At 39.7% G+C, this 72,089-nt stretch overlaps 1 pseudogene; it reads left to right on the top strand.

The window, feature by feature from the left end:
* The first annotated feature begins 13,343 nt into the window (after positions 1-13,343).
* Positions 13,344-54,688, top strand: LOC127664129 (vomeronasal type-1 receptor 4-like; annotated as a pseudogene).
* Positions 54,689-72,089: the final 17,401 nt, after the last annotated feature.

Here is a 72,089-nt window from a genome sequence, read left to right as displayed (position 1 = left end):
GATGACTTTGAGAACTGCTCTTTCTAATTCTATAAAGAATTGAGTTGGGATTTTGATGGGGATTGCATTGAATCTGTATATTGCTTTTGGCAAGATGGCCATTGTTTACTATATTAATCCTGCCAATCCAAGAAACTGGAATATTCTTCCATCTTCTGAGGTCTTCTTCGGTTTATTTCTTCAAAGGCTTGAAGTTCTTGTCATACAGATCTTTCACTTGTTTGGTTACAATCACACCAAGATACTTTGTAATAAAGACACATGCTCTACTATGTTCATAGCATCCCTACGTATAATAGCCAGAAGCTGGAAAGAACCCAGATGTCCCTTAATGGAGGAATGGATACAGAAAATGTGGGATATTTACACTATGGGATACTACTCAGCTATTAAAAACAATAAATTCATTAAATTCTTAGGCAAATGGGTGGAACTGGAGAATGTCATCCTGAGTGAAGTGACCCTATCACAAAAGAACACACATGGTATGCACTCACTGATAAGCAGATATTAACCCAGAAGCTCAGAATACCCAAGAAACAATTCACATATCAAAGGATGCCCAAGAAGAAGGAAGGAAAGGACCCTCATCCTGAAAAGGCTCAGTGCAGCAGTGTAGGGGAACACCAGGATAGGGGAATGGGAAGGGGGTGATTGGGGAACACGGGGAAGGAAGAGGGCTCATGGGACTTTTGGGAAGGAGGGATCCATGAAAGGGGATATCATTTGAAATGTAAATAAAGAATATACCGAATAAAAAAAAGTAAATCTGAATCAGAGACAAAATTTGTTAGGTTTTTTTTTCCCTTAAAATATCCAGCAGTTGGGCTGGAGAGATGGCTCAGTGGTTAAGAGCACTGACTACTCTTCCAGAGGTCATGAGTTCAAATCCCAGTAACCACAAGGTGGCTCACAACCATCTGTAAGGAGATCTGATGCCCTCTTCTGGTGTGTCTGAAGACAGCTACAGTGTACTTAGATATAATAATAAATAAATCTTTAAAAAAATATTCAGCAGTAGGCAAGACAGGAATTGGAAGAAAGTAGAGATAGTGTATATTGAAAAGCAGTAGATAAGAATGAAAATCATGAAGCTTGCATAAGAAATCAGTAAGGGAAGGGCTATGAATTCCCAATTAAGAGAATGTCCCATAGCAGTGAGATAATTTTAGGCATCATTAACCTAGGATTCTGGGAGTTTTAAAAATAGGATGAGGATGAGAAAAAAAGTAAATATGAACTAGCTCCTTGACACATCCCAATAGCCTATATGGTGAACACCTCTCTCTCTCTCTCTCTCTCTCTCTCTCTCTCTCTCTCTCTCTCTCTCTCTCTCTCTCTCTCCCATGTGTGTGTGTGTGTGTGTGTGTCTGTCTGTCTCTCTGTCTGTCTGTCTTTCTCCTTCCAGATAATGAATCTTCCTGGCAAAGTAAACTTTTTCTTCCTAAGGAAATAGGACAAGCCACTGAGCTTTACTGAAGAATTATCTTCAAGGAGCCAGGACAAATGAAATGGCTTTTAGCTGAAGACCTGGTGAATTAAGAGATAAATTCTACTTTCCAGAGACAGTGGTTCACTTTTCTCTGTGACAGAGGCTGTTTTATGCAGTCCTTCCACAGTAGACTTCAGAAGCTTACAAAGTCTTTCTCTAATAGTTTCAGATAAAATAACCAACTGGATCAACTCCCACAGTGTCCTCCTCCTAAATCCAACAGTTCCAAAGATGTGCTATAGTTCATAGAGAATCCCCTTGCATTTGTGGCTGATTTACATACGACAATGGAAAGCATGAAGGAGAAAGACGCAGGGGACATGTAAGAGAAGTGGCTGGAAGGAATGACATTAAACATAGAGCAGTTTTCACCTTCTCAAATGTGCTTTGCTCTTAATGGACAAGTCAGCATATGTCCATGAAACTGTGATTTGGGGACATGTAATTCCATGCTAATTTTTTCAGTGTATCTCCAGTCACCCTGATGGTCTCTATAAAAGCCTTGGACACTTACCAATCATTTAACTCTTGTGCTAAGGAGACTGATCTCTGTCTGTCTTCTTTTTTAAAAAAAGATTTATTCTCTGTCTTCTAATTATTGAAAATATATAGTGATTTAAAACAAATTAATAAGTCACAGAAGAATACAAAGAATTCCAACACAACATTTTTTTAAATCACTGATGCATGTTAAGTTGTAAAATGTTTGTAGTTGAGGCATTTGTCTGTATGTAATTCAAACACCTTACAGTTCACATTATCCTTTGAAGATAAACATTTGACAGTGATTGTTTATAATTAATGCTAGAAACTGTGAAACTGAAGTCTAGAACTCTATGAAGTCCCATGCTGCATAGATTAGCTTAGTTACTTGAATTTTCTGACTATCTTCACAGTATATTTGTGCTGCCTCATTGTACAAAATGCTTTCTTTCAAACACATATTCCTTTATAATTAGAAAAAATAAAAAAAATCTGAAGTTAAATATAAAATCCAAGAAATCATGACTATATATTAAGTATAGAATTTTCAAAATATTTATTTAGGTATAGGAATCAGAGGCAAGATGATCAAGAAATGAATTTGTACTACCAAATATTCTGCCTCAAGAAGTGGTAGAAGGAGAGAATTCTGATTAAGTAGCAAAAGTAGCAAGAAGGACCAGAAGAAAGAGGAAAAGAGAAAGAAAAAATAATCATCAACTATTGGATATCAAAGATCTATTGTAGGGTTTCAACAGATCATGGACAGTTTCATTGTTTATGATATTACTAAACTTTTTTGAGGTTAGGTAGTCTAGAGTTTTATTTGTGTTTTTTCAAATGGTTAATAATTTCTGAAATGTTCATTAAAGTGTGAATTACTTGAACTTGCAAAAAACCATAGACTTTCAACCAAAAGTTACCAATGATATGGGTAAGGACACTTTATATTCATCAAAGGAAAAATCCACCAAGAGGAATTTCAATCCAGAACATCTATGGCCCAAATTCAAGGACACTCACCTTTGAAAAAAAAACTTTAATAAACCTCAAAACACACATTCAACCTTGCATATTCATATTGAGAGACCTCAACACCACACCCTCACCAATCATCAGGTCATTAAAACAGAAACTAAAACAAGACACAGTGAGACTAACAGAAGTTTGAACCAAATGGATTTAACAGGTATACAGAACATTTCATCCCCCAAACAAGAGAATATGTCTTCTTCCCAGCACTGGATGGAAACAACTCCAAACTGACCATATAATCAGGCACAAAACAAGCCTCAACAGGTACAAAGAGTTTGAAATAATCACAGTCAAATTTCTGAGCAAGATTGTTTATATCTGAAACAATTGCTGGGCCAAAAATGGAGGAGACTGAAGGAAAGGCTGCCCAGTGACTGGCCCAACTCGGGACCCTTCTCATTGGGGATGGAGCCAGCACAAAGACCTGACACTATTACTGATGCTATTATGTGCTTACATATAGGAGGCTGTAGTAGCTGGCCCTACCAGCAGCTGACTGAGACAGATGCAGAGACCTACACCCAGTCATTGGACTGAAGTTGGGGAAGCCATGGAGGAATTAGGGGAGGACTGAAGGAGTTGAAGGGGAGGGTGACCCCATAGGAAGACCATCAGTCTCAACTAAACAGACCTCTGGGAGATCTCTGTGACTGAGCCACCAACCAGACAGCATACACTGGCTGGACCAAGCCCCTGACCCCTCCCTCAGTGCCTCCATATGACACATATATAGCAGAGGATTGAGTGATCTGGCCCCAGTGGGAGAGGATGCACCTAATCCTGGAGAGATCTGAGGCCCCAGTAAAGAGAGATACCTGAGAAGGGAGAAACCCCCTCTTGGAAGCAAGGAGGAGGGAGAATGGGTAAAGGAACTGTGGAGGGGCATGGGAGAGGCAATGACTGGAATGTAAATAAATAAAATACTTTTAAAAAATGAACAACAGGATTTTGGCTAGACTGTGGTGATATGCCTTTAAGCTCAGCAGAGAAGGCAGAAGCAGGAAGATCTCTGAGTTGAAACCAGCCTTCTGTACAATGCAAGTTTCAGAACATGCAGGACTACACAGAGAAACACTATCTTGTAGATAAGTTGGAGATTAAGAAAAACAGTTTTGCCCTGCATTCAGAGGTAAGCCCAACATCTTCCACTACTGTGACTGATCTACAGCCAGGAGCACCTGTGCTCCAGAACAGCTGGGACAGGGTCCGCCAGGGCCCCATCTGCACCCAGGATCTGGGCAGTACCACAGAAATCTGTGCCAGGGGAGATCCCATGAACCAGGGGTGCTGACACAGGTGTGCAGGCACACAGGAAGGACAAGCACTAACCAGAGACAGCAGGACCAACAAACACCAGAAATAACCGGATGGTGAAAGGCAAATGTAGGAACTTTACCAACAGAAATCAAAGCAACATGGCACCATCCAAACCCAATTTTCCCACAATAAGAAGTCTTGGATACCCCAACACACCAGAAAAGCAAGATTTGAATTTAAAATCACAGCTCATGATGCTGATAGACGGTTTCAAGAAAGACATAAATAACTCCCTTAAGGAAATACAGGAGAACACAAGTAAACAGGTAGAAGCCCTTAAAGAATTACAGGAAAGCACAACCAAACAGGTGAAGGAATTGAACAAAACCATGCAGGATCTAAAAATAGAGGTAGAAACAATAAAGAAATCACAAAGGGAAACAACTCTGGACATAGAAAACCTAGAAAAGAAGTCAGAAGTCATGGATGCAAGCATCAACAACAGAATACAAGAGACAGAAGATAGAATTTCAGATGCAGAAGATACCATAGAAAGCATTGACACAACAGTTAAAGAAAATGCAAAATGCAAAAAGATCCTGACCCAAAACATCCAGGAAATCCAGCACAAAATGAGAAGACCAAACCTAAGGATGATAGGTATAGAAGAGAGTGAAGATTTCCAACTTAAAGAGCCAGTAAATGACTTCAACAAAATTATAAAAGAAAACTTCCCTAACCAAAAGAAAGAGATACACATGAACATACAAGAACTCCAAATAGATTTGACCAGAAAAGAAATTCCTCTCATCACATAATAATTAAAATGCCAAATGTACTAAACAAAGAAAGAATATTAAAAGCAGTAAGGGAAAAAGGTCAAGTAACATATAAAGGCAGACCTATCCTAATTACACCAGACTTCTTACCAGAGACCATGAAAGCCAGAGAGCCTGGGCAGGTGTCATACAAACCCTCAGGGAACGCAAATGCCAACCCAGGCTACTATACCCAGCAAAACTCTCTATTACTATAGATGGAGAAACCAAGGTATTCCATGACAAAAACAAATTTACACAATATCTTTCCACAAACCCAGACCTTCAAAGGATAATGAATGGAAAACACCAACAAAAGAAGGGAAAATACACACAGGAAAAAGCAAGAACTTAATCTTCTTTTAACAAACCAAAAAGAAGAGAGCAACACAAACATAATTCCACCTCTAATAATAAAAATAACATGAAGCAACAATCACTTCTCCTTAATATCTCTTAATATCAATGAACTCAATTCTCCAATAAAAATACATACACTAACAGACTGGATGCATAAGCAGGATGCAGTATTTTGCTGCATACAGAAAAACCACCTTAGGCACACTGAGATTTTTACTCAGAGTAAAAGGCTGGAGAACAATTTTCCAAGTAAATGGTGCCAAGAAATAAGCAGGTGTGTCCATCCTAATATTAAATAAAATCCACTTTCAACCTGAAGAAATTAAAAAAGATAAGGGAGGGCACTTTATTCTCATCAAAGGAAAAATTTACCAAGATGAACTCTCAATTCTAAATGTATGTGCTTCAAACACAAAGGCACCAATATTCAAAAAAGAAACTTTAATAAAGCTCAAAGCACACATTGTACCCCACACAATAATAGTGGGAGACTTCAACAACCCATTCTCATCAATGGACAGATCAGAAAAACACAAAATAAACAGACAGAGTTCTAACAGAAATTATGAACTAAATGGATTTAACAGCTATCTATTGAACATTTTACCCTGAAACAAAAGAATATAACTACTTCTCAGCACCTCATGGTATCTTCGCCAAAATTGACCATATACTCGGTCACAAAATAGACCTCAGCAGATATAAGAAGATTGAGATAATTCCATGCACCCTCTCAGATCACTATGGAATAAAGCTAGTCTTCAATAACAACAAAAACAACAGAAATCCCACATACACATGGAAACTGATCAACTCTTTACTCAACAATAACTTGGTCAAGGAAGAAATAAAGAAAGAAATCAAAGACTTTTTAGAATTTAATGAAAACAAGGGCACAACATACCAAAATTTATGGGACACACTGAAAGTAGTGCTAAGAGGAAAACTCATAGGTCTGAATGTCTCCAAAAAGAAAACAGAAAGAACATACCTAAAAGCTTAACAGAACATCTGAAGGCTCCAGAACAAAAAGATGCAAATACAGCCAAGAGGAGCAGAGTGCAGGAAATCATCAAACTCAGGGCTGAAATCATCCAAGGAGGACCAAAAAGAAACTGTACAAACAATCAACAAAAGCAGGAGCTGGTTCTTTGAAAAAACCAACAAGATAGATAAACCCTTAGCCAGACTAACCAGAGGTCACAGAGACAGTATCCAAATCAGCAAACTCAGAAATGAAAAGAGAGACATAACAACAGAAACTGAGGAAATCCAAAAAGTCATCAGATCCCATTACAAAAGCCTATACTCAACAATACTGGAAAATCTAGATGAAATGGACAATTTTTATAGACTGATACCAGGTACCAAAGTTAAATCAGGATCAGATAAGTGATTTAAACAATCTGATAATTCCTAAAGAAATAGAAGCAGTCATTAATAGTCTCCCAAACAATGAAAGCCCAGGACCAGATGGGTTCAATGCCAAGTTCTACCAGACCTTCAAAGAAGATTTAACACCAATATTTTGCAAATTATTCCACAAAATATAAACAGAAGGAACACTACCTAACTCATTTTATGAAGCAACAATTATTCTGATACCTAAACCACACAAAGACCCAAGTAAGAAAGAGAGCTTTAGACCAATTCCCCATATGAATATTGATGCAAAAATGTGCAATAAAGTCCTTGCCAACCAAATCCAAGAACACATCAAAACAATCATCCACCATGATCAAGTGGGGTTCATCCCAGAGATGCAGGGATGGTTCAATATATGGAAATCTGTCATTGTAATCCAGTATTTAAAAAACTGAAAGATAAAAACTACATGATCATTTCATTAGATGCTGAAAAAGCATTTGACATAATCCAACACCTATTCATAATAAAAAGTCTTGGAAAGATCAGGAATTCAAACCCATATCTAAATATAGTAAAAGCAATATACAGCAAACCAGAAGCCAAAATCAAACTAAATGGAGAGAAAATTGAAGTAATCCTATTGAAATCAGGGCTAGACAAGGCTGTCTACTTTCTCCTTACCTATTCAATATAGTACTCGAAGTCCTAGTCACAACAATTAGACAACAAAAGTAGGTCAAAGGGATTCAAATTGGAAAAAAAATGGAAAGGAAGAACTCAAAGTATCACTATTTGCAGATGATTTGATAGTATACTTAAGTGACCTATGGTCACTTGATCTTTGACAAAGGAGCTAAAATCACCCAGTGGGAAAAAAGACAGCATGTTCCACAAATGGTGCTGGGTCAAATGGCAGTCAACATGTAGAAGGATGCAAATTGATCCATTCTTATCTCCCTGTACAAAGCTCAAGACCAAGTGGATAAAACCAGAGAGGAGAAAGTGAAGAAGAAGCTGTAGCACATGGGCACAGGAGAAAAGTTCCTGAATAGAACACCAATAGCTTACGCTCTAAGATCAAGAATTGACAAATGGGACCTCATAAAATTACAAAGTTTCTGTAAGGCAAAGGACACTATCAATAGGACAAAACAGCAACCAACAAATTGGGAAAAGATCTTTACCAATCCTACATCTGATAGAGGGCTAATATCCAATATATACAAAGAACTCAAGAAGTTAGACTCTAGAGAATCAAATAATCCTATTAAAAAATGGGGTACAGAACTAAACAAAGAATTCTCAACTGAGGAATACCAGATGGCTGAGAAACATGGGAAGAGGGCTTATGGGACTTTCGGGGAGAGGGGGTCCAGGAAAGGAGATATCATTTGAAATGTAAATAAAGAATATATCAAATAAAAAATGCTCAACATCTTTAATCATCAGGGAAATGCAAATCAAAACAACCCTGAGATTTCATCTCACACCTCACCATTCCACCAGAATGACCAGGATCAAAAACTCAGGGGAGAGCAAATGCTGGAGAGGATGTGGAGAAAGAGGAACACCCCTTCATTGCTGGTGGGATTACAACCTGGTAAAACCACTCTGGAAATTAGTTTGGCAGTTCCTCAGAAAACTGGGCATAGCACTACCTGAGGACCCAGTTATACCACTCCTGGGCATATACCCAGAAGATGCTCCAACATGTAATAAGGACAGATGCTCCACCATGTTCATAGCAACCTTATTTATAATAGCTAGAAGCTGGAAAGAACCCAGATGTCCCTCAACAGAGGAATGAATACAGAAAATGTGGTACATTTACACAATGGAATACTACTCAGCTATTAATAATAATGAATTAATGAAATTCTTAGGCAAATGGATGGAGCTAGAAAATATCATTCTGAGTGAGGAAATGCAATCACAAAACAACACAAAAGGAAGGTACTCACTGAGAAGTGCATATTAGCCTAAAAGCTCAGAACACCCAAAATTCAACTCACAGACCACATAAAGTTCAAGAAGAAGGAAGACCAAAGTGTGGATACTTTGATCCTTATTAGAACATGGATCAAAATACCCATGTCTCACAGCCACCTAATAGAATGAACATAGGGTCCCTAATGGAGCAGCTGGAGAAAGGACCCAAGGAGCTAAAGAGTTTACAGACTTGCAGAGGGAACAATAATATGTACTAACCAGTACAGGCAGAGCTCCCAGGATCTAAACCATCAACCAAAGAGTACACATGGCTTCAGCTACATATGTAGCAGAAGATGACCATTTCAGAAATCAATGAGAGGAGAGACTAGGGGTGTTGTGAAGGCTCGATTCCCCAGAATAGGGGAATGAACGTCAGAATTGGGGCAGAGGGTCAGCAGAGGGGGATGGGAGTGGGGATTTTTGGAGGGATAATGCTGAAAGGGGATACAATTTGAAGTGTAAATAAAGCGAATATCTAATTAAAAAAAGAAAAACTTTTAAATACTAACACCTCCTTTTTTATTTTGGAAAGATCCATGGGAAAATACTATTTTAAATACCAAAATATAAAACTTGAAAGAAATAACTATTGCTAATTAATTGGAAAATTTATAGAAAATTATAAAAGTAGAAAAATTATTGAAGTGGGTATTTAAAGAACCAACATAATGTTATCTTCAGATGCTAAGAAAAAAATATTTCCAATTTATGAGTCTGAGTAGTCAAAATTACATTTTAGGAAGTAAAAATGTTTAGTAAAATGCCAGTAAATAGTTCACCTCTAAGACACAGGACCTCACTAGTCCTTTGAATTTGGGTAAGGTGCCTAGCCTGATTTCTATCTTGTTGCGTAGACCTTAAGTACAATTAGACAGCTCTTGGTTAGTGCCAAGATAACAGTACCACTATTGCATTCGTAGGTCTGTCCTACCCCCCTTGTCTTCATTGTGTATCAAAGGTGTTATTATAAAGTAGGATCATTGGTTGCTTCCCTCCTTCGGATGCTTGCATAGAAAGTTCAATACAACTCCATCAAAGGCTCAGGGTACATCTCCAGAATGGAAACCTGCTGTAAGATTGTATCTCTTAGAAATGATAGAGAAGCTGAACTTGTGGTACCTCAACAGTGTGACTGACTAAAGCAGACCTGAACAAGTACAGCATCAATTCTTGTGTTAACTTGGAAAGGGAAAATTTTATGGGGCTCCATCAGTGCCATTACTCAACCTTGAAATCACATACAAGTAACACTAAACATACTGAACAAATTGTGTGTGTGTGTGTGTGCGTGTGCGTGTGTGCATGTGCGTGTGCGTGTGCGTGTGCGTGTGTGTGTGTGTGTGTGTGTGTGTGTGTGTGTAATAATGAAAAAGGAGGGCATGACTCTGAGGGGGAGTAGCAGAGAGGACATGGGAAGGGACAAATTGGACTCAGAGTGTTACCAAAACAAAAACAAACAAAGAAACAAAGGATATGAATATGAGAAATATCAATGTATCAGAGACAGTCTGGGAAAGTCAGACTGAAGGAATCAGGGTTCAACATGATCAATATGCACTGAATTATTTAGTTTAGAATTTTCATAAAAATTTTTAAATGTTTTTTTAGGAAACAAAAGGAGCAAGGCACTGCAACCTGTAAATGGTGGGGCAATACAGCTAACTAGGATCAAGAATATGATTTTCCCTTGACTCTGTGTAACAGCCATGAGAGAGAGTTGGCTTTCATTAGAGAAATGCTATGTTTATCCTACTCCTGTTTGTCAGGAATAAAGTTGAAAATGAATATACTGATTTGTGCCTGTTATTGTTTGTGGATGTTCCATTTTAAAGATGAGGTTTTTTTTTAAGCTGTTTTTCTTTTCTTTAACCTGTTTTTCTTTCAAGACAGGTTTCTTTATGTAGCACAGGCTGTCCTGGAACTCACTATGTTGGCCATGCTAGACTTGAACTCAGAGATCTACCGGGCTCTGCTCGTCAATTATTGGAATTAAAGATATTTTGACTCAGAAATAAGACAAAGCCATTACTCAACCTTACTTCAGATCAATAGTGAGCATCTCACTGACAAGCAACACAAAGGAAATAAGTAAGATATTCTTTATGTGGTTGTATACTATAATCATTCACATGCATTTCAGCCTTTGATATGGGGAGAGTTCCAAGGACATTACTCTATAACTGTTTTATCTCAGCAACATGCGAATGGTTTGATGATGACGAAGACAGTAGATATAAAGTAGAAACACAGTGTAAAAGGGAAGCAGATCTCCTGTTGATACTTATCTTTAATCAGAAATTAAAACTGGGACAGCAACATTAAGACTTAGGACGCTACACCTTTCTGCCCTACTACTCTCTTGTGAGTGCCCCCACATTACTGTCTAGCTTCCTTCTCTTCCTTAGTTGATATCATTCACAGGTTCACAGGCAGTGGGAGCCCTAATCATTCAGTGAGTTGCGGGCAGAATAGGGAAGAAGTTAAAAGAAAATGCTCCAAAGTCTCCTACAGAGGGCTCTACACTGACCTCCCTCACTCTGTAAATTTGGAATTCTTTCTTTAATGAAAATAAATCATGTTCCAGAGAATGTTCAGAGATTCTGATGAGTTTTTATGCAAGTGCCTTCCTGGGCAATGTAGAAAGCAACTGATCTCAATTATAATTAATGAGGGACAGTTAACCTGAAGATGAACCTTTTCCTTCAAGCTGTAAAGGATGCCAGAACATTTGATCCTGTAAATAGTGTAACTGACCAAGAGAATTGCAACACTTTTACTGAAGCAAAACAAATGGAGAGAAGATTCAGTTAGTGCATCGTAAGTTTGATCCCAAAGCTTCAAATTAAATCTCTGTAATTTTGCTGAACACGAGAGCACAAAAAGCAATGGGCAGGTGGACATCGTGGCAGAGACCGCAGAAGACGCCATGGATTCTTCTATTGCCATGCTCTACATAGCAATGCTAGGATTATAGACATCATACAGATAGATCTGGCTTTTTATGTAGGAGCTGGGAATTAAACTTCGGTTCTCTGGCTTGAACAGGTAATCTTACCCAGTGAGGAAGTAGAAGATGAAGTAGAAGATGAGACTCTGGAAAAGACTGACTTTTCTGATACAACAGACAGGTAATCAGGTCCTGTCTGTCACCACCTTTGGAAACATTTGCATCTTAGAGAACTACAATCTATTTATTTCTGGCTAGTTTTTCTGCTTTTATTAAAATACACTTGACTTTCAAAGATATCAAAAATTTTGAATTTCATGTAACAAAAGAAAATAAAAAATATTTTAAAAAAGAATAAAACACTTCAATCTATTTAGCATAACATGAGGATGTAAATAACAGCTTGTCTATCTAGCCTTGAAAGTCCCCAGGCCTCAACCCTAGTGCCACTGTTAAAGAAAAATGAGGAATCCAAAGAAATCTTTCTTCTAAAAGCCAAAAGAAGGAAGAAACATGCAAATATATAGATGCAGCAAGAAAGAAGAAGATAAAGACAACAACACAGAGAAGAGACAAAGAGAGAGGCTACATACAGACGAGTAGGGAGAAAATGAGGAAGAAAATGAGGAAGAAAATGAGGTGCTATCAGCGGTAGAGAGACTCAGCAGCAGCTTATTGGAGGAACAGGAGTCACTCTGCTGAGGGAGGATCTGAAACAGTCTACTCTGACCCGAGGTGGCAAGAGCTGCAGTTTCACCCAAAAGTACATTTAAGTTCCCACTTTCTAAACAGTACCTGAGTGCCTTTCCCTTAACCTGCCTATGTCTTGAGTTTCTCTCCCTCTCTCTTTCCCTTCGTCCCTTCCTTCTTCCTTTCTGCCTTTATCTCTCCCTTCTTTACTTATTTCCTTCCTGTCTTTCTTCCACCTTCATTCCTTCCTGTCTTAGTCAGGGTTTCTATTCCTGCACAAACATCATGACCAAGAAGCAAGTTGGGGAGGAAAGGGTTTATGCAGCTTACACTTCCACATTGCAGTTCATCACCAAAGAAAGTCAGGACTGGAACTCAAGCAGGTCAGGAAGCAGGAGCTCATGCAGAGGCCATGGAGGGATGTTCCTTACTGGCTTGCTTCCCCTGGCTTGCTCAGCCTGCTCTCTTATAGAAACCAAGACCACCAGCCCAAAGATGGCACCACCCACAAGGGGCCCTCCCCACTTGATCACTAATTGAGAAAATGCCTTACAGCTGGATCTCATGGAGGCACTTCCCCAACTGAAGCTCCTTTGTCTGTGACAACTCCAGCTTGTGTCAAGTTGACACACAAACACTGCCAGCACACTGCCCTTTCTTTTTTCTTTCTTTTTTTAAAATTTCTTCCTTCTTCCCTTTGTTCTTTCTTCCATCATTCTTGTTTGCAGCAGAGATTTTGAAATATATTCTTAATACATATTTTAAGTACAACTAAGATTTAGAGAGATACTCAGGAAGAAGTTAAGAGCACATGTCTGCTTTCTTCAAGAATTACTTTCTAATGTGTTTTACGTTTACTATTCCTGTGCTGTGCTCACTTATCTCAGTGCTTGATGACACCATGGTTATGCCTGTAACCTTGAGAGGTGAGTCTCTGCTGAAACCATAGTGAAATACTCCCCATCACTGAAAGGAGTAATGTTCTCCTGGTGTTCTTTCCCAGAGGGTTGGGGATTTTTAACCCAGTTCTGGACCCCTGATAACAGCATCTCCACAAGAATCTTCTGTAACTTTTATCACTTTCCTCTCATAAAAATATATATATATAACCTATTAACCCAAGATGTGTAAATTACAGGAGCTACCTACCCCAAGGAAGCAATTAGAAATCTGAACAGAAACTTTTTTTGTCAGTCTTTGGAGCAGAAAACTTATTGTAACGTGGAACAGAAACTAAACTTCAGAGCAATTAAAATATAGGAAAGGTTTATGGACTTTTCCCTAAAGGGGCTTCCCCTACCACCCAGCCTCTCAGACAGTTTCCAAATTAAAAAAAAAATTGGTATACAGACACACAGGACAACTTGCTAAATTAGGTGCCTATTAACACCCTAAAAACAGATCCCAGCTGCCATGCTCTCAGAGCCTTTCAAGTTCCTCTACAGAGTCTTGGATACTCTCCACAATTCTCACCCCAACCTTGTACGTTAATGCTGTTTAGCATTCTGTTCAGGTACTCTTCCCCTGTGCCTATGTCCTCAAGGATTTTCCCCAGGTTTTTTTTTTCTATTAGTTTCAGTGTGTCTGGTTTTAGCTTATGCTCTAAGATCAAGAATTGATGAATGGGATCTCATAAAATTACAAAGTTTCTGTAAGGCAAAGGACACCGTCAAAAGGACAAAATGCCAACCAACAAATTGGGAAAAGATCTTCACCAACCCTACATCCGATAGAGGGCTAATATCCAATATATACAGAGAACTCAAGAAGTTAGACCCCAGGGAACCAAATAACCCTATTAAAAAATGGGGTACGAACCTAAACAAAGAATTTTCACCTGAAGAAATTCGGATGGCCCAGAAGCACCTTAAGAAATGCTCAACATCATTAGCCATTAGGGAAATGCAAATCAAAACAACCCTGAGATTTCACCTCACACAGTCAGAATGGCTAAGGTTTAAAACTCAGGAGACAGCGGGTGTTGGTGAGGATGTGGAGAAAGAGGAACACTCCTCCACTGCTGGTGGGTCTGTAAGAGGGTACAACCACTCTGGAAATCAGTCTGGCGGTTCCTCAGAAAACCGGACATGCTGTAGCACAGCCTGCTCTGAGGTTGAAGTGGACTGTCTGACTGGGGCTCACAAGCTCCTGAGGACCGACATCTTTGTGGATGCTGTCTTCAGCATTAACCCCGCCCTGGATATCGGGCAGATTGAGGGAGCCTTTATCCAAGGCATGGGATTCTACACCACAGAGAAGCTGAAATACTCCCCAAAAGGTGTGCTCTATTCTCGGGGTCCCAATGACAACAAAATCCTCATTGTTACTGAGATACCAGAGGAGTTCTACATCACTCTGGTGCGCTCTCGAAATCCCATAGCCATCTACTCATCCAAGGGATTTGGTGAGGCTGGAATGTTCAGGGGTTCCTCAGTTTTTTTTTTTAATTTTTTTATTCGATATAATTTATTTATATATCAAATGATTTCCCTTTTCTAGCCCCCCCACTCCCCGAAAGTCCCGTAAGCCCCCTTCTCTTCCCCTGTCCTCCCGCCCACCCCTTCCCACTTCCCCGTTCTGGTTTTGCCAAATACTGTTTCACTGAGTCTTTCCAGAACCAGGGGCCACTCCTCCTTTCTTCTTGTACCTCATTTGATGTGTGGATTATGTTTTGGGTATTCCAGTTTTCTAGGTTAATATCCACTTATTAGTGAGTGCATACCATGATTCACCTTTTGAGTCTGGGTTACCTCACTTAGTATGATATTCTCTAGCTCCATCCATTTGCCTAAGAATTTCATGAATTCATTGTTTCTAATGGCTGAATAGTACTCCATTGTGTAGATATACCACATTTTTTGCATCCACTCTTCTGTTGAGGGATACCTGGGTTCTTTCCAGCATCTGGCAATTATAAATACGGCTGCTATGAGGTCAGGGATACTGATTCCCCCAGATTTTCTTTTGTTGCTGAGAATAGTTTTAAACAAAGAATTCTCACCTGAAGAACTTTGGATGGCGGAGAAGCATCTTAAAAAATGCTCAACTTCATTAGTCATTAGGGAAATGCAAATCAAAACAACCCTAAGATTTCACCTTACACCAGTCAGAATGGCTAAGATTAAAAATTCAGAAGACAGCAGGTGTTGGAGAGGGTGTGGAGAAAGAGGAACACTCCTCCACTGCTGGTGGGGTTGCAAATTGGTACAACCACTCTGGAAATCAGTCTGGCGGTTCCTCCGAAAACTGGGCACCTCACTTCCAGAAGATCCTGCTATACCACTCCTGGGCATATACCCAGAGGATTCCCCACCATGTAATAAGGATACATGCTCTACTATGTTCATAGCAGCCCTATTTATAATTGCCAGATGCTGGAAAGAACCCAGGTATCCCTCAACAGAAGAGTGGATGCAAAAAATGTCGTATATCTACACAATGGAGTACTATTCAGCCATTAGAAACAATGAATTCATGAAATTCTTAGGCAAATGGATGGAGCTAGAGAACATCATACTAAGTGAGGTAACCCAGACTCAAAAGGTGAATCATGGTATGCACTCACTAATAAGTGGTTATTAACCTAGAAAACTGGAATACCCAAAACATAATCCACACATCAAATGAGATACAAGAAGAAAGGAGGAGTGGTCCCTGGTTCTGGAAAGACTCAGTGAAACAGAATTTGGCAAAACCAGAACGGGGAACTGGGAAGGAGTGGGAGGGAGGACAGGGGAAGAGAAGGGGGCTTATGGGACTTTCGGGGAGTGGGGGGGGGCTAGAAAAGGGGAAATCATTTGAAATGCAAATAAATTATATAGAATAAAAAAAATTAAAAAATTAAACAATCCAAAACAAAGTTATCCATAAAAAAAAAAAGAAGTGCTCAACATCATCAGTCATTAGGGAAATGCAAATCCAAACAACCATGAGATTTCACCTTACACCAGTCAAAATAGCTAAGGTTAAAAACTCAGGAGACAGCGGGTGTTGGCCAGGATGTGGAGAAAGAGGAACACTCCTCCACTGCTGGTGGGGCTGTAAGATGGTACAACCACTTTGGAAATCAGTCTGGTGGTTCCTCAGAAAACTGGACATGACACTTCCGGAGGACCCCGCTATACCTCTCCTGGGCATATACCCAAGGATTCCCCAGCATGCAATAAAGACACAAGTTCCATTATGTTCATACCAGCCTTATTTATAATAGCCAGAAGCTGGAAAGAATCCAGATGCCCCTCAAAGGAGGAATGGATACAGAAAACGTGGTATATTTACACAATGGAATACTACTCAGCAATTAGAAACAATGAATTCTCAAAATTTTTAGGCAAATGGTTTGATCTGGAAAATATCATCCTAAGTGAGGTAATACAGTCACAAAAGAATACACATGGAATGCAATCTCTGATACGTGGATATTAATTAGCCCAGAAGCCCTGAATACCCAAGGTACAAATCGCATAACAAAAAACTCCCATGCTGATGCTCATGTCTTAGCAATGTCACAGATATTTAACAAACAAAATATCAATGCTTCTTAAGAACAGCATGCTGGGTGATGGTGGAACATGCCTTTAATCCCAGTACTTTGGAGACAGAGGCAGGTAGACTTCTGTGAGTTCAAAGCCAACCTAGTCTATAGAATGACTTCTAGGATTTTCAACATACATAAATAGACTATCACCAAAAATATAACAAATTAAAGCAAAGAAAGGAAAAGAATGGCTAGGTGTACTACAGAGCTATAATAATATCACTTATTGATATAAGTACAGAAATGCTGATCAATGGAATTGGATTAAGACCAAGAATTAAATCCACCAACCCCAGGATAACAGAATTTTGAGAAAGACTCAACAAATACACAATTTGGGGGAGGGGCATGTTTAACAACTGGTGCTGGTCTAAATAAAGAAGAATGCAAATCGATCTACAATTACATCCCTGAATAAAACTTAAGTCCAAGTGAATCAAAGACCTCAATATAAACCAGATAAACTGAATCTGATAGGAGAGATGTGGGGAACAATCTGAACCACTGGCACAGGGAACAATTTCTTGAACAGGACACAATGGGATGGGCACTAATATCATCAATTAATAAATTGGAATTTATGGAACCGAAATATCTTTAAGGCAAAGGATACCATCAATAGGACAAAATGGCTGTCAACCTAATGGGAAAAGACTTTTACCAACCCTCCATCTTACAGTGCACTAATATCCAAAACATATAAAGAACTCAAGTAATTAGATACCAATAAAACATATAACCCAATTAAAACTGGGGTACAAATCTAAACACAGAACTCTCCACACAGGTATCTCAAAAGAAGCATTTAATGTAATGTTCAATATTGTTAGATCCTTAAACATAGCCATCTGTAAAATGCAATAAACAATAACTTTGCAATTTCCTTTGCTTCTGTCAGAATGGCCATGATGAAAGCCACAAGTGACAGATAATGCTGACAAGGACACTCAGCAATGGGAACGCTCTTCCCATGCTGGTGGTAGTAAAGTCTTGCACAGCTTCTTGGATATCAACATGGCAATTTCACAGAAAATTGGGAGTCAGTCTACTTAAAAGCTCAGCTATAACAAATTTGGGCACATATCCAAAATATGCCCTATCACATCATAAGCACTTACAAAGCTAGGTTCATAGCCACTTAATACATTATAGCCTGTAACTAGAAACAACTGAGATGTTCCTCAACAGGAGAATTGAGAATGGATAAAGAAAATCTGTCTTATTTCAGAAATGGAATATTCATCACCTATTAAAAACAATGCCTTCAGGAAGTTTGCAGACAAATGGATGGAACTAGAAAAGAGCTACCTGAGTGAGGTAATCTTGACCCATGAAAAATATGGAGCTTGCTTATAATTGATATTAGTTGAAAAGGAAAAGATGATAATACTATCATCAACAGGGCGAGAGAGGCTAGGTACAAATGAGGACTATAGGAGGAAACTTAAGGATGTCCCTGTTAAGGTGAACTAGAATTGATTTTTCAGGTGGACTGTGGGAGATAGTGCTTGATCATAAAAGTGAGCAAGTTGGGGAATGGTGAAAATACTTTGAGAACTGACAGAAATTAAGGACAGAATTTTGTGGATGAGATAGAAACCTAGTCAATAGAAACTTCATGGAATCTATGACAGCAGCACAGAATCCGTCACTGGCAGCTTCCTAGAGGGAAATGGACAGAGCTACAAATCTTCAACCTCCAGTTGGCTTTGCTTGCAAAGTGTTCTGGGACTGGAATCTGTCATAATTAACATCAAAGAGACCAGAGAGATTTTATCTATGCAACTGATGATAACAGAAGCAGAGTTCTACACACAAACATAGCCAGAGCTCTGAAAGTCATTCAGCTTGGATAGGGAGGAATCGTAGGAACTGGAGGGTTATGGACACCATCAGAACATGGGCTAGAAAATCAAATAGCTGGGACTTATAGGGAATCACAGAGATCAATGTGCTTGTAGAGATGTGACGTAGGTCCTTTGCATAATTTTTAATGGTTTCATAGCGTGATGTTACTGTAGGAAGCCTATCAGAGTAAAGAAATAGACACAATGGAATATTATTCAGCTATTAAAAGCAATGAATTCATGAAATTCTTATGCAAATGGATGGAACTAGAAAATATCATCCTGAGTGAGGTAACCCAATCACAAAAGAACACACATGGTATGCACTCCCGGATAAGTGGATATTAGCCCCGAAGCTAGGAATACCCAAGATACAATTCACAGACCAAACCAAGCTGAAGAAGAATGACCAAAGTATGGAGACTCTTGTCCTTCTTAGAAGGGGGAACAAAATAACCACAGGAGGTGATATAGAGACAGAGTGTGGAGCAAGACTGAAGGAAAATCCATCCAGAGACTGCCCCACATGGGGATCCATTCCATATACAGTTACAGAATCCAGACACTATTGTGTAGGCCAAGAAGTGCTTGCTGGCAAGAGCCTGATACAACTGTCTCCTGAGAGGCTCTGCCAGTGCATGATAAACAGAGTAAGGGATGCTCTCAGCCAACCATTAAACTGAACACAGGGTCCCCAATGGAGGAGCTGGAGAAAGGACCCAAGTTGCTGAAGGGGCTTGCAGCCCCATAGGAACCAACCAGTACCCCAGAGGTCCCAGGGACTAAACCACCAACCAATGAGTACACATGGAGGGAACCATGGCTCCAGCTGCATATGTAGAAGAGGATGGCCTTGTTGGACATCAAAGGGAGGAGAGGCCCTTGGTCTTAAGAAGGCTCAAAGCCCCAGTATAGGGGAATGCTAGGAGAGGGAAGTGGGAGTGGGTGAGTTGGTGAGCTTGGGAATGGGAGCTGGGTTAGGAGGGTGTTGGAGGAGAAAAATAGGAAAGGGGATAGCATTTGAAATGTAAATAAAGAAAATATCTAATAAAAAAGAAAAATGTAAATAATAAAATAACCAATAAAATCTTTTTAAAAGGAAGAAAGAAAATATTGTCTGTTCCCTTGCTAGGTAGATCCTTGCATGTAGGATTGTGAGGCCTGCATCAGCTCCACCCCAGGGCACTGCTGCTCAGAGAAGCAGGACACAGGAATTGAGTGAGATTACTCCAAGCCAATTCTGGGTGCCTGTTGGGCAGTAGGGAAGCCCTGGGACCCTGCTCAGGCATGGGGAAGAGAAGTCTGAGGTGCTGGACAGCTGGGGCTGGCTCAGGGTAGTCAGGCTTGCAAAGAGGTTGGGGCAATCTGGTTCTCTCACTATGGGACACCCAAGTGATTCTGTGAGCCATGGAAGAGCCTAGAGAAGAGTGGGGTCCTGTGGGCTGGATCTAGCCTGGGGTAGGGGCAAGGGGGAGCTCAAGATGGTCCCACGATAGAGTCTTTGGCTTGATGGTGATAGACTTGGCTTGAACTTGGTGGTAGCCATTACTGCGAGTGCAGATGCCTTCTACGGGAGGTTGGACAGCTGTGTCTATAGGTGAAGGACTTCTCCATGGCTCCCCAAGAAAAGATCCCAATGAAAAGATGCACGGCTCTAAGGCATTTATTGTCATGGCAGAAGTTGGATATGTAGAACCACACCCCACTTCACAGAATGGGCCTGAGATAAGTCACCTTTTGCAGGAAGGAGTGTCTGGGAAGGGAAGCTTATTGGCTGCACCCTCCAGGCCTCTATGTAGCTCATTAGCATGGCGATCTGTCTTGAGCAGACATGACCTGTGGTCACATCCTTTTCCTCATCTACATGTGGAGGGCTTAGGGTGTTGTCAGTACATGAGTGATGACCACAAATGGGGCAATGGGCTGCAGCTAGTGACAGGTGCCTGGATCCAGGATCAGGCAGAGCTCCTACTGTCCCTTCAGGGTCTCTGGGGCTTCTTTCCTTAGTTCTACTGGGGACCATGCTGCCTTTCACTGTCCCATACTTACTTCCTGACATCACCCCACCTCGTTACCCAGCCTCTCTGAATCTGTGGATTGTAGCATGATTATTTTTTATTTTACAGCTTATAAGTGGATATTCTCATTTATAAGTGAGTACATATCATGTTTGATTTTCATGCTCTGGTTTTCCTCAATCACAGTGATTTTTATTTTCTAATTCTGTTCAGCATGACTCTTTAGCCTACTCACGGGAACTTTCTCCTCATACTGGATTGCCTTTGTCCAGCCTGATGCCATCAAAGGTGTCTATTCTTATTGTAACTTGTTATGCACTCTTAGTTTGTTGTCCATGGGAGGCTAGATCTTTCTGAGGGAAGGCAGCAGGGGCAGTGGACCTTGTTTTTGGCAGATCTGTGTGACAGGACAGGTGGTAAGGATATACTTGGGGAGGGTTGGGAACAGGAAGCTGATGTAATATATGAGAAAAGAGTTTTTTTCTTAAGGCCAGAAAGGATGTTGCTAATGGCAGAATTTGAAGAATGCCTATTTGTTAATGTTTCCTCTCACCATGGAGATAGTGTCACTGTTCACACCTAGACTGTTAATACTTATATTATCAATGTGTGTATCCTCTGAGGAACAAAAGGCACTCAGCCAAGAACATTTTCATCTTTGTAGAAAAAGAGAATTTATTCTTAAGAAAAATTGCTATAAATTACGTGTGATAGACATGTAACTCCTCAGGAAAATGAGGAATCCAGAGATATTCTTATAAATATATGCAAAGAACATAATTGTACAAATTAAAGTATTTTAATGAATCTTCTGAAAACTGGATGTTATAGAAAATGGCATGGAGGAGCTAGAGTAGGGGAGATCATCATGCAAAGAAAATGAAGCAACTGGGCCACAGGCCTGTGATGACAGGTTTTAAATACATTTTATTTGAAAGAGGATATTAGTGATACATAAGAGATGATTGCACTGTGAAATTTCATATTTCTGTGTTACGTACTTGTCACATTTACCATTCATTATCACAAATATTTCTTCTTAATAGTTTATATTTCTACAACCATTTCAGCCCAGTAATGACACTGGAAGAACTGTATTGTTTTCATTTGAGAAGGAATAAACAACAGCTTGGAGCTATAAACAACATTATGCTGTGTGAGATCCAGTCGAAATGTAACTCACTGGATACTTCCAGTCTCAGAGAATTAAAATTTTTTTTTTTACAGAATGTAGGAGTAAGCCTTCCTTCAGAGTCTCTGTGGAATTCATCTGTATATACTGAAAGTCTGTATGTTACAAACAAGTTGCCGTGTGATTTGCCCTCATAAAGTTTTACATGTATATACATTTCAATGTTCTTATGATTAGAGGTATTATATATATATATATATATATATATATATATATATATATATATATATATATATATATATGATTAATACCAGATTAATTTGACTGTAATTTGTCAGCTGTGGAAAGCCTTTTCTGAGCTATGCAAATTGCCTCACCTGTATTACTTGATAAACATAATTGTTGGTTTGTTTAGACAGGATTAGGGCATGGTCCCTCACTAGCATGATAATTTGAATCCTTCTCCCTCAACCTCTTGAATGATGGTTTTTAATCTTCCTAATACTGCAGACCTTTAATTCAGTTCATCATGTGGCCCCTACCCATAAAATTATTTTTGTTGCTACTTCATGATTATAATTGTGCAACTTTTATGAAATATAATACAAATGTCAGACATACAGCTCTATGAAAGTGTCATCCAGCCCCAATGGGGTTGCAACCCCCAGGTACAGAAGCCTGGTCTTGAAAGACAGTGTCAGTGTCAGAGAATTGCCCCTGCCCTGCCCTGCCCTGCCCTGCCCTGCCCTGCCCTGCCCCTGCCCTGCCCTGCCCTGCCCTGCCCCTGCCCTGCCCCTACCCCTTCCCTGCCCTGCCCTGCCCCTGCTTCTTCACCTGCCCTGCTCCTGCCTCTGCCAAGCACCCACAAAGGCCCCTGCCCAGGCCCCTACCTTTGCCATTGCCTTTTGAGTGCTAGGATTAAAGATTTTCCCCTCCATATCCTGGGATTTCTGTGAGTCTTTTTTATTCTTGCTTTGTTGTGTTTTAATCTACTGACTTTAGGAAAACTCTCTTTTTGGCTAAGGTAACATTGAAAACTCCTTGTAAAAGGGAATGCTTGAACTTCCATTTGTCCTGTTCACATATCCCAGGTGCAGTGGTTTCCAGAATGTTGCATACATTCTGGTAATACACCATTATCAGCTGTTATCTTCTGCTTCTCACCGGTACAGGGCTTAACCACCAATGTTAGGTTGTAAATTTCTCTGAAAAGGGCACTGATTCTAATTTAAAACTCTGGAATGTTTCAAAGGCTAGAATCTCAAAAGATAAAAGTCTAAAATATTCCCCAAACTCCAATACAGGAAACTTTAATGTTAAAACCATGAGAACCTAAATCACCCAACATCACTAAGAAAAGAAAGATGAGAACACATAACATAAGCAATGGGATTAGAAAGCTAACTACTGAGGACTGGGCCCATAACAGGATATGCTAGAAATAAAATCCTCAGTGTGGAAATGCATAACTGGTGTTGGTATTCATGTCGGTATTCAGCTGAGGAAATTCTATATAATGGAAACTGGAACTGTCTGATTGCCTGCTGAAAGGCTGCACCAGGTACATCAGGGCAAAGTCAGAATATATCCTCAAAGCTTCTACATGATATGGGAACTTAAGTAACTCAGGGAAATCATGAGCACATACATAGATCCCAACAACTCAATCAGCCTATGCCCTCTTATTGCCGATCTGCATAGAATCCTGTTTCAAACATGACTCTTATTCCATTTAACATTCTTGACATTATTTCTTTTTGCTGTTATTCATGGAAAAAGATTTGCCTTTGTCAAATATTTTTCATCATGTAAAGCAATCTTCCATATAATCACCTCTACTCTGCAAGTTTTTATATAACCTAAAACCAGATCTATGCAGAGCATGGTAGGACCATAATGGACCAGGTAGGGGAGGCTCCTCTGAAGCACTGTGGATAACTGTAGCATTCCTTTTACTTTGGAAGTTTTTCTACTAATACAGAGAAATATTCTTGAAGTGTAAGCAGTACACAAGAGATGGGAGATGTATGAGAGGAAGATCCACTTACCTAATTAGCTTAAGACTTGAGTTGAATCCACAATGGTGTAGAAAAATTCAGAGAGAATGGCATTTTACTGAAAGGGACCTCTACACATAGATGGGAACTGAAGAGCAGACAATGTTTGGAATCTCTAGGGTCAGAAAGACTGGTGTATAAAGCTGCCAATGAAAAAGATCATGTCTCAAAGCAAGCCATCACTCAAGAAATGACTTCTAAGAATTATACTATCAATGCATGCTGTAGAAATAATAATGAAATACAGACAAAAAATATCACCCACACAATCACTACTCAACATATCCAAAATTGGAAATCCGGAAGTTACATGTTACATCTTTATTGGCTAAGTACTATTTAGTAGCTATATTCTTATTTGAACATGATGTAATGATCCCTCAGGAACTCTACTTGATAACTGGAGTTGCTTTGAATTCTTGTTCTGTTACCCCCATAAAATCCAAAGGAAATTCCTCCCCCTTCATGCTCAGCATACTACTCTTTCTAGGTAAAAAGGGGATGCATCTCATTTCCAGTACAACTGTCACCAATGTTTACTTCAGTAGAGCATCCAAGGAAGTATTGCAGCTATTTTCACTTTTTTTGTCTAGTGGAAAGAAGACAATCTATGATAATATGCCCCAAAATGGAACCCCACACAACATGCTTCTTCTGCTCAGGTTCCCTACTTACCTGTGGCCAGTAGTATATCTTGTGGGATATGCACTGAGTCCTTGAATTCTTCTTTATCTGACTAGCTGCTGATTTCTCTTGTTTCAAAAGCTTAATGAAATCTTTTAAGGGCATGCTTACTGAAAAGGGGCCTTCCTGCCCCTGCATGGAGGCACAGACCTGCAAACAACACAAGGTTACTGTTCTCAGTGAATCTGTGGATGCTGATTCCTGCCCTCAACCTGCTTCTGAAGATTATTGGTCTACGGGTTAGCTCATTTGTCTAGGCCTTATGTCTAATGATCTTTTCCTGCCTTACACTAGTTCTGTTCCCTAAAGTCAATAAGAAATGCTGTGTTTTCAAATATTGAGTCACTGTTCTTAGAGAAGCACAAAGATATGTTCCTGTGAGCTCTGCACACTGTATTTTTGTCAGCTGCTAAATTCATCGAAGGAGCATTAGCTTTTCTTAAATGGGCCAGCTTATGTTTCCAGATAGCCCTAACATTACCTGATGGTCCTTCAAGTACATTGTCTCAAAGAAGCACAAGGTCTCTGCTCTTATGCTCATGACATGATATTATGGGAGCAGTATACTTGGAATGCAGTTTTAATCATGAAAGGTTTCATGGAACATGATACTTAACTCTCAGTGTGTCTTGGTCAACACATTTACCCTAGCACTAGAGAAACAGAGGGAGAAAAATTCATCTTATTCCAAGGCCAACCAGGACTACATTAGGAAACCATGTTGCATGTGACAAATACAAGACACCAACCAACCCAGTAACTGAACAAGGAAACAAATGATAACCCAAACAAAAAAAATCTTAAATAAAAGGAAGTAATGTTTTTACTTGATGTCTAGGAGGTGTGTTTGAAATTTTTCAGCTCCTTGGCTAATTCTGTCTATGACTGAATTATGCCAATCAAATTTGGAAAACAGATCCAATGAATTATCTACATTAAGTCTATCTAAATTCGAAAATTTTGAGTGAAGCACCATTATTCACCAAGGAAATTCTATGTGTATAATACTGTGTGTAGACATCTACCAGCCATACTGAAACATCAAAACCTTACCCTACCATTATGACTACTCAGTATTCTAGACATAGAATCATGACATGTAGTAGTCAATTTGGTAACCCATGTAGTCAACATCATCCCTAGTTTCTGACACACAGGTCCTGTATCATAAGAGAGTGCTGTGAACCCTGTTTTGAAATGTGTAGGAGAGGATGTAACACAGTTCTCATGATTACAATCTAAGCAACTCCCTGACCAAGACATATCTCAGACCTAAGGTATCTTCTGTAAACCTTAAAGACTTTGCCATATGTCAATTCCTCAATCTCTTTCCTAACATGTAAATGGACTAGATTTAATTATGCTCCTCAAACCCAATTAATGGGCTCCTCTCTACTGTACTCACATTTATTTGGAGCCATATTTCTTATTCATTATAAATAGTTTCACTTCAGGAATACAATCTCATTGATATAGAACAGCATAAGCCAGAAACCGAAACAAAACAAAAACCCCTACTTTTACCCAAACCCAGATGATTGCTGCCTTTCCTCCTAACTAAGCCATCGATTATCCCAGGTAATCACCATGATAAGTGAGCACAAATTAGTCAGACTATACATGAATCTCCTCATGTTTCTGCCACTAGATTTCTACTTCTCCATCATGGCAAACTTGACCTTGTCGTGCCTAGTGATGAGAAACTGCTTCAAGACCAACTGAGAAATCATCTGATCCTTGCTCTGCTTTTCTGGCTGAGACCATGAGGTAAACATCTCCATAGAGTTTGCAGCTCCTGCTTTGCCCAGCAGTCATTGTTAATTGGAGACAAGATGAACTTAGCAATGGTGAGTTATAGATGTCTTCTCACTCTAGAGCAAAAACATGAGTTGGAATAAACTCTAGATTGTCTATATGAAAGTTTTTGGATGTTGACTTGGGCTTAAGCCCAGGAGTCTATAAATTGGGATGCCATTTTGCTGACAATATTTAGAAAGATTCAAGTATGGCAGTATCTGTTTTTCAACTTGAGGACCAGTACAAACAATGGGTTGATGTACTATATAGTTATGACTTAAGAAGAATTAGATGAAGAAGAGGATAAGAAGGAGAAGAAGCAGGAGGAGGAGAAAGAGGAGGAGGAGGAGGAGGAGGAGAAAGAGGAGGAGGAGGAGGAGGAGGAGGAGGAGGAGGAGGAGGAGAAGAAGAAGAAGAAGAAGAAGAAGAAGAAGAAGAAGAAGAAGAAGAAGAAGAAGAAGAAGAAGAAGAAGAAGAAGAAGAAGAAGAACCTGATTAAAGTAAAAAGTCAACTAAGATTTTTGTCACAGATTTATGGTTTTATGTTTTTCACAGTTTTATTGTTTCTATGGAAAGGTTTTGGGCCTGCTTCTATGAATTTTGCAGGAATTTGATATTGGGCTGGGACAATGAAGTAGATTCAAGGAATTACCACAGGGGAATGTATTGTATTTATCTGGAACATCCTGATAAACCACTAAACATACTGACCATGGGATGTTGTTTCCTACCTTGCTTTATTACTTTGCTTTTGTCCTTTTTGTTACATGACTACTTTGTTTATGCTTTGTTTGTTCCTGTAGTCTTTGTATGTACCTGGAATGATATAAAAGCAGACTGGAAAAAAAATAAAGTGACTTTTAGCTTCAGGACTGGCTGGAGTCATGCTGCAGTGTTATCTAATAGTTTTTTTATTCTTTTTAATCCTTGCTCTTTCTCTAGAGAACTGGTTGACTGACTGAGCTAGCTGGCTTGGTCAGGTTTCCTGACAGCTATTATTTCATTGTACTCCTATACAAATGCTTCTTGTTATGAAGGCTTGATAGATGCTCCAGTGTAGGGGACTTGAGACTGAGGAGGTGGGAAGGGTGGGTAGAGGAGCACCCTCATAGAAGTAGTGGGAGGAGCATGGGATAGGTGCTATGGCGGAGGGCTGGAAAAAGGGATAACATTTGAAATGTAAATAAAGAATATATTCAATAAAAACAAAGAAAAATGTTTCCAAGGAAGAAAAAAATGGACAGAACAGCAGATACAAAATAGAAAGATTCTTGACTCAATAGGGAGGAAATTCTGAACCAAGGATGGGTGGGCCTATCCGCGAGGTTATCTAGTCCTCTCTTCGAAAAGGTGAAGTTATTTTAATGCTTCTCAAATTTTAATTCATCCTTGAGTGATAGTTATTTTTAGTGTTTTTCAAAATTTAGTTCATACTTGAGTATCATTCTAAAGTATCAGAGAATAATACTTTCATAATAAAAAATATTTAAAGTGAATGACCAGCAATATTAAATTCACAGCGAATCAAATATATATATATATATATATATATATATATATATATATATATATATATATTCATAAAAAACACACATAGATAGTACCCAAGCTACTGTTTCATTTAGAGTTTACAATATCAACCACTTGAACAGAATTGCTGCTCAAAGAAAATATTTAACCATTAAGCACCACATATAATTCACCCCATAATTGTGATGAGGAGTCTCTCAAGCTTACAAAACACACAATACAGACACACACACACACACACACACACACACACACAGACTCACTTCCACTCCCACACTCAAGACCACAAAGAAGGTTGGGATTATGTCAGACCTCCTGTGCCTGGGGGCAGCAGTGTACCACTTTCTCATTAGTTCTCAAAGTCATAGAAGAAGGGTCAGGAGGGTCTCCAGTCCCAGTACCCAGTAGCCTAAGAAGTCCAAGGTCAGTCTGGCCTAAGAGAAGAGATAATACCTAATAAGAGCATCAAATAGGGGAGATCTTTTCCTGCTGACTGAATCATAGAGGAAATCTTAACACAGCCCTAGCTCTGCATGTTTAATGCAATGCTTGAAGATTCCCTGGAAGGAAAATACATCCTAGGGATGCATTGTAAGTTGCTTCAGTGAAAGTGCTACATTTGAAATGAATACCAAGACTGGCATTTATCTCCCCTGACTTCTGATCCAGTCTACTCACATAGTACTCATTCAAAACTCATTAAAAGTTCTTGGCTTCCATCAACCCAGGAGGACACATGACTCCAGCTGCGTATGATATGTAGCAGAGGAGTGCCTTGTTAGGCATCAATGGGAAGTGAGGTCCTTAGTCCTGTGAAGACTTGATAGTTGCCCCAGAGTAGGGGGATTGAGAATGGGGAGGTGGGAGTGGGGTGTGTGGAGGAACACCCTCATAGAAGCAGGAGGAGGGAGGATGGGATAGGGGGTTTCCAGGAGGGGGAGAAACAGGGAAAGGGGATGACATTTGAAGTGCAAATAAAAAAAAATATCCGATAAAAAAAAGAAAAATATTCTTGACTTCCTGATATATTTGGTACTCTTCAGTGAACTCTGTAGAATCCTTCACAGTGGAATCAGAAAGAAGGCAGGGAAAACCCAGAAGTTGTCTGTAGTAAAATACAGTAAAGATGGAGGCTAAGAGGAGCTTATCACTTTCAGTTGGTAGGGGCATATATGTAATTTTTTGAAAGTATGGACCTTAAGTGAGCACTGTAGTCTAGAGAGAAATCAAAATGTGTGACAAAATCAGGTAGTCTTTGTAATTTTCTCCCTCTCCCTTTGGTCTCCTTTTCCTTCTCCTATTTGCTCCTTTCCTCCTCCCCCATCACTCGTTTGCTCGGTTTTTCAAACGGCTGTGTGGTAGCCTCGTCTCCTCACAACCTCACTAAGTTCTTCAGAACAATCATGTACTACAATCCAATGGTTTCCCACTCCTCAGTGCTGAGGTCCTAGAACTTCACTATTTCTGGGATCCTGTCTTGGTTTTGTTCTGTTTCCTTTTGAGATGTTGCCTGCCTGTGCATGCCTCGCTATAATAGTTGTGCCTGTTCCCAAACCCACAAGACCACTAAAAAGCCAACTCCATCACACACACTCTATTTACAAGCCACATGCAGCCCAGCATTCTCAGCAGGACATAGTTTTATTGGAAATCATAAGCAAGCAAGGAGGTTACTAGATTGGCACACACGTGGTTGGGGTGCCATTATGGCAACTTGTTGCCCTTTAACACAATTGGTTAGTGCTAGGAGTCAAACCATAAACTTAACTTTTGCCTTTCTCCTGATTGGTGGTTGTTAGGAAGTGAAGTACCAGGGGCAGGCTTGAAAACTGGAAGTGCAGATTTGTTGGGGAGTAACTTGGAAACTGGTGCTAGGTGCCTGCTCATTGGTTAACTCCAGTTCAACCTTAGGTCAGGATCTCTAATGTGGATTAAGAATCTAAGATCTTGTCTCTCATAGTGGTCCTACTATGGGGATCAGGTTGATCTGAAATTGACACACACTTTCCTCTACCTCCCAAGTGTTGGAATTAAAGGTGTTTGCCTTGTGAATGACTTTTTTTTCCCCAATTGGTAGATGTTTGTCTCACACAGGGGTGTTCTTTGCGGTTTTTAAACACTATAGCATTCACTCCTCGATGAAAACAATGCATATTTCCAGAAATATCATAAACAGCATATATCTCTTATACTTGTAAAATTAAACTAGGAGATGGGACAGCCTTTAGTCAGGTCTCACCATTCTTATAACAATGCATTTTACTAAAATCTTGAAAGCCTTCTTTGTATTTGTCATTTGCCTGTGAAATATGCTGTTATATCAAAATGAAATTTTATTTTGAAAAGATTTACATATTATTTCTTTTTTATTTTGGGGGGCATGAATTGTTTTAGCTCCACATATGTAATGCTCGCTGTGTGAATCCAGTGCCTGCAGAGGACAGGAAAGGATGGGTGAATGCCTTGTAATTGGAGTACCAGGCAGATCTACACTACCATGTGGGCCTGGCGAACTAAAGTCATGTCCTCTGCATCACCACTAAGTGTTCTGTCTCTCTACAGCACCACCTTTCAAGATCCCTCAACTGAAAATTTTCTATAACCAAAGCACACAATAAGTATCAACAAGGCAACCAAAAATGCAGAGCAAAAAGTGCATTGAAGGCTACAATATGTTTGAGAACATCTCTAATGGCTTTGCAAGCACAAACTGAGGTGACTGTGTTTGGACCACATTTACTCATGTTCAAGATTTGGCTGTCTCCACTCTGCCTCTAAAGAGCTTTTGCAAATACAGAGTCAGCTTACTCTTGTGCTTCTAAGATCTGGTCTTGACAGTGAAAATAATGTTATTCTCTACATCATATAGTTATAAAAATCAAAGAAGGTGTCAAGGTAACAATATAGCAATAACTCATAAATTGTTATCACTGTTAATAAAAAGACATGTCTGCCATTTCATATATCTTCCAGAATTCAAGAAGATGAGTGCACAATGCAGTAGAAAACAACCATAACATCTAGCGTCTCCTCCATACAGAGGAAAGGATGGAGTGTGACGTGGCATCTTTGTTATGACCCAGTACTGTGAAAATTAGAGAAGACCTTAACTGAGATGCCTACCTGGGGGACTTTTAAGAACACAGATGGAAGGCATCCCTCTTAACCTGTCTAATGAGGTCACTGAAAATCAGTCTGAAGTGAGAACTTTGGAAGCAGAAAAATTGATAGGAAATGTACACATATGAATCAGTACAAGATAAATATGCCCCTATTTGCCTGGCTTTGAGGGGGGTCTTAATTAGGGTTTTACTGCTTTGAAACAGACACTGACTAAGGCAACTCTTTGAAAGGAAAACATTTAATCAGGACTGGCTTAGAGGTTCAGATGTTCAGTCCATTATCAACAAGGTGTGAGCATGACAGACATGGAGGAGGAGGAGCTCAGAGTTCCACCTCTTGTTCCAAAGGCAACGAGAAGATTGGCTTCCAGGCCCCGAGGACGAGGGTATTAACCCCCATGTCTACAGTGAAACATTGACTCCAACAAGACCACGCCTACTTCAAGGTCACACCTTCTGATAGTGCCACTCCCTAGGCCAAGCATATAGAAACTATAACAAGGAGTTACTAGGGACACTTTATCATATCTGGCTGATACATCAGTGAATATAAGGGGACAGAAAGAAGATAGAAGATAGTCAGGCACAATTAAGAGAGCTGGACACAGGAAAGACAGCTACTATTATCCAGTTCTCTGGGTGGCATAAGACTGAGTCCACTGTTGAGTTAAGAATGAGTCAGATCAGTGAAACCTCAGCACTGGTGTTATCTTTAAGTCTTGTGCGGATCCACTCCAAGAGACACAAAGATGTAAGAAAGGCTGTGGGACTTGAAAGATACAGAACAGTACACATATACAATTAACACATATGAATCTTTTTAAAAATGTTTGTCATTATACATTTAACTCTTAACAAAATAGAATGAGGTGAATATTTACCAGTGAGAATGGAATTTTAGCGGATGCAACAAGTACGACCCCATTGCCACAATGTTCAAAATGCCACGGCTCTGAAGACAATCAATTTCCCTACTTGGGAATAATAACCTCACAGACATGAGCACAGGAATGGTCTCACACTGCTATAGACACTTGTTGCTGTTTCTGCCTTTAACATTGCGTAGTTTTGGAATATATTGCATGCATTTGGATAACCAAATACTCAATTCTTAAGCACATCATACACATACTTCTTAGTCATTGTCATTCAAAGAGTCTTAAATGTCACAGTATCTCTTAGGATGAAGTACCTTGTCAACTGTAATTTTTTCCCATCCTGACAGATACAGTGGGATGGATCCACTGGTATCATCTTCCTGGGAAAGTGTATGAACTCTCATTAAACACAACTCCAAGTACGTAGAACTTTAAAAAAACTTTCCTGAAATGTTGCATTTCACCAGTCCACTGTTGAACACTGTGTATGCTAATGATGTCATATATCATATACCTGTGATCATCATATGGAGAACTTTAGATCTGAAGCTACCTGTTGTGGTGGTCCATGCCTTTAGTCCCACCACTCTGGAGGCAGATACCAGAGGATATCTGGAGTTTGAACTCAGCTGGGTATACATAGCAAGTTCTAGTACTGCACTGAAATATCATGTCTCAAACAAACAACAGTAAAACTAAGCAAACTGAACCTGTACCAAAGGAAATCTGCCAACTAAACAAACTAGCGAGGCTTCCAAGGACACTAAAGTTTCCCCAGGTCTTTGTTTGAAAATGAGTATCTTAGATAATTAAACAATATTAATCATATTTCCTGTGTGTATGATTTTCAGATTGGGAAGCAAAAATATAAAGAACAGGTTTGAGATAAGTTTGTGATGGCATTTCACTGAATCACACCTCAGTCAGCATCAGTGTTGACAAATATTGGGTGATGTTTGTTGAGATTATAGTCACAAACCATGATTTTATGAGTTTCATATAGAGATACCAGCTATCATTCATTTCATTCCCTCCCTTCCTCCCTCCCTCTCCTCCAGTTTCTTTTCTTTCTTGCAGCCTTTTTTGGTTTTCTTCTAATTTCTATCTATCTATCTATCTATCTATCTATCTATCTATCTATCTATCTATCTATCTATCTATTTTTCCTTCTGTCCTTCCTCCCTCCCTCTCTTCTTCCCTCCCTCTCTTCCTCCCTCCCCCTCTTCCTCCTTCCCTCTATTCCTTCCTTCCTCTCTTCTTTCCTTCCTTCCTTCCTTCCTTCCTTCCTTCCTTCCTTCCTTCCTTCCTTCCTTCCTTCCTTCTATCCTTCTGTCATTCCTTTCTTCCTTCTTTTCTGTGGTGGTTTGAATAATCTTGGCCTATTGCAAGTAGCACTATTAGGAGATGTTACCTTGTTTGAGTAGGTGTGGCCTTGTTGAAGGAAATGCATCACTGTGGGAGTGGAATTTGAAACTCTGCCCAGTGCAGAAAAGACCATCATCCTGGTTGCCTTTAGAAGACAGTCTCTCCGCATTCCAATCAAGATGTAGAACTCTCAGCTCCTTCTCCAGAACCATGCTTGCTTATAGGCTGCCATGCTTCCTGACATGATGATAAAGGACTAAACCTATGAAACTGTAAGCCAGCCCCAATTAAATGCTTGCCTTTATAAGAGTCACCTTGGTTATGGTGTCTCTTTACAGCAGTGGAAAACCTATTTAAGACAGAAATTGGTCCCAGGGACTGGGGTATTGTTGTAATAGGCCTGGCCATGTTTTTGTTTGGAGGAATATAGATTTTTGAGACTTTGGGTTTGGAAAGCACTGTGATGCTTTAAGTGGCGCTTGATGGACCATCCTAGGTAGTAGTAGTTTTGAAGTCATGAAAGGGTCATGGAAAGCAGCCAAGGCTTGGCACTGTGAGAGGACAGAAAAGGCCATTGGTAAAGGTACAGGTTACGAAGCAGTTCATGGCCCAGGATTGAAGGGGGCATGCTTCTTTCATGCTTGAGGCTTGGAAAAGTTCCTAAGCCTCTTCTAGAAACTTGGGGTCAAAATGCCTCCTTGTTAGCTGCTTGATTATGGCTTCTGTGAAATAGATTGTTTGCTTTACTTCACCCTGACAGCTGCCAACCAAGATAGTGTGTGTGTGTGTGTGTGTGTGTGTGTGTGTGTGTGAGAGAGAGAGAGAGAGAGAGAGAGAGAGAGAGAGAGAGAGAGAGAGAGAGAGAGAGAGAGAGAGAGATCTTTGCCTTAAAATGTTCTTTGTAAAATGAATTCCAATGAGAAGTGTTTCTCTTCAGGAAATAGTCTAATAAAGACTCTATTGGAACTTTGATTATGCTTAATGGTCTTTTGAACTCTGCCTACAATTGCAGTAGATACGAAAAAACTATTAGAACACAAAACTTATTTAAATGATGGTCCAAGTGACAACTTAAATCATACTAAATTAAAACTCTTATGAAACGTCATAACACAGAGACACACATGCTGTGTGGAAACATTGGTCAAGACTGTGATAGAGCATCCAGTGTGATGAAATATTTAAGAATAACAAACAAACAAACAAAAAATAAATGATGTAAAATATGCCAAGAGAAGTCTGATTATTTCCCAGTTTTCTGAGGATCTCCATATTGATTTCCATAGTGGCTATACAAGTTTGTACTCCCACCAGCAATGCAGAAGTGTACCACTTGTATCCATGCCACCATGAGCTGTCACAATTGTTATTGATCTTAGCTATTCTCACAGGCCTAAGATGAAATTTGAAAGTTGTTTTAATTTGATTTCTATGATATCTAAGGATGTTGAACATTTCTTTAAGGGTTTATCAGCCATTTGAGACTCCTCTATTGAAATGTCTGATTGGATTTGTTTCCTATTTTTAAATTTTGATTATTTTGTTTTTTATTTCTAATTTCTAGAGGAGATATACATATGTACATATATGTGTGTGTACATACACACACATACATGGAGTAAGAGAGAGAGAGAGAGAGAGAGAGAGAGAGAGATCTCCTTTCACATGTGGTGTTGTTAAAAAAATCTTTTCAAATTTCTGTAGAGTGCTTTGTCTGGCTTTGGTGTCCTTTTCCTTACAAAAGCTTTACAGTTTTATAAGGTTTATTAATTGTCGGTCTTAGTACCTACACTATCAGCATTCTCTTCAGAAAAACTTACCTTGTGATTAAAAAGTCCTATGCTTTCTGTTTTATCAGGGTCAACATATCTGGTTTCTTGTTGAGGACTTTGATCCACTTAGAACTGAAGTTTGTGCTAGGTAATCAACATGGATCTATTTGCTTTTTTCTCCAAGCAGATATCTGGTGTTACAAGTACCATTTGCTGAATCTATCCTTTTCCCCTGTGTATTTTTTCCCTTTTCCATCTAAAATAAGGTGTGCATAGATGTGTGGATTTATGCCTCCAGTTTCTTTTCAAATCTAGAGTATTCAGAAGTGATGTTAAGTTGCTAGTATGAGATCTGCCATCCTCCTTTTTCTTATTTGCTTGTTTTGTTTTCTTTTCCAAGATGTGGTTTCTGAGTAAAGGTCTGAGCTACTTGGATCTCTCTTTGTAGATCGGACCTTATCTGACAGACTCAACTGCCTCAGCCACCATAGTGTTGGGATTAAAGGTGTATGGCAATATACCCAGCTTCACTTCTTTATAAAGGTACTTAGTATTATGAACTTTCTTCTTACCGCTATTTTCATTGTGTCCCATAACTTTTGGTACACTGTATAATCATTTTCTTTGAAATAAAAAAGGCTTTTTTTTATTGGTTATTTTATTTATTTACATTTCAAAGGTTATCCCCCTTTCAGATTTCCCCTCCTTAAAGTCCCTATCCCATGCCCTTTCCCAGCTGCTTCTATGATGGTGCTCCACCCACCCATTCCCCCATGCTGGGACATCCAGCTTGCACAGGACCAAGGGCCTCCCCTATAACTGATTCCAGATAAAGCAGTTCTCAGTTACACATGCAGCTGGAGCCATGGTCCCTCCATGTGTACTCTTTGGTTGGTGGTTTAGTCCCTGGGACCTCGCGGGGTGGTGCTGGTGGTGGTGGTCTGGGTGTTTGATATTGTTGTTCTTCTTATGGAGTTGCAATCACTTCAGCTCCTTCAATCCTTCCCCTAATTCCTATGCCTGTGCTCGGTCTGATGTTTGGTTGTGAGCACCCACATATGTGTTGGTCAGGCTGTGGGAGAACCTCATTATACCAGGGCGACAATTATACCAGGTTTCTGTCAGCAAGTGCTTCTTGGCATCAGCAATAGTGTCTGGGTTTGGTGTCTACAGATAGAATGGTAGTCTCTGGTAGGCCTTTCCTTCAGTCTCTGCTGCACTCTTTTTCCCTGCATTTCTTTTAGATAGGAACAATTCTGGGTTAGTATTTTTGAGATGGGTGGATGGCCCCATCTCTCAACTGGTGGCTGTGTATAACCATTGGGCATGGTCCCTACAGATTCTATCTCCCCTTTGTTGGGTTTTTGGACTAACCCCCTTTTCCTTCCCCCTCTTCTCTCCCTCCTAAGTCACCTCCTCCCTCCTTCCTCTACTTCCCATGATGATGATTATGATGATGATGATTATTATTATTTTTGGTTTTTCGAGACAGGGTTTCTCTGTGTAGCCCTGGCTGTCCTGGAACTCACTCTGTAGACCAGGCTGGCCTCGAACTCAGAAATCCACCTGCCTCTGCCTTCCAAGTGCTGGGATTAAAGGCGTGTGCCACCACTGCCGGGCCCCATGATTATTTTGTTCCCCCTTATAAGTAGGACTGAAGCATCCACATGTTGATCTTCCTTCTTGAGCTTCACATGGTCTGTGAGTTGTATCCTGGGCTATCCAAACTTTTTGGCTAGTATTGACTTATCAGTGAATACATATCATATGTGCTCTTTTGTTACTAAGTTACTTCACTCATGACGAACTTTTCTACTTTCATTTGCCTATGAAGTTCAAGAAGGCATTGTTTTATATTATTGGATATATTTGTTTACATTTCAAATGTTATCCCCATTCCCAGTTTCCTCCAATTCCAGAAAACCCCTATCCTGTCCTCTCTCCCCCTACTTCTATGAGGATGTTCCTCCATTCCCACCTCCTTGCCCTTAATTCCCATACTCTGGGACATCTACGGAGCCTTCATAGGACCAAGGACCTCTCCTCCCATTGATGCCTGACAAGGCAATCCTCTGCTACAAATGCAGCTGGAGCCATGTGTAGTCCTTTGTTGATGGCTTAGTCTCTGGGAGCTCTGGGGGCGGGGAGTCTGGTTGGTTGATATTGTTGTTCTTCCTATGAGGCATTGTTTTTAATAGCTGGGTAGTACTCCATTCTGTAAATGTATGACATTTTCTGTATCTATTAGAAAGTCTTTAAATAAGTTCTTATTTTCTGTTTTGACCCAGTTGTCATTGAGTAGATAGTTGTTCAATATTTAAGCTTTCTATTGTTTCTACTTTTAATTTACACCCAGCTTTTATCAGTCTGATAGGATGCAATTTTCCTGTGTCTACTGAAACTTGTTTTGAGTATAACGATGTGGTCAATTTTGGAGAAAATTCCTTAATGTTATAAAAAGAGGGAATGCTGTTTTGTGTTTGGATGAATTGTTTTGCAAAAATCTGTTCTTTGTTTTTGTTGTTGTTGTTGTTGTTGTTGTCCCGAGACAGGATTTCTCTGTATAGCACTGAAACTCACTCTGTAGACCATGCTGGCCTCAAACTCAGAAATCTGCCTGCCCCTGCCTCCCAAGTGCTGGGATTAAAGGCGTGTGCCACCACCGCCCAGCTGTAAAAATCTGTTCATTCCATTTGATTTATAACATTTGTAAGCTCCAGTATTTTTACTTGGTTGTTTAATTTGAATGACCTCTTAACTGGGGAGTCTCTGACTATCAGTATATGATGATCAATATGTGATTTGAACTGTGACAATGTTTCTTTTAGAAAAGTGGGTATCCTTCTATTTGGGCCATAGATACTAAGAAGTGAAATGTCATCTTGAACTTTATCGTTGATGAGTCAGATGTGTCCTTTCCCATCTCTTTCGATTTGTTTTGGTTTAAAGGCTATGTTGATAGATATTAAGATACCAGCTTGTTTTTTAGGTCCATTTGCTTAGAAAATATTTTTATAATCTTTTTCCCTCGGGTAATGTCTTTCCTTGATGTTGATGTGCATTTCCTGCATACAGCAGAAGGATTGATCCTGTTCTTTCATTTTATTCTGTCACTTTGTGTCTTCTTTTTGTGGAATTGAGACCAATAAGATTGGGAGATACTGATAATAAATGCTTGTTGATTTCTACCATTTTTGTTGTTACTGCTGATCATGGTGATAGTGGGGGTGAGCGGGGAGAGAGGGTGCCCTTCCTTTTTTGGGTTTTGTTACTGCTATTTATCTCCTGTGTTTTCATTGTATAGTTAACTTCCTTAGGTTTTTTTTTTTTTTAAGTAACTTCTATTTGTAGACAAATATTATTTAACTTGACTTTATCATCTAATATGATATTTTCTGTATCTATGGTGATTGAAAGTTTTGCTGGGTACACTTGTCTGGGCTGGCATATGTGGTGTCTTTGAGTCTGTAGTATATCTTTTCAGTCCCTTGTGACTATTAGAGTCACCACTGAAAAGTCAGGTGTAATTTTAATAGGTCTGGCTTATTTTTTACATTTCCTTTGAAGCTTTTAATATTCTATTTTTGTTCTGTATATTTAGTGCTTGATTATTACATAGCAAGAGGACTTTCTTTTCTGGTCCAATCTATATGGAATTCTGTATGCTTCTTGTACCTTCATAGGCATCTTATTTAGGTTAGAAAATTTTCTTCTATGATCTTGTTGAAGATAATTTCTGGGCATCTGAGCTGGAATTCTTCCTATTCTTCTATTCCTATTATTCTTCAGTTTCTTCTTTTCAAAGTGTCCCAGATTTGGTGGATGTTTTGTGTCAGAATTTTTTTTAGATTTAACATTATCTTTGACCAATGTATCCAATGTATTCATTTCTCCTACTTTATCAATGACTAAGCCTTTGTCTTTCATCTCTTGTATTCTGTTATTGATGCTTGCCTGTGTATTTCCACAGTTCCCTCAGTTTGTGATTTCTTTATTGCTTCTATTTTCAGATCTTGAACAGTTTTGTTTGCTCTTTTAAACTGATTCCCCCTACATCCTTGGTGTTTTTTAAATGATTTATCCATCCCCCAGTTATTTTTTTTGTGTTTTCCTGTTTTTGTTTTGTTTTCCTTTAGAGATTTATACATTTTCTACTTGTTTGCTTTTTGTTTCTCTGGATTTGTTATTAAATTATTTTATTTACTTATATTTCAAACTTGGCCCCCTTCCAGGCCCCTCTACCCACAGTCTTCACCCATCCCCTCTCTCCCCTTCCCTGAGAGGGTGCTCCCCCACTGGCATACCCACCTCCACCTCACCCACCACCAGCATCCCACTCCCCTAAGGCATCAATTTTCTACAGGTTAAGCTCAATCTCTTATGCTGAGCTCAGACAAGGCAATCCTCTGCTACATAGATAACAGGGGCCATGGATCAGTGTGCTCTTTGGTTTGTTGCTTAGCCTCTTGGATCTCAGGGCTCCAAGCTAGTTGATATTGTTGTTCTTCCTATTGGGGTTGCAACCCCCTTCTTCTCCTCAGCCCTTTCCTTTACGCTTACATAGGGGTCCTAAGCTCAATACAATAGTTTGGCTGTGAGTATCTGGATCTGTCTCACTCAGTTGCTGGCAGAGCCTCCTAGAGGACAACCATGCTAGGCTCCTGTCTCTAAGTACAACATGGTATCAGTAATAGTGTGGGGTTTGGTGTCTGTGCATGGGTTGGAACCTAAGTTGAACAGGTCTCTGGATGCCCTTCCTTTTCAGTCTCTGCTCCATTTTTGTCCCTGCATATCCTTTGGACATGAACAATTCTTGATCTAGAATGTTGAAGATGGGCGGGTGAACCCATGCCTCAAATGAGAGCCATGCCTATCTATTGGAAGTGTGGCTTCATTGTCTATCTTGCCACTGTTGGGCATTTCAGCTAAGACTATCTTCATTGGATCCTGGGAGCCTCTCATATCCCTGGTTTCTGGGACTTTCTAGAGGTTCCCCCACTCCCCACCCCACACTGCTGCATATTCATTCTCCTGAGCCTCTGGGCTTCTCTCCTATCTCTTCACTACCTGATCCTGTCCTCCTTTTTCCTCAACCTCCTTTCTTCCGCAAAAGCCTCAAAGTCCTGCTGACTCTTGTGATTCTAAGTGGGATGGAAGTGTCCAAAACTTGGCGCTCCCTGTTGCTGAATTGTTTTATGGCTATTTGGAACTCCTTGGCTAATATCCACTTGTCAGTGAGTACATACTATGTATGCCCTTTGGGGTATGGGCTACCTCATGAAGAATGATATATTCTAGTTCCATTCATTGGCCTCCAAAATTCATGATGTCCTCCATTTAATAACTGAGTAGTACTCCATTGTGAACCATCTTTTCTTGTGCCCTCCCCCACCACAGCCTTTAAGCAGGAATTCCAAACCTCAGTGCTAGCCACAACCTCCCCCACCTAGGGCGGTGTTTGGACCAAGGAGAAGTCCATTGTTCTTCCAGATCTACAACTTCCTAAACTAAGCAGGCAACCTTCTGAGCAGTGGGAGCCAACAACCAATACCCGCTGAGCAGCCAAACCAAACCAGTTCTCCAGAACAGACACTGGAAACTTGGGGGAGGGTTTTGCCCCCAACTTTATATTCTGTGTCAGCCACTAAATTTGGGGCCTTGATCAGCAACCATTGTGTTGATTTCATTCTTTTCTCAATGCCTTTCCATCCATCCTCAGCTCCCTTTCCAGGTAATCTGTTCGCTGTAAATCCGGGCAGCATTCATTCATTTTTTTCTAAATTCTTTGTTTACATTCCGAATGCTTTTCTCTTTCCCAGATCTCCCCTCCCCATATGTTCCATAAGCCCTCTTCTCTCCACCCATTCCCCAATCATGCCCTCTCCCATTTCTCTGTCCTGGTACTCCCCTACATTGCTGCATCAAACCTTTCTAGGACCAGGGCTCTATCCCTACTCCTTCTTGGAAATCATTTGATATGCTAATTGTGTCTTGAGTATCAGAGCTCTGGGCTAATTAATATCCACTTATCAGTGATTGCATTCCATGTGTGTTCTTTATGATTGGGTTACCTCACTTAGGATGATATTTTCCAGTTCCAACCATTTGCTTAAAATTTCATGAAATCATTGTTTTTAATTGCTGAATAGTATTTCATTGTGTAAATATACCACATTTTCTTTATCCATTCTTCCATTGAGGGACATCTGGGTTTTTTCCACCTTCTGGCTATTATAAATAAGGCTGCTCTGAACATAGTGGAGCATGTGTCCTTATTTCATGTCAGGGAATCCTCTGGGTATATGCCCAGGAGAGGTATAGCAGGGTCCTCCGGAAGTGTCATGCCCAGTTTTCTGAGGAATCACCAGACTGATTTCCAGAGTGCTTTTACCATCTTACAACCCCACCAACAGTGGAGGAGTTTTCCTCTTTCTCCACATCTTCGCCAACACCTGCTGTCTCCTGAGTTTTTAACCTTAGCCATTCTGACTGGTGTGAGGGGAAATCCCAGGGTTGTTATTATTTGCATTTCCCTGATGATGAAGGATGTTGAACATTTCTTTAGGTGCTTCTCAGCCATTCGATATTCCTCAGGTGAAAATTCTTTGTTTAGCTCTGTACCCTGTTTTTTAAGTGGGAAATTTGGCTCTCTGGAGTCTACCTTCTTGAGTTCTTTGTATAACTTGAATATAAGCCCTGTGTTGGATGTAGTGTTGGTAAAGATCTTTTCCCAATTTGTTGGTTGCTGTTTTGTCCTTTTGAGAGTGTCCTTTGCCTTACAGAAACTTTGTAATTTTATTAGGTCCCATTTGTCAATTCTTGATCTTCCAGCATAAGCTATTGGTGTTCTGTTCAGGAAATTTTCCCCTGTGCCCATGTGCTCAAGGCTCTTCCCCAGTTTCTTTTCTATTAGTTTGAGTGTGTCTGGTTTTATGTGGAGGTCCTTGATCCACTTGGACTTGAACTTAATTCAAGGAGGTAAGAATGGATCGATTTGCATTCTTCTGTATGCTGACCTCCAGTTGAACCAGCACCATTTGTTGAAAAGGCTATCTTTGTTTCCATTGGATGGATTTAGGTCCTTTGTAAAAGATCAAGTGACCATAGGTGTCTTGGTTCATTTCTGGGTCTTCAATTCTATTGCATTGATCTACCTGCCTGTCACTGTACAATACCATGCAGCTTTTAACACTATTGTTCTGTAGTATTGCTTGAGGTCTGGGACACTGATTCCCCTGGGTGTTCTTTGAGAATAGATTTAGCAGCCCTGGGTTTTTTGTTATTCCAGATGAATTTGAAAATTGCTCTTTCTAATTCTCTAAAGAATTGAGATGGGATTTTGATGGGGGTTGCATTGAATCTGTAGATTGCTTTTGGCAAGATGGCCACTTTACTATATTAATCCTGCCAATCCAAGAACGGAATATTTTTCCATCTTCTGAAGTCTTCTTAGATTTCTTTTTTCAAAGACTTGAAGTTCCTGTCATGCAGATCTTTCACTTGTTTGGTTAGCATCACAACAAGATACCTCATATTGTCTATGACTATTGTGAAGAGTGTCATTTCCCTAATTTCTTTCTCAGTCTGTTTATCCTTTGAGTATAGGAAGGCAACTGAAGTTGTTTATCAGCTGTAGGAGTTCTCTGGTAGAGGTTTTGGGGTCACTTAAGTATACTATCATAGCATCTGCAAATAGTGATAATTTGACTTCTTCCTTTCCAATTTGTATCCCTTTGACCTCCTTTTGTTGTCTAATTGCTCGATCTAGAATTTCAAGTACTATATTGAATATATATGGAGAGAGAGGGCAGCCTTGTCTAGTCCCTGATTTTAGTGGGATTACTTCAAGTTTTTCTCCATTTAGTTTGATATTGGCTACCGGTTTGCTGTATATTGCTTTTACTATGTGTAGTTATGGGCCTTGAATTCCTGTTCTTTATAAGGCCTTTAACATAAAAGGATACTGAATTTTGTCAAATGTCTTTTCAACATCTAATGAAATGACCATGTGGTTCTTTTCTTTGAGTTTGTTTATGTAGTCGATTACATTGATGGATTTCAGTATATTGAATCATACCTGCATCCCTGGGAAGAAGCCTCCTTGATCATGGTGAATGATCATTTTTATGTGTTCTTGGATTCAGTTGGCAAGAATTTTATTGAGCATTTTTTCACCAATATTCATATGGTCTAAAGTACTCTTTCTTTGTTGGATCTTTGTGTGGTTTGGAAATCAGCGAAACTGTGGCTTCATAAAATGAGTTGGGTAGTGTTCCTTCTGTTTCAATTTTGTGGAATAGTTTGAATAGAATTGGTGTTATGTCTACTGTGAAGGTCTGATAGAATTCTGCACTAAAACCATCTGGTTCTGTGCTTTTTTTTGGTAGGGAGACTGTCAATGACCACTTCTATTTCTTTAGGGGTCATGGGACCATTTGGATGGTCTATCTGATCCTGATTAAACTTTGGTAGTTGGTATTTGTCTAGGAAATTGTCCATTTCATCCCCATTTTCCAGTTGTGTTGAGTATAGGCTTTTGTGGTAGTATCTGATATTTTTTTAAATTTCCTCAGTTTCTGTTATTTCTCCCTTTTCATTTCTGATTTTGTTAATTTGGATACTGTCTCTGTGCCCTTTGGTTAGTCTGGCTAGAGATTTATCTATCTTGTTGATTTTCTTAAAGAACCAGCTCCTGATTTTGTTGATTCTTTGTATAGTTATTTTTGTTTCTACTTGGTTGATTTCAGCCTTGAGTTTGATGATTTCCTGCTTCCTACTCCTCTTGGGTGTATTGACTGCTTTCTGTTCTAAACTTCTCAGGTGTGCTGTTAAGCTGCTAGTGTATGCTCTCTCCAGCTTCTTTTTGTAGGCACTCAGAGCTATGAGTTTTCCTCTTAGCACTGCTTTCATTGTGTCCCAGAAATTTGGGTATGTTTTGCCTTCATTTTCATTAAATTCTAAATTGGTTTTGCCTTCTTCCTTTATTTCTTCCTTGACCAAGTTATCATTGAGTAGAACATTGTTCAGCTTCCATGTGTATGTGGGCTTTCTGTTGTTTTTGTTGCTAGTGAAGACCACCTTTACTCCGTAGTGCTCTGATAGTAGGCATGAGATTAGTTCGATCTTCTTATATCTGTTGAGGTCTGTTTTGTGACCAATTACATGGTCAATTTTGGAGAAGATACCATGAGGTGCTTGGAAGAAGGCATATTCTTTTGATTTAGGATGAAATGTTCTACAGGTATCTATTAAATGCATTTGGTCCAAAACGTCTGTTAATTTCATCCTGTCTCTGTTTCATTTCTGTTTCCCTGATCGGTCTACTGAGAAGAGTGGGGTGTGATGTGAAGCCTTAAGTTTTGGTAAAGTTTCTTTTATGCTTGAGGGTGCCCTCGTATTTGGAGCATAGATGTTCAGAATTGAGAGTTTTTCCTGGTCGATTTTTCCTTCCATGAGCATAAAATATCCTTCTGTGTCTTTTTTGATGACTTTTGGTTGAAAGTCTATTTTATTCTATATTATTCTTTATTAGAATAGCTACTCCAGCTTGTCTCCTGGGACCATTTGCTTGGAAAACTGTTTTCCAGCCTTATACTCTGAGGTAGTGTTTGTCTTTGACACTGGGATTCATTTCCCGTATGCAGCAAAATGTTGGGTCTTGGTTATGTATCCAGTCTGTTAGTCTATGTCTTTTTATTGGGGAATTGAGTCCATTAATGTTAAGAGATATTAAGGAATAGTGATTATTGCATCCTGCTATTTTTGATATAATGTTTTATGTTTGTGTGGTTATTTTCATTTGGTTTGTTGAAAGAAGATTACTTTCTTGCTGTTTCTCATGTGCAGTTTCCCTCGTTTTGTTGGTATTTTCCATTCATTATCCTTTGAAGGGCTAGATTTGTGGAAAGATACTGTGTAAATTTGTTTTTGTCATGAAATACCTTGATGTCTCTATCTATGGTAATTGAAAGATTTGCTGGATATAGCAGTTTGTGTTGTCATTTGTGTTCCCTTAGTGTCTGCATGACATCTGCCCAGGCTCCTCTAGCTTTCATAGTCTCTGGTAAGAAGTCTGGTGTAATTCTGATAGGTCTACCTTTATATGTTACTTGACCTTTTCCCCTTACTGCTTTTAATATTATTTCTTTCTTTAGTATATTTGGTGTTTTAGTTATTATGTGATGGGAGCAATTTCTTTTCTGGACAAATCTATTTGGAGTTCTGTAGGCTTCTTGTATGTTCATGGGCATCTCTTTCTTTAGGTTAGGGAAGTTTTCTTCTATAAGTTTGTTGACAACATTTACTGGCCCTTTAATTTGGAAACCTTCACTCTCTTCTATACCTATAATACTTAGGTTTGGTCTTCTCATTTTTGTCCTGGATATCCTGGATGTTTTGGGTCAGGAGCTTTTTGCATTTTCTTTGACTGTTGTATGAATGCTTTCTATGGTATCATTTGCATCTGAGATTCTCTCTTATATCTCTTGTATTCTGTCGTTGATGCTTGTATCCATGACTCCTGACATCTTTCCTAGGTTTTCTATGTCCTGAATTGTTTCCCTTTGTGATTTCTTTATTGTTTCAACCTCCATCTTTAGATCTTGGATGACTTTGTTTAATTCCTTCACTTGTTTTGTTGTGTTTTCCATTAGTTTTTCAAGGGCTTCTTGTGTTCTCCTGTATTTCTTTAAGGGAGTTATTTATATCCTTCTTGAAGCCCTCCATCAGCCTCATGAGCTGTGATTTTAAATCTAAATCTTGGTTTTCTGGTGTGTTAGGGTATCCAAGACTTGCTGTTGTTGCAGAGTTGGGTTCGGATCATGCCATGTTGCCTTGATTTCTGTTAGTAACATTCCTACATTTGCCTTTTGACATCTGGTTATCTCTGGTGTTACTTGGTCCTGCTGTTTCTGGCTGGTGCTTATCCCTCCTGTGTGCCTGCAAGCCTATCTCAGCAATCCTGGGTGACCAGCTTTCCCCTGGTGCAGATTGCTGTGGGGCTGTCTGCCTCGTGGGTGCAGGTTGGGCACTGGCAGACCAAGACCCAAGTGATCTTACCCTCAGGTGTTCTCTGCATTCCTGGCTTCAACAACCCACTCAGTCGTAGGAGAGAAGATGTTGGCCTCACCTCTAATTGTGGGAATCAATGCAGAGCAGATATATCCACTAGCTGTGGTGGTGCTGTCCAGCTCCTGGGAATAGGTGGGACCCTGGTGGGCTGTGTCCTAAGAAGTCTTCCATTCTGGTAATCCCTGCACACCTGTCTGCTCCCTACATAGTCACAAGATCAAAAATGGAGGTGCCTCATCTCTAAACGTGGAACTCCTAACTGCCTCCCTACAGGGCAGATGACTCCTGGTAGGGTAGGTGCCCAGCTGGCTGTGGTGCTGCTGAGCTACTGAGTGCAGGCTTTATTCTTTTTTAATTCTTCATGAAATTCTATGTAAAGTGTTCTTAATGGAGTATTTCCTTCAGTGATTAGCAGAGTAAGTTTTTAGGCACATTCATCTTCTTCTCCCTGAGAATATGGCACAGGATGAAAAACATTCTCTGAAAAGGAACACTCCTCCACTGCTGGTGGGGTTGCAAATTGGTACAACCACTCTGGAAATCAGTCTGGTGGTTCCTCTGAAAACTGGGCACCTCACTTCCAGAAGATTCTGCTATACCACTCCTGGGCATATACCCAGAAGATTCCCCAGCATGTAATAAGAATACATGTTTCACTATGTTCATAGCAGCCCTATTTATAATTGCCAGAAGCTGGAAAGTACCTAGGTATCCCTCAACAGAAGAGTGGATGCAAAAAATGTGGTATATTCAGCCATTAGAAACAATGAATTCATGAAACTCTTAGGCAAATGGATGGAGCTGGAGAACATCATACTAAGTGAGGTAACCCAGACTCAAAAGATGAATCATGGTATGCACTCACTAATAAGTGGATATTAGCCTAGAAAACTGGAATACCCAAAACATAATTCACACATCAAATGAGGTACAAGAAGAAAGGAGGAGTCGCCCCTTGTTCTGGAAAGACTCAGTGAAGCAGTATAGGGCAAAACCAGAACAGGGAAGTGAGAAGGGGTGGGTGGGAGAACAGGGGGAGTGAAGAGGGCTGATGGAACTTTTGGGAATGGGGGTCTAGAAAAGTAGAAATCTTTTGAAATGTAAATAAAAATGTATCAAATAAAAAAAAAGCATTATCTGATTTAAATACCCCACACTTGCCAGGACACACACCTGGACAAATCATTTTGAAATCTCGACCTGAGAGATGTGGTGAACCTAGATCTATGTCTTGTCCTTCTCTCATACCTCTTAGTGCTTGGACATTTTGTATTGAAAATGTGAACCTAACCATTCCAAGGGATAATCAAGGAGAAAGAATTATTGTACATATGTGGTGTAAAACATCCAGATACATCAGGAAGCATCTTGAGCAGGTCTAGAAGGTAGTACATGGCCAGTGGACTGAATGGGCCATGAGAAGAGAGAGGAGGTAGAGTGAGAGAAGCAGAGAAGAAGGAGGAGAGAGGACAACTAACAGAAGCAAGAAGACAAAGTGCCAAGAGAATGACCAAGAGAAGGAGAGGAAGAGAAGAATAGAGCATGAGCACATGGTGAACGTATCTGGCTTTATAGGAAAGAGAAGCAAGGGAAAATGAATGAGGCCTATGGACTACAGAGGTTTAGGGTAGGGAACTGGGATGAGAACTCTAAGAGTGACTTGCAATGCTGTGAGAGTCTGGCAGCCAGAATCTGCTTTGGTTTATCAATAGGCATTTTAGTTAGCCATTTGTCCTGAGTGTCTTTGGAAACAAAGGAGTTTGATGTGCTGAAACAGTCTGGAATGCTTGGGTGATAGGAATGGCGCTCCAGGGGCAAGGCCGTGCAACTTGCTTATACTTTACTAGCACTGAAGTTCCTTCTGCATGTCTATCTGACATTACTTCTCTGCTCCAAGTACTGACATAAAAGTTCAGCCCTGATTCCTAATTGATTCCTTGGATAGCTCGTTTAATTTTAACTTCTTGTTTTGCTAAGTTTTGTATTGTTTCTGACAGGAAGATTACTATAAGTTACTTTAGACCCTTGTGGAGGGAAAACAGTTCAAGGCCTAGATTAGGTGGGCAAAAGGGACACACACATGGCTCAGGAAGTGGGAACTGTCTCATGTGAACACTGTTCCTCCTGTAAGCTACTACTGAGTCTCTCTTTTTACTGATACCACCTCACTGTCTTATATACTTTCTTCATTTAGCATGCATCAACCTTCTTTGCAAAGGATAAATGCTATACCTCTGTATGTATGCATCATGCTGTCTGCTTGGAATTGTTTGTTGCTAGACATTTGGAATGATTTAATCTTTCAGCTGTTTTGGAAAGTTCTGCTATGGAAGTGTCTAAGGAAGTATCAATTCAAGACCCTAATTTTAATTACTTTTTTTAAAATTTGTTTTTTTTTTTTTGAGACAGTGTTTCTCTGTGTAGCCCTGGCTGTCCTGGAACTCACTCTGTAGACCAGGCTGGCCTCAAACTCAAGTCCGCCTGCCTCTGCCTCCCAAAGTGCTGGGATTACAGGCGTGCACCACCATTGCCTGGCTTTTCAATTACTTTTTAATTATGCTAAGAAGTGGAATTGGTGGATGAAACAGCACTTTCTCTTCCACATGAAAACGTATTTTATATACATAGGACAATACACTATAAGAACATCTCCAGAAAGGTATTTATAATAGCAAAAAATTAATAAAGCATAAGAAATGTCTTAGATTACAAAAAAGAAATGTCTTAGAAGATTCATTTCTTATAGGAATGAAATTATTAAAATATATTCTACACATCAAGGAGGAATATACATTTATTCCATAGAAGAAACCATACAACACAAGAATGACCATGGCAATACAAGTATAGAGTGTAAATTGGTAATATTGCACCAACTGTAAGAACAGTCATTATTCCATGGCAATATTTACTATAAAACTATAATCCTTTATTGGTGTGGGTTTTTCTAACTAGCATACATAGTATTAGGTTTCATTCTGACATTTTCAAACAAATTTATTTTTGACTCTCCTCTTGCAAATTTCTTCAGCAGTCCCTTCAACACCTTTTTGCACCTCTGTGTATCCTGTATAATACTATTCACTTCATTGACACATATGCTCTGTTTATTACTCTCCCTTTGATTCCTCAACATGTCTTTTGTCTCTATCTTTTGGTCTCCCTTTAGCCCATAACTTTTTTGTCTCCACGTACATTCATATGACCATGTCCCTATTTAACAAACAACATGTGACCTTGGTTTTTCCTGAGTCTGTTACCTTGCTGAATTGTTTGCAAGTGATCTAGTTCCTGAAAGTAAAGATACCATACATCCATTATCTGCTGATGAACACCTAGGAGGGGCATCACTTATTTGTTATTGTGTATAAGGCAGCAGCTTACATGGATGTGCAAGCATCTCAGTGGTAGGACATAGAGTCCTTTGGGTGCATGCCCAGAAATTATATGACTGCATTATATGGTAATTCTATATTTAATTTCTTGAGAAATCTTTGTTTTATTTCTATAAGGAATGTAGCACTTTGTCATCCCACCAGTATAGAATGAGGATTACTTTTCCCCCACACCATTGTCAGCATTTGTTCTCATCTATTCTCTTGGTGATAATCATTCTAAGGTGTGCTATGTATTGTCAAAGTGTTTATAATTTGCATTTCCTGGAAAGGTATTTATGTTGAACACTTCTCAAATGCTTTTACTGTACTTCTGGGTTTCTTTATAGTGGAATCTCTGCCCATTTCATCAAATATTTTGATGACTGGAATTTCATTAATTGACTGATTACTGTTTAATCTTTATTTTCCCCTATCAATTCTAAGTATTAAGCTCGTGATTAAAGTGCAAAAGTCAATGTTTTCCTCCTACTCTGCAGGTTATATTTTCATTCCACACTTACTGTCCCATAAAATGCAGAAAGCTTTTAATTTTACAAAGTTGTACTAGTTAATTCTTGGTGCATTCCCTATTCTCCTGAGTGCAGTTGCCTCAACCTTATCTTGTTTTGCTAATATTTTTCTCTGAGAGTTTTAGTATTTCATCTTTTGAAAAATGTAATTCTTAAAAAAATTATTAATTTTTGTGCAATGTGAGGGAATATAAACATAATACTGTTTTCTGCAAGTGATTATCCATTTTACAAAAAGTTATTCAGGATCAGAAGTTCTGACCACCAAATCCAACTAAACATTCAAGTAAACATGATCGTGTGTTCTCAAATTGTCCTGAGAACTGCTGAAGTTCAACAGAGCAAATGACAGGGAAACTCAGACTCCTAATGTATCTATTTTACGAAAAACTCGTCCTTTCTTGGCTTTCGTTGGATTCTTTCATATCTGCTTATGTTTGTATCATTATAATTGGAACTGGGTTATAATTTACCCATTATTTTTAAAGAAAATCAATACTAACTTGAATAGTTGCTAGGCATGTGGCAAAATAAGGACTCCTGGGCTTTAACCCCTGTTTTATTCATTTGAATTTGCTTTGATTAATATCTGTTTATACAGTATGTGATGATCTCTCATCACAACTTTGATTTACATCCACTCATAGTGTTACCTTAATTTGTGATGTTGAGCCTGATTTTGCATACATTTTGGAAAATGTAAATTTTCCAAAATATAAATATAAATTTATAGGAAAATTTTCCAATTGTAGAATTCATCTTTCTTATCTTTTGTTTTAGTTTTCTTCTTATTATTTTTTAAATTTTCTATATTCTTTGTTTACATTCCAAATAATTTCCCCTTTCCTAGTTCCCCCCTCCCAATAAGTCCCATAAGCCCTCTTCCCTCCTCCCATTCCCCAATCACCCCCTCCCATTTCTCTGTCCTGGTACTCCCCTACAATGCTGGATCAAGTCTTTCCAGGATCAGGGTCTTCTACTTCCTTCTTCTTGGGAATCATTTGATATGTTAATTGTGTCTTGAGTATTCAGAGCTTCTGGGCAAATTAATATCCATCTCTCAGTGACTGCATTCCATGTGTATTCTTTTGTGATTGGGTTACATCACTTAGTTTTCTTCAAATACAGTTTCAAATATTTTTGTTGGGTAGAGGGATAAACCAGTGTTTATGAGTGCATATTGCTATTACCTTGGATTTGAGTTCAGTTCTTACTTTCAATCAATGACTCACAACCATCTTCAAATCCAGATACAGTAGACTGCAATATTCTGGGCCCTACTAGCTCTCACACTCACATACAACCAACCCCAGCACACACACATAATTTAAAACAAAATAAATATTAAAATGAAATATGTTTTATAAATTCTGAGGATTTAATACATCTTTCTAAGTCCAACTTTCAAATATTTTCTGTTGGGTTTTATTTTGGTGAAATTTGAATTCTGTTTCTTCTAAATTTATGAAATAATAGCATGTCTTAAAAAATTCTTTCTTTGAAAATAGACGCCAAATCATTGTGTTTGGTCAAAAGAAATGAAAATGTTAATCATTTGGGAGGCACGTTATTAGAGACAGGGTTTTGCTTTATAATTCATTTGCTGTCCTGGAAATAACGCTATAAAGTAGGCTAGCCTCAAATTTATATGTTTGTCTGCCTCTACCTCTTGATTGCTATGTTAAAAGTCATTCAACAACTTGGGCAGTGAAAACATTTTTCTTCAGTAAATATATCCCAAACTTTCCATTTAAAAATAGAGAATATTTACTTTGATAAGTAGTAAAGCTTTAAATATTATTCAATGGGAAAGCTATATAAATACAATGAAGTAATAAATGTATTATTTTAGCTAACATCATACAATAATGCAATCTTTAATGTATTTCTAGGATCTCATATCAATAATAAATTTATTTTCTTCTTTATTAGAATGAAAATTGCATTTGAAAATAAGACAAATCTGTGACCTACAGATTGGGAAAAATCTTCACTAACCCCACATCCAATAGAGGGCTAATTTCCAAAATATATAAAGAACTCAAGAAACTAATCACCAAAACACCTAACAACCCAATCAAAAATTGGGAATTGAGCTAAACCAAGATTTCACAACTGAAGAATCTCAAATGGCTAGAAGCACCTAAAGAAATGTACAAAGTCCTTAGTGATCAGAGAAATGCAAATCAAAATGACTCTAAGATTCCACCTTACACCAATCAGAATGGCTAAGATCAAAACCACAGGTGACAATGCATGTTGGAGAGGATGTAGAGAAAGAGGAGCCACTGCTGGTGAGATTGCAAACTGGTACAACCACTCTGGAAATCAATGTGGAGGTCCCTCAGAAAATTGGAAATAGATCTACTCAGCAATACCACTCTTGGGAATATACCAAAAAGATGCCCCACCATGCCACAGGGGCACATGCTCCACTATGTTCATAGTGGCATTATTTGTGATAGCCAGAAGCTGGAAACAACCCAGATGTCCCACGACAGAAGAATAGATACAGAAAATGTGGTTCATTTACACAATGGAATATCACTCAGCTATTAAGAATGAGGACATCTTGAATTTTGCAGGCAAATAGATGAAACTAGAAAATATCATGCTGAGTGAGGTAACTCAGACCCAAAATGACAAGCATGGTATGTGATCACTAATAAGTGGACGATAAAAAGTAGAGAGTTCCTGAGATATAGTCCACATTACTCATAAAGTACTCACTTCAAGCTGAAGTGCCCAGGTGAGGACGCCTCAGTCCTACTTGGGAGGGAGAATAAGCCAATCACAAATGGGGATGGAGGGAGGGATCTGGAAAGGATCTGGAAGGAAAGTAGACGGGGGTGGGGGGGAGTGAGTGGAGGGAGAGGGGAACATGATCTGGTATTGGGTGAGGGAAAAGGACTGAAGCCCTGAGGGACAGCAGAAAGAGTGGAAACAGGCAATCTCGGGAGATAGGAGGTTGGGGAGACCCTCCAGAATGTACCAATGACCAGGGAGGTGAGAAACTCTTAGGACTCAAAAGGAGGGACCTTAGATGAAATGACTGACAGTAGGGAGAGGGAACCTCAAGGGGTGGTCCCAAGACACAATTACTGAGGCTATGGAGCACTCACAAATAGGAACCAAGCATGACAGCACTCCAGAAGACTCCACAAGCAGATGAAAGATCCAGATGCAGATATGTTCACTCAACCAATGGACAGAAGCAGCTGACCCTCATTGTTGGATTAGGAAAGGCTGAAAGAAGCAAGCTGAGGAGAAGGGCAATCCTTTAGGAGGACCAGCAGTCTCGTTTAATCACGACCCCTGAGATCTCTCAAACACTGGACCACCAAACAGGCAACATACAGCTGGTGCTGATATGAGGTCCCCAACACACATACAGTAGAGGACTGCTGGGTCTGTATTCATTCAGAGGTGATGCACCTAACCCTCAAGAGACTGGGGGCCCCAGGGAGTTTAGAGGCCAGTGGGGTGAGGGGTGGAGACATCCATGTGGAGTCAGGGGCGTGGGGAGGAGGTACAGGTGGATGGGGCAGGGGGAATAAAATATGGAGTGTAAAAAATTAATTAATAAAAACAAAATGTAACTAAAAAAATAAAATAAAAATAAATGGGAATTTAAAAAAAAAGAAAAGATTGCACTGGGAATTTTCCTCTTCTCCCAGATTATGGTGAGAACGCTTAGCAATTCCTCAATACTATTTTGTCATTTTGAAATTCACTGGAAAACATTTAATGCCCAAGGACCTGATCATAGAGCACTTGACTCTTGTTAATTGCCTGTTTATCATCTCAAGACACTCCACAGACACTGTTAGATTATGAACTAAAAGATTTCCTGATTTTTTGGATGTAAATTGATAATGCATATTTACCAAATAACCAGGGGGATGTCCCTTTATACAATGTGTCTATTGAGTTGCTCTAAGCAATCACGATCAGCCCCAGCAACTCCAGAAGAATGATGCTTAAACACAGAGCTCCAAGTACCTCAGTCCCTCCTGCTCACTTAGCTGGAATGTGCATTTATTTCTAAACATCTTGACTCCTACAAAAGTGTCAGGTCCAAGTTACAACAAAAATACGACTCACAGGATGAGTTATGGTTACTCTTTATGGTTTGCTTCAGGTAATTTTGAAACTGCACTGTATGTGCTCTTCTTGTGCTTCTGTGATGGACTGTGTCTGGGTTTCCTGATCTGTTCAAGTGTCTCCATGGTGAGTATGCTCTACAGGCCTAAGAAACAAGTCATTCATGTTTACAATGCTCAAGATTTTTTAAAAATCTCTCTTGAAAACATGAAAACTACCCTCATCCTGGTGTTCACTTTTGTCCTTTCTTATTCATTCTCCTCCGTTGTGGCTGCCATTACAACCTACTCTAAATATCCGATGCTACAGGGCGTAAATGTATTTACACTTCTAGAAATAAACTTTCCTATATTTTGCCCTTTTGTTCTCATCAGCAATATAAAGGCTAGTTCCAGCCTCTTTCTACCCTGCTTTCATAATAATTAGCTTTCTCAAAGAAAAGTATGAGACTTCATTGTCTGTTTTTTTTTTTTTTTGTACACTGGCATAAGATTTTGTATGTGGTGCAATGTTAGCACAGCATTTTGAAAATATAAATCTTTCTATATCTGATGTCTATATCATGTAGATTAGTTATTTTATCATGGTCATTCCACAAAGTTTTACTATCAAATGTTGAGCAATTTTTGAACATATATATACAGGATTATTATTTTATACAAAATGGTATGTGTTAATTGTCAAAGTAAGGTGAACATGAAAAATTAAATACTGTGGGGAGACTAGATATTATCTTATGGCTCAGGAAAAGATATATGCTTGCTTTGTTTTGTTTTGATATGTGCGGTGTGTGTCTCTGTGTGTGTTGTGCGTGTGTGTGTGTCTTCTTGTGTACAACATCATTTTTATTTTTTTATAAATGGTTATTTTTCTTGCATGTATGTTTGTTTACAACATGTGAAAAATAACTGAAGAGTTAATATCCAGGCATTGTACCACTTAAGATATTAGTAAGCAATAGATTTGCACCACCATTGATGTGGAAATAACACTTGGGCAGTCAGTGCTCTTAAGTACCAAGAATTCTCTCCATTTCCAAAACATTTTAATAAAATTTTAAAACTTTAAATGTTTAAAACGTTGTGTATGTCAGTGTGCATGATATATGTATATACTCAACATGCACGCCTACTTCACACAGAGGCAAGAAGTGTGTGTTGGATCCTTTGGAAATGTAGCTACAGTAAGTGGTGAACCACAGTGAATTTGCTGGGAACTATACTCAGTTCTTTTGCAAGATCATCACATGCTTTTAAAGGCGATCCAGCTCTCTAGCTCCAAGGCATTGTCTGTTACTTCTCATTTATGGGTGTAAGGTTATTTATTAATCCTCTACACCAGAAGTGGCATGATTCAAATTGGCTCTTCTGCCGTCAATTGAACCTCACTGGAATATCTTCATAGTCATAAGGACAATAAAGGCTAACAATCCCAAGTACATATTGTCAATTTGACATTCCTACATATGATTTTTAACCATAAAATCAATCTTTTAATAAAAGTCTATATTTTTAGGTCAAAATGGCACAATAATGCCAACTTTAAAATGCATAATTAATCATAGGAAGATAAATTCATATATACCACAATTTGTGGAAGAATTCCCATAAAGAAACAACAAGGATACATATGTATATACAAAGACACACGCATACATACATACATACATACATACATACATACATACTCATATATATTTCTGTTTATGGAAACCCCCAGACATTTATGATCATGATACATTTTAACCATTCCAGAAAACTGAATTTCATTATATCATCAGGGAAATGGCTAAGGATGGACCAGGGGTGGGGATGTGGGGAAGGATAACTGACACTAAAAGTCCATGAAAATGCCATACGATAGGCCTGTGAATGCATGAGTGTTTCTTTTGGGTTATGCTACACGGAATATTATGTTCATCTTAGAAGCCAGAACTTGCCACCTAATAAGCAGTGTGTAAGATGTCTCCCTTGAGTTTTTGGAGACACCCCAAATAATACAGACTATTGCCTGTGCTCTTAGTTACCAACCAGAAATTTATGGTAAGATCCTCTTGCTGAAGCATGCTTTGACCATGAGATATGACAAATCAAATTCATATTGGCCAGATGTTTCAACCTTGCTGGGTTTATTCCATACCACATGAGATACATTCAACATTTTGGAAGAAGGAATTCCTTAATAGTATTAGTCAGCTATGAATACTGTGACCTACAATATTGGCTGTCCTAGTAAATAAAATACTCTCGTTGTCACATTGGTAGCACAAGTATTATGGCACAAGCAGTCACTTTCTGTTTGGATATAGTGCTTGTTTTATAGTAACAGTTTTCAACTAGTGACTTGTAACTGTTGGAAAACACTTATTTCCAATGCTCTTAGGACCTGAGTCACTGCTCCATAGAAAAATTAGAATTGTGGCAACAAAAATAAATTTATGAGTGCAGATTACTAAGATATGAAATATAGCTTCACAAATGTTTGTGGCCAAAAGATTGAGAATCATTGCTCTACACAACACCCAGTGTTACAAATTCAGCCAGGAATTCATGGTTGGGGACCCCCCCAAGCATCATAAATTGCACTATTTTCATAAATGGACATAGTTTCACACTACTCCAAATTTTTATAACTATAGCTCAATTAGCGCAACACTCAGAACTCATAAGAGAAATTTCAGTGTGCTGTCAAGGTGGTTATCACACTGACCAATTTGCAGAGAATGAGTCACTCTGTAATGTCCAGTCATACATGGGAAATCTACATCATGCCTCTCCCGAAAGGCTCAGTAACATCATGGAAAATACAGTGGAAATTTTCAGGGAGCAAGATGTGAGAGAGGATCAGACAAAAACTATATCTACTGGATATGTCAGGACTGCTGCACTCATAAACTCACAACATTTGTGGTTCTTTACATAGAACACACACACAACAGTAGACCAGTCAACTTTCTATTATGAGGGAGGGGTTCATGACACTCCAGCCTTAACTGAGGAGCCATTGACAGCTCATGGCTTCTGGGAATAGAGAGGAAGTGTTTCATAAATGTTTGAGCCTAGGAGATGAGCCAAGCACCAAATAACCTTACACATCTTTGAATATACATATACCAGAACTTGTGATGGGCAATAGAAAATGCAATGTATGAAGTTTGAAGAAGTTATGAATGTAGAGATAGATCTATAGAAGGTAGGAAGACTGCCAAATGGGTGAATACAATCTAAGTGCATTGCATCCATGTGTGACATTAAAAAAATTCAGGATCATTTTAAAGTACTCCAATAACCATAATTTGTTCTTTTTTTTAATTAGATATATTCTTTATTTACATTTCAAATGTTGTCCCCTTTCCTGGTTCCCCCCTCCCCTGAAAATCCCATAAGCCATCTCCTCTTTCCCAAATAACCTTCCCCTGCTTCCCTGTCTTGGTATTCTTATACATGATGGCATAAAGTCTTTCCATAACCAAAAGCCTCTCCTGCCATTGGTGTCTAACAAGACCATCCTCTGCTGCTGATGTGTCAGGAGCCATGGGTAACTCTGTGTGTACTCTTTGGTTGATGGTTTTGTCCCTGGGAGCTCAGGAAGTACTGAGTGATGCATATCATTGTTCCTCCTATGGTGCTGCAAATGCCTTCAGCTCCTTGAGTCCTTTCTCTAGCTCCCCCATTGCAGACCTTGTGCTCAGTTCAGTGGCTGGCAGGGAGTGTTCCGCTCTGTATTTGGCATGCATTGGAGGGCCTCCCAGGTGGTAGCTATATCCAGCTCCTGTAAGCCAGCACTTGTGGGCATCCACAATAGTGTCTGGGTTTTGTAACAGTATATAGGATGGATCCGTGGGTAGGATAGTCTCTCGGTGGTCTTTACCTCAGACTCTGCTCCACATTTTGTCTCTGTATCTCCTTCTGTGGGTATTTTTCCCCTTGCTACAAAGAACCCTATTAGCCATACTTTGTTCTTCCTCCTTTTGGGGCATCATTTAATATGTGAAACGTGCCTTGTGTATTCCAAGCTTCTGGGCTAATACCCACTTATCAGTGAGTGCATACCATGAGTGTTCTTTTCTGATTGGGTTACCTCACTCAGGATGATATTTTCCACTTCCATCCATTTGACTAAGAATTTTATGAATTGTTTTTTAATGGCCAAATAGTACTTTATTGTGTGTGTGTGTGTGTGTGTGTGTGTGTGTGTGTATACCACATTTTCTGTATCCATTCCTCAGTTGAGGGACATCTGGGTTCTTTCCATCTTCTGGCTTTTATAAATAGGGCTGCAGTGAACATAGTGGAGCATGTGTCCTTATTACTTGCTGGGGAATCCTCTGGGTATATGCCCAGGAGAGGTATAGCAGGGTCGTCTGATAATATTATGCCCAGTTTTCTGAGGAACTGCAAAACTGATTTCCAGAGTGGTTGTATCAGCTTGCAATCCCACCAACAGTGGAGGAGTGTTTCTCTTTCTCCACATCCTCTCTAGCACCTGCTGTCTCCTGAGTTTTTTTATCTTAGTCATTCTGACAGGAGTGAGGTAAAATCTCAGGGATGTTTTGATTTGCATTTCCCTGATGACTAAGGATGTTGAACATTTCTTTACATGCTTCTCAGCCAATTGATATTGCTCAGGTGAAAATTCTTTGTTTAGTTCTGTACACCACTTTTTTAAAATGGCTATTTGGGTCTCTGGAGTCTAACTTCTTGAGTCCTTTGTATATATTGGATATTGGCCCTCTGTGGGATGTAGGGTTGGTAAAAATCTTTTCCAAATTTGTTGGTTGCTGTTTTGTCCTATTGACAGTGTCCTTTGTCTTACAGAAACTTTGTAATTTTCTGAGGTCCCATTTTACAATTCTTGATCTTAAGGCATAAGAGGTTTTGTTCAGGGAATTTTCCCCTGTGCCTATGTGTTCAAGGTTCTCCCTCAGTTTCTTTTCTATGAGTTTCAGTGTGTCTGGTTGTATGTGGAGGTCCTTGATCCACTTGGACTTCAGCTTAGTACAAGGAGATAAGTAAGAATGGATCAATTTTTGATTTGCATTTCCCTAATGACTAAAGATGTTGAACATTTCTTAAGGTGCTTCTCAGCCATCCAAAGTTCTTCATGTGAAAATTCTTTATTCAGCTCTGTACCCCACTTTTTAATAGGATTATTTGGTTCTCTGGGTTCTACCTTCTTGAGTTCTTTGTATATATTAGATATTAGCCCTCTGTCAGATTTAGGGTTGGTGAAGATCCTTTCCCAATCTGTTGGTTGACATTTTGTCCTTTTGACAGTGTCCTTTGCCTTATAGAAACTTTGTAGTTTTCTGAGGTCCCATTTGTCAATTCTTGATCTTAGAACATAAGCTATTGGTGTTCTGTTCAGGAACTTTTCCCTGTGCCCATGTCCTCAGTAGTCTTCCCCAGTTTCTTTTCTATTAGTTTCAGTGTGTCAGGTTTTATGTGGAGGTCCTTGATCCACTTGGAGTTGAGCTTAATACAAGGAGACAAGAATGGATCAATTTGCATTCTTCTGCATGCTGACCTCCAGTTGAACCAGCACCATTTGTTGAAAAGGCTATCTTTTTTCCACTGGATGCTTTCAGCTCAATTGTAGAAGGTCAAGTGAACATAGGTGTGTGGGTTCATATCTGGGTCTTCAATCTTATTCCATTGATCCACTTGCCTGACATTGTAGCAATACCATGCAGTTTTTATCACTATTGCTCTGTAGTAATGTTTGAGGTCTGGGATTTTGATTCCCCCAGAAGTTCTTTTACTGTTAAGAATAGTTTTAGCTATCCTGGGTTTTTTGTTATTCCAGATGAATTTGAGAATTGCTCTTTCTAGCTCTATGAAGAACTGAGTTGGTATTTTGATGGGGATTGCATTGAATCTGTAGATTGCTTTTGGCAAGATGGCCATTTTATTAATATTTTTATTTTCTATATTCTTTGTTTACATTCCAAATGATTTCTCCTTTCCCGGATCCCCCCTCCCCATAAGTCCCATAAACTGTCTTCTCTCCATCCATTCTCCTATTACCTCGCTCCTTTTCTTCTCTGTCCTTATATTCCCCTCCAATGCTAGATCAATCCTTTCCAGGATCAGGACCTTCTCCATACTTCTTCATGGGAGTCATTTGTTATGTGATTTGTGCCTTAGGTATTCAGGGCTTCTGAACTAATTAATATCCACTTATCAGAGATTGCATTCCATGTGTATTCTTTTGTGACTGGGTTACCTCACTAAGGATGATATTTTCCAGATCAAACCATTTGCCTAAAAATTTTGTGAATTCATTGTTTCTAATTGCTGAGTAGTATTCCTTTGTGTAAATATACCACATTTTCTGTATCCATTCCTCCTTTGAGGGGAATCTGGGTTCTTTCCAGCTTCTGGCTATTATAAATAAGGCTACTATGAACATAATGGAGCATGTGTCTTTATTGCATGCCGGGGAATCCTTTGGGTATATGCCCAGGAGAGGTATATCAGGGTCCTCTGGAAGTGTCATGTCCAGTTTTCTGAGGAACCTCCAGACTGATTTCCGCAGTGGTTGTGCCATCTTACAGCCCCACCAGCAGTGGAGGAGTGTTCCTCTTTCTTTGCATCCTCACCAACACCTGCTGTCTCTTGAATTTTTGACCTTAGCCATTCTGACTGGTGTAAGGTGAAATCTCAGGGTTGTTTTGATCTGAATTTCCCTAATGACTAATGATGTTGAGCACTTCTTAAGGTGCCCCTCGGCCATCTGAATGTCTTCAGGTGAGAATTCTTTGTTTAGATCTGTACCCCATTTTAAAATAGGGTTATTTGGTTCCCTGGGGTCTAACTTCTTGAGTTCTTTGAATATATTGGATATTAGCCCTCTATCAGATGTAGGGTGGGTGAATATCCTTTCCCAATTTGTTGGTTGCTGATTTGTCCTTTTGACAGTGTCCTTTGCCTTACAGAAACTTTGTAATTTTGTTGGTTGCTGTTTTTTCCTTTTGATGGTGTTCTTTTCCTTACAGAAACTTTGTAATTTTATGAGGCCCCATTTGTCAATTTATGATCTTAGAGCATAAGCTATTGGTGTTCTGTTCAGGAACTTTTCCCCTGTGCCTGTTTCAAGGGTCTTCCCCAGTTTCTTTTCTATTAGTTTCAGAGTGTCTGGTTTTATGTGGAGGTTTTTGATCCACTTGGAGGTGAGCTTAGTACAAGGAGATAAGGATAGATCAATTCGCATTCTTCTGCATGCTGACCTCCAATTAAACCAGCACCATTTGTTGAAAAGGCGATCTTTTCTCCACTGGATGTTTTCAGATCCTTTGTCAAAGATCAAGTGACCATAGGTGTGTGGGTTCATTTCTGGGTCTTCAATCCTATTCCATTGATCTACCTGCCTGTCACTGTACCAATACCATGCATTTTTTAACACTATTGCTCTGTAGTATTGATCAAGGTCCAGGATACTGATTAACCCAGAAGTACTTTACTGTTGAGAATAATTTTAGCTATCCTGGTTTTTTTATTATTCCGGATGAATTTTAGAATTACTCTTTATATTTCTTTGAAGAACTGATTTGGGATTTTGATGGGGATTGTGTTGAATCTGTATATTGCTTTTGGCAAGATGGCTATTTTAACTATATTAATCCTGCCCATCCACAGGCATGGAAGGTTTTTCCATTTTCTGAGGTCTTCTTCAATATCCTTCTTCAGAGACCTGATGTTCTTGTTACACGTTCTTTCACTTCTTTGCTTAGAGCCACACCAAGATATTTATATTGTTCTTTCGGCTATTATGAAGGGTGTCATTTCCCTAATGTCTTTCTCAGCCTGCTTATACTTTGGGTATAGGAAGGCTACTGATTTGCTTGAGTTGACTGTATAACCTGCCACTTTGCTGAAGTTTTTTATCAGCTGTAGGATTTCTCTGGTGGAGTTCTTTTGGGTTAGTTAAGTATACTATCATACCATCTGCAAATAGTGATAGTTTGACTTCTTCCTTGCCAATTTGTATCCCTTTGATCTCCTTATGTTGTCTAATTGCTCTAGCTAGTACCTCAAGAACTATATTGAAAAGATATGGAGAGAGGGGGCAGCCTTGTCTAGTCCCTGATTTTAGTGGGATTGCTTCAAGTTTCTCTCCATTTAGTTTGATGTTGGCTACCGGTTTGTTGTATATTGCTTTTATTATGTTTAGGTATGAGCATTGATTTTCTGCTTTTTCCAAGACTTTTAGAATGAAAGGTTGCTGACTTTTGTCAAATGCTTTTTCAGCATCTAATGAAATAACCATGTGGATTTTTTCTTTGAGTTTTTAAATAGTGGATTGAATAGATGGATTTCCGGTATATTGAACCATTTCTGCATCCCTGGGATGAAGCCTACTTGCTCATAGTGAATGATCATCTTGGATTTGATTGGCATAAATTTTATTGAGTATTTTGCATCATAAGGGATATTGGCCTGTAGTTCTCCTTCTTTGTTGGATTTTTTTCTATATATTTCTTCAATTTTATTCAGAAATATTTTCAATGAAAATCTACAATTTTATGAGAAAATATTTCTACTTAACACTTCAGTTAGTTTAGAAATGTTTAATATGTGTACCATTTTATATATTATTTTCCATGAAAATATTCAATTTTAAACATTTTTGTACATATTTCTAAGGCTAAGAGACAGACCGGGGCTGCTTGGGACATGTAGAATTTGACGTTCATTGACAGATGTGGACGCACATCTGGTGGGGAGTGTCAAGGGACATCTGTATCTCACAGCCTGACTGACAGAGGATGTAACACAGAGATTATACTATACCCTTTGTTTTCATCTCTCAGTCAGTGTCAGATCTGAGTCATCTTGTTTTCCTGATCCCTGTCCACAGCCATCATCTCCAAGCAAGATAATCCTGAGAACGTCCCTCCTGTCCTGAATCTCCACATGTTGAAAGTGACCCTGGAACTGCCTTCTAACAAGTTCATGCAGCCAAAGCCTAGGAAGAAAGTGTACATCTCAAGTCTTCTGCTGCCAACGTGATGGGCTGGCTCTTCTCTCCATCCTGACCCAGGTCTCCACAGCTAACACATTTGGAAATAAAGAACAGCACTTTCCCATTGTTCTGACATTGACAAATCTCAGTGGCTGAGACCTGTGACTTTTGAAATGGAGGTGATCAACATTTGTGTCCCAGGAGAGTCTCCCGGGATGGGCGCCTCAGCTTCTGTTCAGTAAAGGGAGAGCATTAACAGGAAGAAAAATCCTGTTCCCCATGACATAAACAATCCCTTGTCTGAACAGTCTAGTGTATCCTGGAGAGCTCTAGGCATCCCCTGTGATGTCTCCAGTGATGCCACAACACCCACTGCTCTCAGGGCTTTCAATTAGTCCCTAGAGAGTTCACCCATATTTATGTGCCCAAGATGGAGGAGGAGTGTACTTGAGAGTGAGAATGGGGAGCTTAGAGAAATGAGAGAGAGGCCAAAGGAAGATCACTTTCCATCTCACTGTAAACCAGCAAGGAAGATGTGGTTATGGGAAAGGCACAGTGACTCATGGAACAGTGATGTGAAAAATCCTGAAGCAGGCACACTTGAGCCTGGCTTCCCAGTAGTTTGTAACAGGAAATGCTGACACAGTGAATTTAATGAACTTTCCTGACTATAATTCCTGAAAGGTGAGGATTCTAGTACATTAGTTTGTCCACCCCAAAGACACAAACTGGCTATTTCAAAGCTATTATATTGTGAGTTTTTATATTTTCCACTTACTGACCATGGACAGGGGTGTAACCTGGGCTCAAGAGGAGTCCATAAAGAGTCAGGGAGGAAATATTTCCCAGTCTCTATCAGTTCAACATTTTACATCCAGTTTGCTTTTATAGGAACAGGAGATATGAGATTATAGTAACTCAGAGCAAAATATTCTTATGAGACCTTACATTCTCAGACCTCCTCTGACAAACTTAGCCCTGAGAATGATCCCCTGACCTTACTGAATCAGCAGATTGGGTGTCAGACACATCTCTAATGCAGCCACACAACTCTCAGAATCAGAAACCAGATATTTTTCCAGCTCTAGATTGCTTTAGTCTTTCTGTTGGATGAATTGTTCAGTCTTTTGATAATGTTTTGCCATATGCAACTATTTAATCCACAGTCATGGGCCTAGAATCCACGATAGCGCATCTGATTATGAACACTGCATATGGGTGCTTGGGGACTCTGCCATGTTTTCTGGATTCTGTAGCTTTCCATTTGGGGGCTCTGAAGCCAAGTAGCACCCTGTGCAGTTACTAAAAACCATGGGGAGGCCATCTTTGAGGTCATCATAAACATGCGTTGGGAGGCAGCCAAAATGCCTGTCTGCTTAGATATCCAAACATCTACAGAATGATGGGAGAGCTGAGATCCACAGAGCAGGCATTTCAAGCCTGTGCCAAAGTCTTTTCTGTCTCACTGGATTCCAGGTGTGCTCTCTTTCTCTTTGGTCCTCAGCCTGGTCTGTGTATTCTCTATGCCTTCCCACTTTGCGAGTTTACTTGTGCTCCTCTAACTGCAGAGGCTGGGGTATGACACAAATATCCTCCCCCAAACAATTGTTATCAAGAAGTAAGAAAATAAATTGGAGAATCTGACCACTCACCTGATATCCAGCGAGAGAAATGAGCTCCAAGATTGCCTGGTATTTATCACTGATAAATGGACTGATAAATAGGACTACAGCTGTTCCTTGTTTCAAATCTCATGGTGTCATTCTTGGGTCTGCAAGGCCCTGCTCATATTATATTTTTCCATGAAACCCTCTCTGTGGTCGCTATTCTTTGTTGTCAACTTGATTTAATCTCCAATTAACCAAAAATCCAAAACTTAAGGACACACCTTCAGGGGATTTTTGTTTAGTTCGTAGAAAGTATTCAGTGTCTTTGAAGTTGGAAGACTGGACTTTAATGCAGAATTTTTTGAGCTTGAAAGACACAGGCCTTTAATCTGGATATGGTGGAAGAAAGCCACAGGACTTTGTGATGTTGTTATCATGAAATAGGGTTTCTCTGTAAGACTAATGGCTGTCTTGGAACCCAATATGTCTATGGAACCAGGCTACTCATAGATTTCCACCTGCATGATTCACTCTGATAGTGCTTGGATTAAAGGCATGTGTCACCACACCCAGCAGAAGACACTCAGCTTTAATCCAGAGATTGATTCTGGAACACACACCTTTAATTTGGGCCACACCTTCATCCTGGGGCCTATATTAGAACACAGAGTAAGAAAGCTTTCACATTGTCCATTTGCTCTCTCCTAGATAGTAAATCTTATTACTTCGCTGGCTTAGAGCTTGCTTGTCTGTTATTCCATCTTCTACTGAAGAGCAGCAGAGACTTCCAGCCACAGGAACTGAGAACTTCTGTATTCTTGGACTTTGCTTCCTATATGGCTGTTGTGGAATAAGGCAGACTGCATCCTGTAAGTCATTCTAATATATCCCCTTTCAGGAATGATAGAGTGATTGAGAGATCATTCTATGTGATCTTATACTCTTTAAAAGATCTTTTACTCCTAGGATCCCCAAGGAGAGTTGCTGACCCATGAGCACTTTATCCTTTACCTGTCTCATCAATCACCTATAATGGTTAAGTCTTGACAATTGCATCCAGAGTGATAGGATCTTAGTTTAAGAAGCTTCACTCTGTTTTATTGCTGCTTCTTTTGTCTTTTGGGCCTAGGTCAGAGGACTAAATGGTGTTTTTTTTTTTTTTAAAGAAGTTTTCAGGCAGTCTTAGGAAATCTGGTTCTCATGTGTCCTGGGCCATAAGATAACCACCACACAGGAAGAAACCTTGAGAACTTTGAGAAACCCCTCTGCTGTGTCAACATGGATGGCAGCTGTTCTGAGAGTGTAGAGATTCAACACACCCCAGAGATACTTAGAAATGATAGCAAACAGAGAGGACCTGAAAAAAAAATGAAATTGTGTCTGGATCACATTTCTTTTATACTGGCACATCGACACCAGGGGTTTCATTCAGGATTTCCTCCACAACTTCTGGAAATGGGTTTACAAAGGATCTCACTACAGCCTCCCTAGCTAAGTCTTGTTCCATTTGAAGAGTAAAGCACGTAGAAACATAATCAAATATGTTGTTTGCAATCAAGGTCTGATTTAGCCTCAGCCTGCTGACAGCACAGCATCACATCTCCTGTACACTCACACTCGTATACCAAGCATTTTGGTCAGTGTGTTGGTGCATGGGGTCCAGATCTTGGGTTTGCACAGAATCCCACTGCAGCCTTCCTGGCAGGATCTAATCTCATTGGCAAAACGATAGCACCTAGATACAAAATCACCTGTGAGGTTTGAAATCATTATGGAATTTCAGCTTGTAGTTGTTGGCAGCCTAATGGAATTTAACTAGGCTGCGAATCTCAAGTTGAAGTAGTTAGTGGCTTGCAGCTCACAGCCAAGAAACATTTAACCTTTGGGCCAGACTCATTTCCTGGCTAGAAGAATAGAGACCACAGAGTGTATTGCTCTGTGTAACCATGGCTGTTCTGAAAATCACTTTTACTTGAATACATCACGAATTATGCAAAATCCAAAATTTAAGGACCCAACTTCAAGGGATTTGCTGTTTAATTTGAACAAGGCAATCAGGTTCTTTGAAGTAGGAACACTCCAATTCAGTGCATATCTCTTTGAGCTTGAAAGACACAGGCCTTTAATCTGGATATTGATCAAGAAAGCCACATAACTGTGTTATTGTTATTGGTATTGTTTCTATGAGCCAGAGTTTGTCTGCAATAACACTGGCTGTACAGTAATACACTTTGTAGACCAGGCAACTCACAGAGATTCAGCTTCATGATACATTCCCATTGTGCTTGGATTAAAGGCATGATGCACCACACCCAGAGGAAGACACTCACCTTTAATCCAGAGATTGATTATGGAACACACACCTTTAATTTCTGCCACACCTTCATCTTGAGGCCTATATAAGAACACAGAGGAAGCAAGTTTTCACAATGCATGCTTGCTCTCTCCTAGTTACTAAGTCATATTACTTAGCTGGAATTAGAGCTTGCTTGTCTGTGATTCCATCTCCTACTGAAGACCAGCTGAGACATCCAGCTTCGGGTAGTGAGATCTTCTGGCTTGGACTTAGCATCCTATCCAGCTCTTATGGAATAAGACAGACTGCATCCTGTAAGTCAATTTAATATATCCCCCTATCAGAAAAGAGAGAGTGAGTGAAAGATCGTTTTATGTGATCTTTTGCTCTCAAAAACAGGTACCCCCAAATAGACTCCCTGGCCTACGAGAACTTTCCCCATTGCCGGTCTAATCAGTTGCCTATAATGTTTAACTCTAGACAATTGTGTGATCTTGAAAGATATTTCCTATCCATTTACATTGAGGTGGTGAGAAGCTAGTGATTAGAAGGGAGTGAGGAGGAGGAGATAGGGAGAGAGACACAGGGAGATGCATGCAGGAGCCATGAGTGGGAGACATAGCATACTAAAATGGAATCAGAGGTAAATATATCTAAAAGTTAGACTATTGGGATAGAACTTTTACTATAAGAGATGTCTTTGTTATTACCTTATTGACATCTTGAAGTTTTTAAAAATATATTTAAATCTAATTGGCAAATTAATTAAGTGTTGCGAGTCTGTTCTTCTGGGTAATTTGAGGCACCTTGATTGTGGAACAGCAAAGCTGGTGTCCCACGGGTAGTGTGACATGTGTGAAATATGGATCCCCTGCATATTGCAGAGAGAGAACTCAGCAGAGGTGCTAAGAAAACTAGTTGGAAGAGATTGCCTCAAAGGCAATAGTGAGAGCATCTCTGAAGGAGACCTTGTGAGACATGGTAAGTGTCTTGTGAGGAAAGAGAAATGCTCAAATTGGCCCAGACTGCTCTAGAGAGTCTGAGGCAGTGACCAGATTCTTGATAGCCAGGCTTGACCCTACCAAAAAGTTAGATTGCTGCCTCTGCCAAGGACCTCACTGAGCAGACTGGCTGTTTCACCTGCAGTTATTGTAGGTGAGGAATGTATTGGCTCATTTTTAAATTAAATACCATTACAGCATCGAGAGTAATAGCATCTTATGTTGAGAAGCTTCACTCCTTTTGTGTTTGCATGTTTTGTTCTTTGAGCCTAGGTATCCTGTATAGCCCGAGCTATCTTGAAATAGGTCTGACTACCAGGCTGGCCTTGAGATTATAGATCCACCTGCCTCTGCTTCTAACCCCAATCTGCTTCATTCCTATAGATGCTGAGATGAAATTCTTGCACCACCAGACTGGGCAGAATCTTGCCTCCTTAGGCAATGCAAATAAATGTTAGTATTGTGGATTTAACACCCAATTTACCAGAGTGCAATGCTTGGGAGGGTATAATTAACTAACTGGAGACTTCTTTATATGAGAAGGTCAAGGACTTACCCTCAGCATTCCATGGATAATCTGAAGGATCTGAGGGAGTACTGTCTCAGTTTTGTCAAAAATACAGCAGATTACAAAGTGCATGGACTGCTAAGTGGTCATGACTTGCCAGCCATGAGTACAGGGTCTTCCACATCTCAGCATCTTTCTTTCTGTGGAGATACAAACCACAGCTTTGATGATGGCTGGACTGTTGATTGGGATCTATACCCCTTTTACTATGTATTTGAGAGTTTGGACAACCTGATATAGAGCAGCAGATTGAATTGTGCCATGAAGGGCACAGAGGTCTTCAAGAGTGAGAGTCAAAGGGAGCCATCCGTGTTCTCAAGAGATGTGGACAACAAGAAAAACAAAGGTATAGCAGAGCCAGACCAACCCTCGACAAGTTTGCTCAGGGAGAAATGCCTGGAACTTGAGACCTGTGATGGTGGAGGCTGCACTGACCAGGATCCTGCTTCTGACATTTCCAGGAATCTAGGCTACTGGGCATGGCTTCAAAGGGCTTTCGACCAGAAGAAGAAGAAGTAAAAAAAATTAACTCAGAACTCTGTTTGGGGCCCAGGAACCCTGATGCCTGCTAAGACATGCAATCAGGGGATCGTCTGTCAGCTCCTGTATTACAGCAAAGGCCCTCACAAGGCAACTATGTCTTTGCAGCCAGATATTTCATGTTTGTTATTTTAATAAAAGTGTTGAAATGCTGGAAATTTGTGTTCTTCTTTATACGGACCTAGGGAAAAAATGAACTGTGGTGTGGATACACATCAGGATACACTGATCTCTCAACCAGGCACCCCAAATAGATTTGTTGGCACATTATCCATTTTCCTTTGCCTGTCTAATCAGTTTCCTATTATGTTTAACACTAGACAACTGCATCCAGAGTCAGAGGATTTTACTTTGAGAATTTTCAGTCTTTTGTTTTGTTTTCTTGTTTTGTTTTTTGAACCTAGGTCACAGCTATAAATGGTGTTTTTTAAAATAAGTATTCAGGCTTTCTTAAGATACCTGGTTCTCATGTGTGCTGGGCCATAAGATAACCAGAAAACAGGGAGTAACCTTGAGAACTTTAAAAAACCCCTGAGCTGAATCAATGTGGACGACAACTGTACTGAGAGTGTAGAGATTCAACATACCCCTTAGAAACAATGGTGAGCAGGGAGGACCTGAAAACAAAATGAAATTGGGTCTGGATCTCATTTCTCATATACTGGCACATAGGCACCAGGAGTTCTGTCCAATGTTTGCTCCACTCTTTCTGGACTCTAGGCTTTTGCAAAGGATCCTACTACAGCCTGGAAAAGTGTGGTTCCTTTTGAAAATTAAAGCACCTAGAAACAAAATCAAATATGGTGTTTGCAACAAAGGTATGATTTAGCCTCAGCCTGCTGACAGCACAGCATCACATCTCCTGCACACTCACACTCTAATGCCAAGCATTTTGGTTGGTGTCTAGGCACATGGGGTGTAGATCTTGGGTTCACACACAATCCCACTGTGGCCTGCCTGGCAGTGTCTGATCCTGTCATTAAAACGAAAGCACCTAGAAACAAAATCATGTATAAAGTTTGAAAAATTCAGAGTTGAAAGCTAACAGATTTCAGGTTATTAACTCAGGTTATTGACAACCTAGTAGAAATTTCATAGTCAGCAAGTCTCAAATACTCATGGATAAAGATGACCAGGGGGAACTGTGACAGTGCACAGTACTAGCTCCTGCATGCCCCCTTCTGGAAGCAGTCACAGGCTTGGAGCTTGGGGCCAAGACACATTCATGCTTCTGGCCAGAATTATTCATTGGCCAGGCTCTTTTTCTAACTACCACCAGTGTGGCCATGAGATGCCAAATCATTTAAGTTCAGATCCAATTTAGAGAACCTGACCTGTGCTTAAACACAGGTAAAGTAACAGGCTGGTACCTAGCATTAGTTTCCACATTGCCCCTCCCCCCAATAAAACCCTGTCTCCAGGCTAATCCCCAACAAGACCAGCATTTCCAGGTTACACTTTCAACACGACCTGCAACTCCAGGTCATTCCCCCAACAAACCCACAACAGGTTACAAACCAACCCCTTGCCTAACCTCCACCAATGTAGAGGAGAACAGAAATTAAGTTTATGATATGACTCTAAGCACCAGACAACTATGGTAAAGGCCACAAAGGCTTTCCAATTAATTGCATACACATGGACTCCCTGCTTACAACTTTCTATAAGGCCTTGTCCTGATAGACATTTGGGGTTCTCCTCCCAACACACAAAAAACTTTCGTGAGTGAAGGTTGTGCGAAGCAGGAATGACTGCAAACTAGCTTGAGTAAATACCCTGCTGTGAGTTGCATCAATCAGTTCCTGTCTGTGTTTTGGAGATCACTAACGTCTCCCTGGCACTATAGAAAAAGGAGTGGGCAGATTAATTATGGACTTAACCAGGATTGCAAAGCTGGCCCCAAACCATGCATGTGTGAGTGAGAAGCAATCAGTTAGCATCTTCTGGCACTGGACAAGTGTACGCCAGGACTATAGCCATGGAGCAACTACAAAAAGGAAGCCAAGCTCGAGAAAGCTCAGAAAGCAGAGTTTTGGTGTTCTGGACCATGCTGTCCTGGAAAAGCCTCTTCACAAAGAGAGAAATGCAGCTTCATTTGAGATTCTGGCAAAGAGCAGTTTATAGACCTCCAGAGGTGGGTGGCGATGGGGGAAGGCAGCTGACTTTGTACACATGCAGGGCCTAAAGGGTGCCTTTGTCAAGACTGCCTCACCATGCATTCAACAATGGAAAGAATGTGGATGAATTTTCAGCATTTAGAAACAACAGGGTGCAGAGAGAACATGAAACAACCTCAAACCGCAGATTCTGCAGCTCATCTCCTTTATTCTCCCACCTGGGCACCTGGCATTTCTGCCGGCATTTAGGAGCACTTCTTGGTTTCTAATGAAATCTGACCACAGCCCATCAGCATAATGAGAATACATAGAAACAAAATCCTCTATGTGTTTTGAAATCATCTTCAGATTGCAGTTCAAGCCTGCTGACTGCATAGCAGAACTTGACTGAACTGTGGATCTGCAAACGGAGACTTTTGCCTTCTTGCCAGGACTTGGCTCTGGCTCCTGCATTGCCCTCAACCACCACAACCATCCTGAGTAACAGTGGTTCCTTGGAGCTGATCAAGATAATTCAAATAAAATAAAGGCCCTACCTTGAGTTACATCAGATTGTTTCCTCTCTTGTTATTTTGGAGATCACTAACATTTCCCTAGGACTACACTTCTCTTCTTGTCCCTGAGTTCCTTCAAGTGTGTTTTTTTCTGTTTTATGTAATCTAAAAATTACTTGTGCCTTTTTCGCATCTTTGTTTATTTTGTGGATTTGTAAGCACCAGGTGTTGTGGTCCTTT

This window comes from Apodemus sylvaticus, chromosome 13 (genome assembly GCF_947179515.1).
Source record: "Apodemus sylvaticus chromosome 13, mApoSyl1.1, whole genome shotgun sequence".
NCBI classification, from domain to species: Eukaryota; Metazoa; Chordata; class Mammalia; order Rodentia; family Muridae; genus Apodemus; species Apodemus sylvaticus.
Note: the sequence above shows the minus strand (reverse complement) of the source record. Positions and strands in the feature narration are given on the sequence as shown.